The sequence below is a fragment of the Gossypium raimondii genome, chromosome 6, assembly GCF_025698545.1.
Source record: "Gossypium raimondii isolate GPD5lz chromosome 6, ASM2569854v1, whole genome shotgun sequence".
Classification (NCBI taxonomy): Eukaryota; Viridiplantae; Streptophyta; class Magnoliopsida; order Malvales; family Malvaceae; genus Gossypium; species Gossypium raimondii.
Genome location: NC_068570.1, coordinates 10,004,561 through 10,076,649, shown reverse-complemented (window position 1 = coordinate 10,076,649; position 72,089 = coordinate 10,004,561). Strand labels below are relative to the sequence as shown.

The following is a 72,089-nucleotide window of genomic DNA, read 5'->3' as shown; positions in this document are numbered from 1 at the left end:
TGGGGAACTCCTTAGTTATGGTAAGCTAAGGTAGTGGAGTATGGAATTAGGGTCGAACCACTATAAATCCTTGTGTTCTTTATTGCATATTTTTCATTACTTCCACCACAGTTTCTCAAAGGCTAATTTAACCTCCCTATCGACGATCTCGAATTGATCCTTCTGATCTAACACAAAAGATTAAGTAAATAAAATATTTATCATACATTAGATCCTTCAAAGTCGTATAAGACATTACAATTTAAAACTTTGCTAAAAATAGTTTCTTCACGATGTAGTGTACTAAACGCCATACCTCTAAGGTACCCTATGTATGCATAATGATGCAACTTGTACTGTTACTCTGGCACAATCCTGGCTTGGTCCCTCGTGGTGTACAGGTTCTACCCATAGACTTGCAACCCAAAAACACGTATATAAGTTTCCAAGAAACTTTGCGAGTCTCACTTGGATTTACCTTTTTACAAAGATGTAGATGCTTTTTACTCCCTGAGTTGGGTTTCCTTATCAAATAATGGCAGATAAAATTCTTATTCTCAATCAGTAGAATCTATAAGTTAATTACTGCATTTAACCATCTTATACTCTTTTCACATTAACTACTTTACTCAAGTCCCTTGCGGTTGTAGCTAGTTATGCTTTTAGATCACTACCTAACAGGTTCTATTCTTGATTGATTCTTTACATACTCCCGCAATTACCAGAATTCAGGATTCAATAGTTCTCAGGCATGGTGGATTCATACTCTACCAACATCCCATATGTCTCAAGTTCCCTATCATGCCAGATTACTGTGGCGAATTCCACAGCAGGTTATTTTGTCGAGTATCTTACCGAGAAATGCTTTAGCATCATACTCAGATCTCACACACGAAAAATTAGCATATTTCCACTTGAACGTTACAGAATTCATTCCACTGGTTTCCAAGATAGCAAACCTCAAGGGCTTCTAGAAGGAGGCGACCACATAGGCTTTCCAAAAGATTTACCACAAAGGCTTTCTAGATAAATCGCTACAAAGGCTTTTCAGAGAATTCCGTGTTTATTGTCCTAGCAGACTATTTTGGTGGATGCCATAGGCTTTTCCCAATGGTCTTAAACCATTTCACCTTCATAGCATATTATCATATGATACATGGCCATGGACTTCCACAGATTTATCTCGTGATCTGCCAATCCGATTAGCATTACAGCTGCCCTAACGGAGGCTACATAATAAATTTATTTCTCATCCTTATACATAACTCAGAAACTGTCAGGCACTGAACCCATATAACCTAAAACCGTCCATCCATTGCCCAAATTAGCTCCCAAATCTGATTAAAAATATTTGCACAACTGCCCCTAACCTCTTAACAAGGTCGTTCCAACCCTTCTACTTTTCAAGCCTTCACTTTATGACACTAAGCTAATTTTAGCAAAGCCATTCAACCCTCTCTTCCTACAATCAAAGACCAACCATGGGAGGAGAAAATTGAGGCTCTCTCCCATGATATTTTTAATCATCCCAAGCTTTTATAAATAGCCACTCTCATTGCCTTTCATTCATCACTCATCCATTCCTCTCATCTCTTCTCCCCTTTGCTCTCTCAAATATTCCATTTTCCCATTTCTAATTTTTCCCTATTGAAAAAAAGTATTGCAAGTCCTTGGTACAACAACAATCAACATCTTGGAGCCTTTGGTCAACAAAACAAAATAGAAAGAAGAAAAGGAAGCACACTAGCCTGACTTAAGAGAACAATGGATTTGTCTTCTAGTTTCCTCCTCTTATTTCTTTTTATTTGCTCTGAGATTATGAACATGAATGCTAAGTGTTTTGATGCTTCTGATTTAATTAAAATGACTTAAATTTTGTTCATGTTAGATTGATTACATTCTGTCTACTTAACTTGTTGAAATTGTGTTTGTGATGTTATAGGCCTTGGTTAGTTATTCATTTAGATAAAATCATGCTTATGCTATTCTTGCATTATAATTTTAAGATTGCAATGGAATTAATTATTTAATCGATTGAAATTATAATTAATTGACATAATATCTAAATGGGGCATGCTAAATCTTTTTAAGTGTAAAATTAGATTAAAGAATAAAACCAATCTAACACGCCTATGTCATATTGATTAAACTTGTTAAAGTCTTGCTTTTATCCTGTGTTTACAACTTAGTTACATTTAATACTTAGTTAATTTAGGAAATAGCTCACTTCCTTCAAAATATTTTACCACTACCAATTTGCTTAAGTTTATATTTCATAAATCTTTGCTTGTACAGTCCCTATAGAGACGATAATTCGATATACTTTAACTTTATTACTTATTACGATTGTGTACACTTGCACATTTCTGTCATTCCACTCATGGATCATGTAGCTTGTCAATTATCATTCGAGGAGAAAGATAGTCAATCAAGTGACAACTTCATTCCAACATCTCCCCCAAAGCTAAATTTCAAAGTGATGAATGTCATTGCAACTAGTGTTACATTCTTGGAAAAACAAGTGGCATCTTTGGCCAAGCCCATGAAGAGTCTTACTGTAGGTTTCAAAGAAAGGAATGACTAGATAACTTTCATGATGAGAAGGACCATTGATCTTATTGAGAAGAGGTGAGCCAATGAAAAAGTCTAAAAAAAGTTAGAAAGCTAACATATGACACTCCAATTGTTCAATGGAAATAATTCTAAAGAAAATTAAATTTCATATCAGATTACGAACAAAATTCTCAAAAAATTATTATGCGATAAACCAGAAAATTTTGGGGTGTTATATTTGGTTAGTGGGATTCTCTAGGAAACCTTAGGTGGAGTGTTACAAGACCATAATGTGGTTTGGTTAACGAGATTCTTCGAAACATAGGTAAGTTATTTGTTATTGAGGATGTAATATGGAGTCTTATAATAGGTCTTTTCAAGCATGGAATATGGGATTGAGGAAAATTATACTTGAAATGGATAGTTCAGATGCACTCAATTTTCTCTGCAATCAATCCGTAAAACACCAAACATATCCTTCGCTTCATTAAGAGATGCTACAATGGTGTTAGGATGTAAGGATTGTGCACATGTTTAAGGAAGAAATCAAGTTACTGATGGTATGGTGTCGCTGGCATATAGTCGCTCTATTGGACTTAGACAAAAAATAGCAATTGATGGCTAAAGAGATTTCCAAAGGCTTTTACCAAAATAAACATGTATTATCTCATTTAAAGAATTTTGCTTGATGCTTCAAAAAAAAAATTCATGCAATCTTCACTAAATGACTACAACTTAAACTTCTAAATTCGAATTTACGCGTTTCAAAAGGCGTTGTGAAGCTAAAAGATAACTCTTTGATCTATAAGAAGATAATTCAATCTAAAAATACCAATTTCTCATCCAAAATTACAAATTGATTGATATTTCGAATTTACCCGACTTATCAATATTTGTGAGATTTTATCTCACATTCACTCGATAACCTAAAAGGTTTCATTCCATAATTTGTTTGTATTTTCTTGGGATGAATATCAAATTTATATATGAACTTTGATTAAATGTACAATTTGTTACATGAACTTTGATTTAGTATAATTGTACACATGAAACTTCAATTGTGATTCATATGTATAAATAAAACTTTGATTTTGATTCAATTATACACATTTAAAGAAATGAATACCCTACATTTATTTGCATATTATATTAATATAATTGTTTGTTCATGTATTATATCAACAAAAATGATGCTAATTAGATAATATTATTAGTGATTTGTGAAAATTAAATTAAATCAAAATTTTATGTATAAAATCGCACAAAATTAAAGTTTATGTATGACATTGCACATAGAACCAAAATTACTGTATTATTTTGATTTTTATTCCTATTTTCTTTTATGTAATTTCTTGGTTGAGTTAGGATTGATTTTTTTTCCGAATAAAATCCACCTTTTTCACCTAATTAAGAATTTAAGGATAAAATTCTAAAACTAATATTATAAATTAAAAATGTGTGAAAATTAATAAATAAAATATTTTTTCAAAAATTTTAAATGTCAAATATTTTATTGTGGTTTGAATTTATATAAATGTAATAATTTTTATTTTATTTTCCCATACTTCTATTATGAAAATAAGTACCAAACATATTTTAATATGTTCCTTTTGAGTTCTTTTTCATTTAACAAACACGTCCCCAATTTTAAAAATCAATGAAAATTATTTTCTAAAAATAAAATAGTTTCCTTAAATCAAACCGTTTTAGATTGTTTTGAGATAATTAAGTATTTTAGTATTGCTATTTTTAAATGTAGATTTAGGATAATATCGGTTCGGTCGAATTTTTAGATTTTTGAACCATCTATTATAAATTGGTTTAATTCGATTCTTGGTTTTTTCATATTAATATTTTGGTTTGGTTTTTTAACTTATTTTGATAAAATGTGTTTTGTTTTATGAAGTTTTGAATATTTATTGAAAAAATCCAAAGTCTTTTTACAAATATTTAAAAAATTCAACAATTTTCAAATCATTTCACTATGTTAAATATAAAATATTAATTTTATATCATAAGAAATTAAAACTTATTTTGTATTAAATAAAAATAGAATTCAACTCGATTTTGAATAACCATAATAACTTGTATTTTATAAATAGTTCAAATACAGGTGGATTTAATTTAATCGGTATTTTCTCAAGCCTATGCAGATTTTCTTTCACAGTGGCAGAACAAAATGTTGATTGCACGTTAACGAAATTAATCTTTTAAACAGCTGCATATATTTTTAGAAAATTTGCCAATCTTTTAAAGAACTGCATATATTTTAGAAAATTTGTCCAACATAATAAATTGCTTATAATTATCCAAACAGTAAAAATATTAATCTTTGAAAAAATTCCGAGAATTATTTTGATCAAGGACGAAATCAGGAAAAAATTTTAGGGTGAAATTGAATTGTAATTTTATGATGATAAATATGTAATTTTATCATTCTAATAATTTATATCTTTATAACTTTTAGAGGACTGAATCAAATTTTTATATTTTTAGAAGAGGCCAAAGTATAATTTTACCTTTACTAATTTAAAATTTAAAAAATTTAAATGAAAAATTTTCTATTTTAAGCAACCCTACCAGTTACCCTAATTTCTCCCCTGATCATACAAACAAACCCAAAACTTACACCATGTTTGGTTGGGTGTAATGGATTAGCCATTACACCCCTAATATGTGGCCCCACTGATTACCCTGTTTGGTTCGATATATTGCCCTTATACGGGCCTATTACGCTGCGAACGGATTCGACATTTTCCCTTATGCAGCACCGATTTGTAATCCCTTCCAAAAGCAAGGATTACCTAATCGGTCTCTCTTTTACCCTCCCAAGCCGAAATTGATCTCCACCCACCCTCTCCCTCCCAACATCGACAGAAGCTGCCAGCGAACCAAACCTCCAGTCGACCCGACTTCCATCTTGGCATCTTTCACTGACTCCACGGTCTCAGATCTCCGGACGCTTTGAAGCGGCAAGTGAGTAATCTCCAGCCGGTCTCGACTTCCATGTTGGTATCTTTAATGGGTGTTATTGCAATTTTTTTTATAAATACGATTAGTTTTTGGTGCGATTGTTTCAGTTCATGGTGTTAGTTTCTTGGTAAATCGGCATAGGGTTTCTTGCTGGTTATGATTTTTCTTCATTATTTGTTTGGTTTCATTATTTGCTGGTTATGGCTTCGTTTCATCGCACTCTTCCTTTTCTTCATCGATTATTGCAGGTTCTTCTTCATCGATTATTGCACTGTTCACTTAATCGATTTCCCTTTTCTCATTACAGGTTCTTTGTTCCAACACTTGCACTCGTCCCCGATTTGCTCATTACAGGTTAGTTTTCCATAGGTATTTGTGGTTTTGTTTGTATTGCATGTTCAATTAAAAGGTTAGTTTTCCCCGATTGCATGTTTGTATTGCTGTAGCAGCTTTTGTTGTTTCCTTTGTATAAATAAAAAAAAAAGCAAAGTTTATCCGAAAAAAATCAAGTTTAGCATACACTGTTAGGATTCATTACCTTCCCGATTTAAAAATGCCAACTAGTTAGCATCAATCCATTTACAGAAAATAGTTTCAACAGGTGATTACTAGATAACAGGAATAATGAGCCTGCTTCATGTAACACTAACCACAAACTAGGGTTGCAATCAAGCTGAACCAATATTGAATAGTGATAAGCTTGAGATCTATTTGAATCTGCTTAAAACTCAATTCAAGCTTGATCAAGTATATGATTCTAGAAGCCTGAGCTTGAGGTAAAATCAAATTATGTGAGCTCGGCTTGTTTGAGTTTGTTTACATGATATACATACCCGAGCTCAAGTTTGACCTCATTTGTTTCATATATAATTTTTTTTATAGTTAAACAACAAAATTTTGGGTTTGTTTTTTAAGTAGTAAGTTAAGGTTAAAAATATTGAAAGAATATTTATAAATAAATAAAAACAAGATTAGGCTCAGATGCTACTCAAGTATTAAGATTACCTCAATAATTATTCTTGGTGCCTCTGGTGAGAAAAAGACTTCCCCTGCTCTATTTCATCTTTAATTCCATGTTAAGTGCTATTTTCAATGATTTCCTTTGTTAGAACTTATATGAAATTTGATCTGTCGGCTTTGCTGAAATGATGAATATAGTGCAATAAGGATGCTTTGTATGTAAGGATTATTAGTACTGTAATACCTAAATTTTACCCGGCTCTTTTATAAATAAAAATAAAATAAAAAAGTCCAGTATTTTAACGAGCTGGCCCAGAATACAAAGCCCAAAATACAAGTGGCCCAAAACAAATGAAGAAACCTTAGGGTTTCTAAGGGAGTCTTCAACACCGCAACCAAGCGCCTTGCACGAGCCGCCTTCACCTGCACGACAAGAAAGGCAACAAGATAGAATCGGCAGAATAACGAGAAACTCGGAGGAAATTCAGCAAGCAAAGATGCAATAGAAATTTCATACCTTTTTTCTTTTTTTCTTTTTTTCATTGGTCTGCTATAAAAAGCAGACTCAAACATTATAACAGAGGATTTTTTTTTTGGAACGAAAGAGAATACAAAGAAAAGAAAACAGATTCAAATTTTTGGAAAACGGAGGTGATTATTTTTTAGTTTACTTTGTGGGTGTTCGATTTTATTTACTTATTTATTATTTAGTTTTTTTATTTTTTATTTTTTCTCTTAAAATATAAAAAGGGGGGAAATCAAATAAAAAAAGGAAAAGGGGGAAAGGAATGTTGGATTGAAAAAATACAAGAACAAAGAATCAGAAAACATTTTTTTGGAAAGATAATTTTTGTCGTTTTTAGAGTTTTTTTTTTATTTTGTTTACATGTTTTTATATCTTCTAATAGTAGAAAATAATAAGAAAAGAAAAAATGGAGGTGCTTACCTTTGGTTCGGTCCCTTCAAACTGCCGTCAAGGGTGGTGCTTTGGGCGGCGTCATGGCAGTGGTGTGGCTGGGGTTTGTGTTAAGAAAAGAACCCTAGCAGAGAGTTCTCCCCTCCCTTCTCTGTTTTTGAAGAAAATGAAATGAAATGTTTGTTAAAAGTTTTTTTGGGGTTTGAAAAATAGTGTCGTTTAATGACTATGGATTTGCCTTTTTGGACCCTTGGTGGGCTATTTATCTATTAGGTCCTTTGTTTTTTGAAGTATGTTTAATCATTTTCTTTTATTTCTTTTAAGTTTAACCACACGTTTTATTTTTGTTTCACTTTGGTCCTTATTAAGACGCAGCTTTTTGGAGGGTGGGATTAATTCCCCTTTGGGTCCTCCCCCTGTTGCGCGCGTTTTAATTTAGTCCCCTTTAGTGTTTTCTATCTTTAAATTCAGCCTTTTAACTCCGTTTAGTTTTCAGTTTAATCCTTAATCTTTCATTTTAGGTTTCTTTAGTTTATTTTGTTAACATTGTTATTATTATTTTTATGATTATTGTTATTGTTATATTATATATTATTATATCTACATATATACACGCATATGCGTGTTAATACATATACATATATTTTAAACGTTTTAAATATATATACATATTATGTACATATTTTTATCTTATTTTCATAATTTTCACATACATATATATTTTATATTTCATGATTTAAACATGCATGTATATTTTTTATGTTTATAATTTTATTCATTTTCTTTATTCAATCACTTATGTATATATTTTTTAAAGAATGTTTTAATCTTTATCTACTTGTATTTGTTATGTTGCACGATGTTGATTTGTTATTTCATTTATTTTATTTCTACCGCTTGTATTATTTATGCTTACATTATCATATCTATATTTGTCATTTATTAATGTGATATTTATACATACATCCCATATAACAATACGTCATCATTTTACTCGAATTTAAAATTTTTATCAAAATAGAGATAATACTCGTATTTGGGATTTTCAAGAAAATTGAGTCCTAACGCATTGGGTTCCAATTTTCTTCGTTAAATCTAACAATCGAGAATTGTTCTTTAATCAAACAAGAATTCAATGTGTTGTGTCCTAACGTATTGGATGTGACACGTTGATTTCTCGAGATAAAGATTTTTTTTAAAAAAATATAAAGGAAATATTGAATGTTTGGGATTTTAAGAAATCGTGCCCTAATGTATTGGGCTGCAATTTCTTCATAAATTTTAAACAATTAAATATTTTCTTAAATTTTATTATTCGAGTTTTTTAGACCAACTCATCTTGAAGAGAATAAAATGTTGTGCCCTAACGCATTGAGTGTGATATTTTTCTTTTCAAAAAGAGAAAGTCTTAATAAATAATTTCATTTAACTAAGGATAGTATTTTTTTTAACTCTCGACTTTAAGACATTAATTAATCAATTTGGTACCAATTTTTGGGCGTTACGAGGGTGCTAATCCTTCCTCGTACGTAACTGACTCCCGAATCCGTTTTTCTGAAACTCGTAGACCAAAGCTATTTTTTAGGTGATCCAATCACACCTTAATAAAAGATTGGTGGCGACTCCCAATTTTTGTTTTTTTTAAAGTTGACAACTAAATTTTTTTTAAATAAAAAAATAGTTTCGACAACTTGGCGACTCTACTGGGGACATTTTTAAAAAAAAAATAAGAGAGCCGAGCCACAAAATTGATTAATTTTTGTTTTATGGTCGAGAAAGTATTTGTCTTAAAAAAAATTTCATGATATCTTTTTACATTCATTATCTTCTTGCTTAATGTATTTAAGTATTGTTTTCACTACACATTACCTGAGTTGAATGATTTTACCCTTTAAGTGGGAGGAGAAACTAGTTCTTCGTGAGGTTTTCACCTCCGTGCAGGGTAGTGGACCGCTTCAGGGATACATCCGTACCTATGTCTTCGTGAGATTTTCATCTCCGTGCAGCTATAGGGAAATGTATTCCCCTTAACTGAACTCGGTCCATATGAGCCTATAATGGGTGAGGATTGAGGAATCTGTTAGTTCGGGTACCCTTGCTCTAGAAGCCTAACCTCATATAATGAACCTTAGGAACTTGCCCTAGGTAAAACTATGCCAAACCCCTAGAGGTCACCCGAGTAGGTACTTTATTCATTTGCTTTTACTTTGTACTAACTTGTTTTTTATGTTGTTTTTATTATGATTGCATTGCATTTGCATCTTAAAAAAGAGGTGTTGATTCACGTTCAGTTGCTAAATAGAGAGCTTGTCATAAGAAAATGAGTTTCTTGATAAAGTAGATGACAATATGGTTGTCCGAATATGTTCCAAGAACAAATGATAAGAGAATGATTATAATTTAATGGAGGGCTACACGACTATGGCTCCGTTGCCCAAGGATTCAAGATGGCAAAGATTATTCGAGAGCTGCTGAACCTTCTTAAAGAGAAGCCAACGAGTATCACGAGGATGAGTGAGCAACAAGTTACGACCTGGATCGAGCAAAAAGGAGATAGAAGAGATGTTTTTTTTAAAGAGTTCGCTTGTCATAAGAAAATGGGTTTCTTGATAAAGTGGATGACAATATGGTTGTCCGAATATGGTCCAAGAACACATGATAAGGGAAGGATGATAATTTAATGGAGGACTACACGACTATGGCTCCGTTGCCCAAGGATTCAAGATGGCAAAGATTATTCGAGAGCTGCTGAACCTTCTTAAAGAGAAGCCAACGAGTATCACGAGGATGAGTGAGCAACAAGTTACGACCTGGATCGAGCAAAAAGGAGATAGAAGAGATGGTTTTTTGAAGAGTTCGTGAGATTTATCTTAACGCCCGAATGAAGAAGAGGATCGAATATCTCTGCCTATGAGGGCAAGGCCGTATAAATATCCATTTTATGTAAAGAGATTTGTTTTCTAGTAAAGTTTTCTAAATGAAATTGAATCAAAATCAACATCTCTTTATGCATTCATTGCATGCATTCGCATTCCATGACATCATAAACATTAAAGTCCACTAAAAGAGCCTAATCGATTAAAATCATTCCTCAGTTAATCTGGAAACCAACCAACTTGCCAAACACTGCTACGGTACTCGATCAAAGACTAAAGACATGGACCAAAAGCTAGAACAGTTCCAAAAAGAAATGCAGGATTAGCTTCAACAACAAATGAATGAGCAGCTTGAAAAGATTCAACACAAAATGATAGATAAAATAATGGAATCCCAAAATAATATGATGGCAAAGCTAACCCAACTGTTGACTGGAGGAGGTGAGAAGGGAAAAGGTCCCATAGCTGATGTCGAAGAGGGTAATGAGGATGAACCACTCTATCCTCTAGGCTTTACTCCTCCACATGTGCGAGCTCAAGCTGAATATCCGCACAAACCTATTGTCACAATCAGGCCTCAGCAGTCCCAGGCCGGTGCTTCTAACTTTCAAGCTGGATTGGGCTCTAACCCTGGAAACAACCCTACTAACTTCGTCATTCCTGATTTCGATGAAGAGGCTGAAAAGGAAAGATTAAAGGAGGAGTTACCAAAGCAGTTAGAGGAAATGTGCAAATGGCTCGAGGAGAAATTCAAGGCGATGGAAGTCACTGAAAGCTATCGCGGGATTGACGCTAAAGAGCTGAGCTTAGTTCTAGATTTGGTATTCCCTCACAAGTTTAAGATGCCAGAATTTGAGAAGTACAATGGGACAACTTGCCCAGAAGCTCATATCACCATGTTCTGCAGGCGAATGGCTGGATATGTTAGCAATGACCAGCTATTGATACACTGTTTCCAAGATAGCCTCACAGGGGCAGCATCTAAATGGTACAATCAACTGAGCCGTAGCATGATTGGTTCATGCAGGGATTTAGCACAAGTATTATGAAACAGTACAGTCATGTAACAGACATGGTACCTGACAGAATCACCCTTCAGAATATGGAAAAGAAACCGAACGAGAGCTTTAGGCAGTATGCACAGAGGTAGAGGGAGGTCGCCGTCCAAGTTCAGCCACCGCTCTTGGAAAGAGAAATGACAATGCTCTTTATAAATACATTAAAAGCCCCGTTCATCATACATATGTTAGGAAGTGCTACAAAAAACTTTTCTGACATAGTCATGAATGGTGAAATGATTGAAAGCGCCATAAGGAGCGGAAAGATTGATGCTGGAGGAAATAACAGAAGGCAAGCCTCAAAGGAAAATGAGGTGAACAGCGTAAATACGTACAGCAAGCCGATTACGGTGAATCAGCCAAGAAAGGTGGTCGCTAGTCAACAAGGTTCATTTAGACAAGAACTTGGAGTGAAACAAGGTACTGAGAAGCTCCAGTTCACACCAATATTGATGTCATATAAGGAGCTGTATCAAAGGTTATTCAATGCACATGTTGTTGCCCCTTTCTACTTAAAACCTCCACAACCTCCGTATCCCAAGTGGTATGATGCGAACGCACAATGTGATTACCATGCGGGAATTACGGGGCACTCAATAGAGAATTGCATTACCTTCAAAAAGCTAGTTGAAAAATTTATCAACATGGGTATTGTCAAGTTAGATGACTCATCTAATGCAGAAAATCTGCTACCCAATCATGATTGATGATGGGGTGAATGCAATATATGAAGAGGTGTTAGGAAGTGTTCACATCAATGTCATATACAAAGACACAATTGAAAAGGGACCTTGTTAGATGTCCGCCCTTATAAATCTGGGAGTGTTCAAAGTAATTGAACTGCGGAAGAAATCCCTGTAGTTTTTAGAGCTTATTTAGAGTAATGTTCAGAACATTTTTGTTGTTTTTAGCCTAAAAATGATAGAAATTTCTTTGTGAAATAGGCTCATGTCTGAACGTCATTTTTCTAATAAAATACATCTTTGCATTCATTTTTGAGCCACTATTTTTCATTCTTTTTGAAATAATTATTCTTGCATTCTTTTGGATTTTTTTCCACATCATTCTTTCATTCATAATTATATTGTACAAATAATTATTCATAGATACATTCTTTTGTATATTCTTTTATATTTATTATGGGGCCCTAGATATCAATAACATGAGTGACGCTGCTACAGGCTCAGAATTTCCTTTTGAGCGAGGCATGTGTTTAGAGGGATTTCATGAATTTGAAGATGACATAGATTGTAGCCTATTTCCGGACTTGTTAAGGATGGTAGAACAAGTCGAGAAACGGATCTTACCCTACAAAGAATCATTGGGATACATGACTTCTCCTTATATGGGGCATGAAGATCATTTGGTCAATCTCGCCAAAAGAGTCTGACGGTCATTGATTCATCTTTGTGGTCGTTAGTTACTTTATGAATGGAGGCTGCTTCATATGCCAATGTCACAAAGTCGACAGTTAGCAAATTTGTGAAAAATCATATGTCAGTATGGAACGCCAAAAGGATCATACCTGACAATATACTAAATTTGAACAATAGCACAATACCAAAAGTTTACAGTCTGTTCACGATTAATTCCATATCGCCAAAAAAAAGATGGCGCAAAAAAAAATCTGCCGAGGCAATGCCTTTCTCCTGTGCCCATTGCGGTATTGCCTATTGAAGGCATGGTTCTTTCTCTCTGAGTTTTTGGATTAATTTCGATTGAAGAGGAATGTTTAAACTTATTCATCATGGTCAAATACGCCAAAAGCAAATGATACGAGCTCACAAAAAAGTCCGCTCTATAGAATTCTTTGAGGGACCTAGTATTGAAGAAGATCATTCCCATACAAGAAGAACTTCATCCCAAGCTGGAAAAGATCTTATGTGGAAGGCCTTATCTGGAAAAGCGTCGATTTTGATTAAAAGGGATAACAAGGACATGCCTTATCCTGAGTTCAGATTCAAATATTTCAAAAAAAAAGAAAGAAAGAAAAAGCTAAAAAAAGAAAAGAAAAGGAGAGGCCAAGGTGAAAATCAGCAAAGGACGCCTTGAGACCAAAGGGGATTTGAGTTGAAAACCCGAAAAGGGCGGCTCAAATATTAATCAAAATGGGGCATGAGGTGATCAGAACAACTCGAATCTTGATCAGATTGGGGCATATGATGATCTTGCTATACTTGAATTAACAGGAAAGGGTAGGCGACATCTTGGGGCATCTACAAAGCACTGTAGATCTCCTAAACACATGTCAAACTCAGAAGGGTTTTTAGAAAGTTTGTACAGAAAAGTTCAAGCTGCGATATCTGGGGCACCCAATCTTCATACTATTGAATTTTTTGTTCTTGGAATACTTAATTCTTTTCCAAAATACACATTCCTAATCAATTTCTTATCCTTCTTTACTATTTTTGATAATTTATTCCTTTCGAGCTATGCTCAGAACTAACTTTATTCTTATCCATTGTTATGACCTTTTTTGCAAGCATGTTGCATTGGAATAATGATTAATGGACTAATAAAACTTTCACAAAGGAAGTTTTGCATATTACTTTAGAAGTTTCTAAATAATACAGGAACCTGAATTAGGACTATTATTTAGAACGCACCAAGTTTAAAGGTTGGAAATTTAAGAAGGAAGAGTCTAAATTAGGACTTTCTTTTTGGATTCTGTTGTAAAAAAATATTGATTGAGCAAAGTGACAAGATGTCAGGTTGGTGACAAAGCTTAAATGAACAAGCAAGCAATGATTACCAGGCAATAGGAAGAGGTTTCCTCAGAGAAGAAAGACTTCATTTGCACATGAGCCTTTGGTGCGACACCTTAGGCATGGTGTAAAGGACCAAAGAATTTCGCATTCTGTATCCTTGAATTGTGATAGGAGTGGATTGAGAAAAAGCCATATATTTCTACCCTCGGGTTGCAGTGGGAGAATGATGGTACAAATTTTACATCCCAGTGGATTGAACTTTGAGGTTTACAATGGGGGAAATCTGACTAAGTAGAGACACCAGCGAACAAGAAGGCGTTGTAGCACGTCAGTTATAAAGCCTTAATAAACTTCGAGCAATGATAACTTAAGTGAAAAAGGGATCATTCTCAAAAATAACATTCTACATTCATGCAAGCACCATTCACACATGTCTAGTTAGGAGCATTTGATGCATTTCGATCATGCCATCCTAATCTTAGGCATATGTAAGTTCATTATACAGGTCATGTTCCTCAGAGAACAGATCGGTTAAATCACAAAGCCTTGTCTCCCTGGGTCGTAGTGGAGCAGGTTGAAGATAGCAGATCTTGCCTTCCTGCATCGACAGCGAAACAGATCAAAGATACCAGCCTTGCCTCCCTGGGTCATAGTGGAGCAGGTTGAAGATAGCAGATCTTGCCTTCCTGCATCGACAGCGAAGCAGATCGAAGATACCAGCCTTGCCTCATTGGGTTGTAGTGGAGCAGGTTGAAGACAGTAGATTTTGCCTTACTGCATCGATAGCGAAGCAAACCGAATATATCAGCTTTGCCTCCCTGGGTCGTAGTGGAGCAGGTTGAAGATAGCAGATCTTGCCTTCCTGCATCGACAGCGAAACAGATCGAAGATACCAGCCTTGCCTCTCTGGGTTGTAGTGGAGCAGGTTGAAGATAGCAGATCTTGCCTTCCTGTACCGATAGTGAAGTAGATCGAAGATACCAGCCTTGCCTCCCTGGGTTGCAGGGGAGCAAGTTGAAGATAACAGATCTTGACTTCCTGTACCGAGAGAGAAGCAGATCGAAGACACCAGCCTTGCCTCCCTGGGTTACAACGGAGCAGGTTAAAAATAGTAGATCTTGCTTTCCTGCACTGACAGCGAAGCAGATCGAAGACACCATCCTTGCCTCCCTAGGTTGCAGCAGAGCAGGTTAAAACTAGCAGATCTTGCCTTCCTGCACCGACAGCGAAGCAAATCGAAGACACCAGCCTTGCCTCCCTGGGTTGCAGCGGAGCAGGTTAAAAAAATAGCAGATCTTGCCTTCCTGCACCGACAGCGAAACAGATTAATGACCCGAGCCCTATCTCCCTGGTCAGCAGTGGAATAGGTTGAAGATTGTGAATCCTATCTCCCCGGTCAGCAGTGGAGTAGGTTAAAAATTACAGATTTTATCTCTCTAAGTAGTAGTGGAGCAGATCGAAGTCCCCAGCCTTATCTCCCTGGTCAGCAGTGGAATAGGTTGAAGATTGTGAATCCTATCTCCCTGGTCAGTAGTGGAATAGTTGAAGATTGAGAATCTTACCTCCCTGAAGTTGCAGTGTAGTAGATTAAGGCCAATAATCCTATCTCCCTGAAGTTGCAGTGGAGCGGATTAAAATCACGGATCTTATCTCGCTGAAATCACAGTAGAGCAGATCGCATCAAATTCATTTTTAAGTTGCAGCAGATCAAGTTGAAGCTATAAGTCTTATCTCCCTGAAGTTGTAGTGGAGTAGATTAAAAATAACAAATCTTGTTCTTTTGAGAAACTACAACGTACAAATCCTATCTCCCTGACATTGCAGTGGAGTAGATTGAAGCACTAGTTCCTATACCTCTGAAGATGCAGCAGGAAGGAATGAGGCTACTTGAATAAGAAAAGTACCAAAAGCCAGCACGACCGGGTAAAATTTGACATTTTTAAAGTCTTTGCTCCATTCCCGTTACATGATAACGAGCAAAGAGGGGCAGCTGTAATACCTAAATTTTACCCGGCCCTTTTATAAATAAAAATAAAATAAAAAAGTCCAGTATTTTAACGAGCTGGCCTAGAATACAAGGCCCAAAATACAAGTGGCCCAAAACAAATGAAGAAACCCTAGAGTTTCTAAAGGAGTCTTCAGCACCGCAACCAAGCACCTTGCACGAGTCGCCTTCACCTGCACGACAAGAAAGGCAACAAGATAGAATCGACAGAATAACGAGAAACTTGGAGGAAATTCAGCAAGCAAAGATGCAATAGAAATTTCATACCTTTTTTCCTTTTTTTTCTTTTTTTCATTGGTCTGCTATAAAAAGCAGACTCAAACATTGTAACAGAGGATTTTTTTTTTGGAACGAATGAGAATACAAAGAAAAGAAAACAGATTCAAAATTTTTGGAAAACGGAGGTGATTATTTTTTAGTTTACTTTGTGGGTGTTCGATTTTATTTACTTATTTATTATTTAGTTTTTTTATTTTTTATTTTTTCTCTTAAAATATAAAAAATGGGGGAAATCAAATAAAAAAAGGAAAAGGGGGAAAGGAATGTTGGATTGAAAAAATATAAGAACAAAGAATCAGAAAACATTTTTTTGGAAAGGTGATTTTCATCGTTTTTAGAGTTTTTTTTCGATTTTGTTTACATGCTTTTATATCTTCTAATAGTAGAAAATAATAAGAAAAGAAAAAATGGAGGTGCTTACCTTTGGTTCAGTCCCTTCAAACTGCCGTCAAGGGTAGTGCTTTGGGCGGCGTCATGGCAGTGGTGTGGCTGGGGTTTGGGTTAAAAAAAGAACCCTAGCAGAGAGTTCTCCCGTCCCTTCTCTATTTTTGAAGAAAATGAAATGAAATGTTTGTTAAAAGTTTTTTTGGGGTTTGAAAAATAGTGTCGTTTAATGGCTATGGATTTGCCTGTTTGGACCCTTGGTGGGCTATTTATCTATTGGGTCCTTTGTTTTTTTATGTATGTTTAATAATTTTCTTTTATTTCTTTTAAATTTAACCACACGTTTTATTTTTGTTTCACTTTGGTCCTTATTAAGACGCAGCTTTTTGTAGGGTGGGATTAATTCCCCTTTGGGTCCTCCCCCTGTTGCGCGCGTTTTAATTTAGTCCCCTTTAGTGTTTTCTATCTTTAAATTCAGCCTTTTAACTCCGTTTAGTTTTCAGTTTAATCCTTAATCTTTCATTTTAGGTTTCTTTAGTTTATTTTGTTAACATTGTTATTATTATTTTTATGATTATTGTTATTGTTATATTATATATTATTATTATATCTACATATATACACGCATATGCGTGTTAATACATATACATATATTTTAAACATTTTAAATATATATACATATCATGTACATATTTTTATCTTATTTTCATAATTTTCACATACATATATATTTTTATATTTCATGATTTAAACATGCATGTATATTTTTTATGTTTATAATTTTATTCATTTTCTTTATTCAATCACTTATGTATATATATATTTTAAAGAATGTTTTAATCTTTATCTACTTGTATTTGTTATGTTGCACGATGTTGATTTGTTATTTCATTTATTTTATTTCTCTGCTTGTATTATTTATGCTCATATTATCATATCTACATTTGTCATTTATTAATGTGGTGTTTATACATACATCCCATATAACAATACGTCATCCTTTTACTCAATTTAAATTTTTTTTTCAAAAAATAGAGATAATGCTTGTATTTGAGATTTTCAAGAAAATTAAGCCCTAACGTATTGGGTTCCAATTTTCTTCGTTAAATCTAACAATCAAGAATTGTTCTTTAATCAAACAAAATAAAACTTGTCATCGGGAATTCAATGTGTTGTGTCCTAACGTATTGGATGTGACACGTTGATTTCTCAAGATAAAGATTTTTTTTAAAAAAAATATAAAGGAAATATTGAATGTTTGGGATTTTAAGAAATCGTGCCCTAAAGTATTGGGCTGCGATTTCTTCTTAAATTTTAAACAATTAAATATTTTCTTAAATTTTATTATACAAGTTTTTGGACCAACTCATCTTGAAGAGAATAAAATGTTATGCCCTAACGCATTGGGTGTGATATTTTTCTTTTCAAAAAGAGAAAGTCTTAATAAATAATTTCATTTAACTAAGGATAGTATTTTTTTTTAACTCTCGACTTTAAGACATTAATTAATCAATTTGGTACCAATTTTGGGCATTACGAGGGTGCTAATCCTTCCTCGCATGTGAATCGACTCGAATCCATTTTTCCGATACTGTAGACCAAAGCTATTTTTTAGGTGATCCAATTACACCTTAATAAAAGATTGGTGGCGACTCCCAATTTTTGTTTTTTTAAGTCGACAACTAATTTTTTTTAAATAAAAAAATGGTTTCGACAAGTACCATGAGGTCCAAGATTTCTGATATGAACTGAGGAATCATATTCATGAGCGAGACATCTCTATTGATATGATTTGCTCCCCTTGAATAGTTGTTGTTAGATATAATTTTTCTATCTCTTGATTGTTTCTTCATTTACATGTGGTTTCACTCTGATTGTCCTTCTGTTTTGAGATGATATTTTTAATAGTATATTATTTGTTATGCTGTATTATTTTTCCTTTAATGTGTTTTTATTTGCTTTATGTCTTGATTATCTGTTTGTGTTCGCAATTTTCATTTTGTCTTCTAAAATATTCGTATTGATACAGTGAGCAATGGAAATTGTCTCATTGCTTTCAATTCGATGCTTTTTGATATTGTTGCAATGGAAATTGTCTGCTGTTTTCAATGAAACTGGAAATTGTTGCATTTGTTTTGATATTGTTCTTGATTTGTTCTGGAAATTGTTTTGATAGTCTGCTGGAAATTGTTCTTGATTTGTTAGTGAGTAGAAGATGAAACTGGAAATTGTTGCATTTGTTTTTATATTGTTCTTGATTTGTTCTGGAAATTGTTTTAATAATCTGCTGGAAATTGTCCTTGATTTGTTAGTGAGTAGAAGATGAAAGTGGAAATTGCAAGTATAGTAGGATATAGTTATGTTATGATTTAGATTTTGAAACCAAATGCTGTAAACGAGTTACTTGAGCTATTATTTATATTCGATTAAGGGTTAATTATATTGTTTTCTATTAAAGACTCAAATAATTATTGAATTATTTTACAAGGATTTTTTAGTTAATAAGCTCTTTGTTTTTAAATTATGCAAAAACAATCAAATTTCAATTTCGATGCTTATATAATGTTCAAATTTAAGATTAAATCTTTATATTTTAATTTTAATATAATTTGGCACATCAATATTAGCCTAGATACTTTAACCGATTAAAATGCCAACGTTAATTTTTAAACTTGATAATAATATTAAATTTTTTTGTTTAATTCAATTCATTATAATATTATTTTATATAATTATGAAGTGAATTTTTAAAATTTCAAAATATCACATTAACAATTTTAACTATAACACATGTCAATAGCAGATTTAGAAGAAATTGAAAGTGAAATTAAGTCAATTTAAATATCAAACCTACTTTTTTCCCCATAAATTCAACTTTAGCACAAAATATTGAAAAAGTGTAATTATTGTTTCTTTTCCAATTATAATTGCAAATACAATACTACATTTTAATAATTATTTGTACATGTAAATGAGATTAAATTTACAAAAAATGTTATATTTATTTATACTGAAATGAAATTTAAATTTAAAATGTTATAAAAGTTTTAAAACTTCAATTTCATTATTAAACCAAATCCTCATTCTTTATTTTATTTGTTTTAAAATTAGAAAACCTTAATTAAACTAATCATCAATAAATAAACTAATCAATGTTCAAACTTTGAACATGCTTTATAATTTTAAATTATAATGAGTTTAGTTATAATCTAACAAATACCAACAATTAATTTTAGGTCAATTATACATATACCTTTAAATTTTAATATATTTAAAATGTATTTAAATATATTTTCTTTCTTTATTGTTTGGGTGATTGATAAAGAAATGAAATTAAAGTTGCAACGATATCATTTAATAGATACTTTTTTGCTTCGTGTGTTCTAAATTTGTATTGTTTATTTTATTTGATAATGTGTAATTGCAACTTCAATACTTTGATAGTGTGTTCTAATTTTAATATGTTGCGATAATGGCTCAATCGCCTTTACTTGCACAAATTGTGAGGCATAAAAGAATTGGTATTGCATTGACAATATGGTTGGAAATCTGTAGAATTGCGATTTGGTTCTTATTTACAATGGGTGCCAGCCTTAGCCTACATACTTATAGACCAAGGATTAGGTCTTATACCTTAGATTTTTATGCAAAACGGGATTATGTGAAAAGGCTTGTATATGCTAGTGACGAGACCTGTATTGAACAAGTTAGGATGAATAGAACTACCTTTTTTAAACTGTGCGAGATGTTAGAATCGTTAGGGGGATTGAAGTCGTCAAGAAACATGCTTGTTGATGAGCAAGTGTCAATGTTTTTACATATCATCTCCCATCACTTGAAAAATCGAGTTATCAAGCATCACTTTAGAAGGTCCGGGGAAACTATTAGCAGAGCATTTCATAGTGTTCTAAATGCTGTCATATTCTTCCAAGATGTGTTATTTAAAAAGGCGGAGCCAATTACAGCTGATTCTTCTGACACAAGGTGGAAATGGTTTAAGGTATTGGACTGAGTTTTATATATAGCTTGTACAACATTTAGTTGATTTAGATTTAAATTAGTATTCTAACTCAAGGTTTTATATCATGTGATATAGAATTGCTTAGGTGCTCTTGATGGAACCCATGTCAAGATTAGGGTTTCAACAGTTGATAAACCTAGATATCGAACGCGAAAATGTGACATAGCAACAAATATGCTAGGTGTTTGTACACCTGATATGCAGTTTGTTTATGTTCTTCCTGGTTGGGAAGTTCAGTTGCTGATGGACGGGTTCTTCGAGATGCCATCAGTAGAAGACATGGACTAAAAGTTCCTCATGGTAAAGTGGATAGTTAGAGGACTTTGAATTATTCATTAAGATCAAACTTTTTCTGCTGAATTAATCATTTTAAAAAAAATTATTTTATAGGTTGTTATTATCTAGTTGATGCTGGATACACAAACTGTGAGGGATTTCTTGCACCTTTTAGAGGACAACGATATCATTTGAACGAGTGGCGTCAGGGTTATCAGCCAAGTTCTCCGCAAGATTTTTTTAATATGAAACATGCCTCAGCACGTAATGTTATTGAAAGATGCTTTGGGTCATTAAAACTTAGATGGGGAATACTTAGGAGTCCATCATTCTATCCTGTAAGGGTGCACAATAGAATTATTATTGCATGTTGTTTGCTCCATAATTTTATTCGAACCCATATGAGTATTGATCCTATTGAAGCGGATGTGGGAGAAGGATTACCTAGTAATGTAGTGGATGACGATGAACCGAATATCGCAAATATTCATTCATCAGATGCTTGGGCTACTTGGAGGATGGAACTAGCCAACCAAATGTTCAATGAATGGCAAGCATCTAGAAATTAGTTAGGTTTAGTAATGTGGTGTTTGAATTGATTTTTGTATTGTACTAAACTTGTTGAATTATAATTTAATTTCTTTTCATTCAGCATGTGTTATAATTTTAAATTTAGTATTGAGCTTTTGATTCATGATATTGAACTTAATTATAATTTTATAAAGTGTTCACCTTTTGATTCATGATATTAATAGTAATTAATATTATTTGTTTTTTTTCTTAAGATAATTATGTCAGGTGTTCCACAATCAAATGCTTCTTCTCAAGCTTCTCGAGGAACCAAAAGAAAATGGATTCCAGAAGAAGATGCAGCATTGGTTTCCTTCATGGTGGACTTGCACAATGTTGGAACATTTAATGCTGATATCGGGTTCAAAGCCGGTTATTTAAACGATTTGGAAAAAAATGCTAGAAAAGGCTTTACCAAATGCAATGTTGAAGGCGAAACCTAATATTGAATCGATGATTAGGTTACTCAAAAGGGAGTGGTCAATCGTCTATGACATGCTTAATGGCCAAAACAATAGCGGTTTTGGTTGGGGCGAGCATAGGCAGCTCGTTGTTGCTGAGGATGCGGTTTGGGACTCTTATTTAAAGGTAAGAATTATTTCAAGTCTTTATTAACTTATTTTTACTAAACTTATAACTAATATGATTTCCTCATTTTTTTTAGAGTCACAAAGAAACCGCTCAATTCAGACATCGTACTTTCCCTTACTACGACCAACTTACTGCCATATATGCAAGAGATCGAGCGACTGGGAAAGATGCTCAAACAGCTGCTGATGTTCTTGAAGAAATAAATGCTGAGGATGTACCTACTACAGATATGAATGAAGAGAGAAACTCATTCTATGACTACGAAGCTGACGTCTCTTTGGATGACATGGATGTTTTTGCTACGGAGCCGCGAGGAGATAGAGACCAAGGGGGTTCCTCATCTTCAAACAAGAAAAAGAAGAAATCTGATGCTCGTGATAATATGTCTTCTTCATTTAATGAGGCTGCCACTTTATTGGCCAAAAACATGCTGGCCGTTGGTGATCAAATCAGTAGGAGTATTGCCTCCGATGTGGTAGTTCAGTAGAAGTCAGAAGAATTCCAGATCATCCAAGAGAAAGCTACAAATTTATATTCAACATTATGGGAAATTGAAGGTTTAACTGTCGATGAGCGGTATCGAGCTTTGCCTAAAATTTCAGATCATCCAACTCAAATGCTCATTTTGTTTAGTTTACCTTCTGCTACGCGATTGGAATGGGTCAGAAGATTTCTTTCTGACCATTAAAAATCAATGTTCAAACTTTTTGATGTTGTAAAACTATATAACATATGGATTATGATGTAGAATTTTATTTTCATCTAACATTTTCTTAATATAAGTTAATTATGTTTATGCAGAATATAATTCTCAAGTTATATTATGATTTTAGTAAATTCATATAAGAATATTTATTATTAAGAATTTTATGAAATTATATATCATTATTAAATTATATTTAATATTAATTATTTTAAATTATATAAATTCATATAAGAAAATTTATTATCAAGAATTTTATGAAATTGTATATCATTATTAAATTAGATTTAATATTAATTATTTTAAATTATATAAATTCATATTAGAAAATTTTTATGAAATTATATATTATTATTAAATTATATTTAATAATAATTATATTAAATTATACAAATTCATATAAGAAAATTTATTACTAATAATTATTTTAAATTTTATTAAATCATATATTTTAATTAAAATATATTTAATAATAATTATTTCAAATTATATTTTATACTATCATATATTATGATTTTAGTAAATTCATATAAGAATATTGATTATTAAGAATTTTATTAAATCATATATTTTAATTAAAATATATTTAATAATAATTATTTCAAATTATATTTTATAGTATCATATATTATGATTTTAGTAAATTCATATAAGAATATTGATTATTAAGAATTTTATTAAATCATATATTTTAATTAAAATATATTTAATAATAATTAGCTTAAATTATATTTTATAGTATCATATATTATGATTTGAGTAAATTCATATAAGAATATTGATTATTAAGAATTTTATTAAATTATATATTTTAATTAAAATATATTTAATAATAATTATGTTAAAATATATTTTATAGTATCATATATTATGATTTGAGTAAATTCATATAAGAATATTGATTATTAAGAATTTTATTAAATTATATATTTTAATTAAAATATATTTAATAATAATTATGTTAAAATATGATTAAATTATTTATTACGATATTAATAATCTTATTAAAATTTAATAACAATAACAATAATCATTTATCTAAACAAATTTCTGCTAAGGGTATTCTAGTCATTTTAATTTTTTCCCTTATGCTATTATACCTCCATTCCATTCAACCAAACACAAGAATACTACATTCAACCAAACAATTGATTTGCTATTACGCCTCTATTCCATTACGCCTCTATTCCAATACAGCGAACCAAACGTGCCCTTAATGTCTAAAATATGCATGTCCATAGTTTAGCATAGCATATGATTATTTTAATTGTTTTTAAAACAAAATTAAAGATTGTAAGTGACTTATCAATCATTAGAAACGAAGGAAAAAAAATTCAAAGTAGTATTATCACCCACTTTCTTTTTGCTAATATTCGTGGGCTAAAAGCTTACAAAAACATCAATTAAAATACTGATTAAAGTGGTGGATATATCCATAGTTGGTGGAGTCACAAGGTGTTATCTCTTTATATCAAAATTCAAGGTTAAACTCCTAATAATTTTGTTGATATTGTGTTGAATATGAGGAGAGGATAGTGATTATTATAAAGATGGGTTGACCCAATTAGGGTGGAGATTTAGAGATTATGAAGAGTGGCGGTAAAGATGACGCAAAGGTTAAGGATTGAAAGAGTGTTGATAGAGTGTAGATTTAGTATTTTTGAAGGGTTAATCTCTTTTTCCATCGTTCTTGGATGTATTTATAGGTAGAAATTTCATGTAAGATGAAGTTAACATATTGGATTTGCTATCTAGGTAGGAGGGATGTCTTTGATAGGACGAGGATATCTGTGCTTGGAAATCTTGTCATTCATTCTGCTTTTAACGGGGTAAAGTAATTACGCTTACGTGGTGTGTGGTGTTTGGTGACCAACAACTTCATGTTTCCAATGGAGACTAGACCATCAATTACACAGATAGTCATGTTGAAAGGTTGAGCTCAAATGTGACATTCCAACTATCTATGATTGACTTATTTTTTCGTACGTTTTCTTGACTTGTCACATGTGCTACCATGGATGAGGATATAACAAATTTTACAAACAAAAAAAAAAACTCCTAATAATCTCATCCCTCTCCAATATGTAATTATTAAAAAAATTGATTAAAGGGTATATATTTAAAAGAAACCTGATTAATTAACATATTCAAAATAAAAATTGAAAAATGCATTGAATTCCTTTTGTTAGCCACCGGCAATAGGTGAACCCACATCACTTGCAATTGAATATACACAGAAACCATTACTAGAAACAATATTTATTTTCAATTTAATACCCCATTTTGATTTTATATTACTGTCTATACGCGCTTTGAATAACATTTCAGTAAAATTAATAATTAATCGGATAAAAACAAATTACGAGTACAATCTTTATAAAGAAAATAAAAGGAATCTTTAATTATTATTTTGATAATCAGTCAGATTAGTTGTGTTATTAATACAAAATAATGAAAAAAAGAAAAATCCCAATCTTTTATGTTTGAATAGCTGTCCAAGTCAGCCAAAAACACCCAAAAGAGAAATTCATTGAAATGAATGAGATGATGAGTCATGGAGATAGGCATGGTGGTCGTCAGTAGGACATGGGTTCCAAATTTTCTCTGTTTTAGTCCCCAGTTTCTCCCTTTACCCTCTAATAATAACTCCTTTCTTTTATTTCTTCAATTTCTGTGGGTTTTTTGGATAAAATGTTGAGGATATGGAAGTGGTACCAGAGCTGTTTATCTCTTCATCCTGTAAAAACACAAATTATCAGCTCAGGTTTCCTTTGGGGCATTGGGGATGTTGCTGCTCAATACATCACCCATTCCACCGCAAAGAAACGCCTTCAATATCATAAAGTACGCATCCTTTTCCAATCCCCAACAACCCTCTTTTTTTCTCCTCTCATTTTCCTCTTGTTTTTACCTTTTTTTCCCTTATGCCTGATTGTATCTATTTGAGCTATTGGGTACACTTTATTCTTACTTTTGTTTTGGAATTGGGTGTCTGCATGTTCTGATTTTATGTTGATTTCTTGTGGGTTATTTCGATCTTTGATTATGATTTTTGTTTGGGATATATTCCCATTTTATTCATATAGCTGTAGCATTATTGCCCCCAAATCCTTTATTGATGTTCATAACTCATCTTTGATTGAGGGCTATTGGTTGATAATGTTTGAGGGATAATTAAAGCATTGATTTTCAAGTGGTAATGAAAATTCAATCTTGTAATGGCAATGTTCCATATGGCATTACCAGAAGAGATGGTAAATTGGCTCCGTTTCAGTAATGCAAACTAAGCTAACATTTGTCTTGGATGGTGTGTGCAATTTACGTCCGTAAGACATCCTAGTGAGCTACAAGGATTCACTTGAGATAGAGCTGTTAAGGAAAGCATGCCCACTGTTTTCTTCCCTCTTTTTGTTGTGGTTTCCATTTTTTTCCTACTGTTCTACTGCTCATAAACTTAAATTTGTCTAACTTAGCATCACTGCATAGTGCATACCCATGGTTTATGGTCAAAATGGATTTAATGATGCCATGGTGTGCATTTCTTAGTATTTGATATATGTTTGAGGTTTTCCTCACTCATTTTCTAGTTTATTCCGACATTAGAAAATTCAGCCATATCTTGTTGGCAATATGAATAGAATTGCTGTGACAGAGTTCTTCAAAACTTGTGTTGTTCTGAGCAGTTGACTTTTTTTCCCAAATAATTGTTTATAAGAGTTGGTTGATCTTTGTGTTTCATGCATCTTACAGACTCATAACAGTTTACAGTTTCCTCAAGTTTCATAGCAAGCATAAAAAAAATACTTGCTTATAAGTTTACTTAATTGAACTGTCGAAATAATTTCCTACTTCTGTACCAAGATCATCTTGGTTAAGCTGTCGATATTAAGGGTTTTCTTCGGGGGTTGCTCTCATACTTTCGGGTTAACTAATTTTGGGGTATTCTTAATTTAATGGCAAATTCCTGATCAGCACTCTCCACTTAATGCTTACTGTTTGCTTATAAGGTATTCCATTAGGTCATAGGGGAACCACATAGAAGGCAATAGAAGTAATCAGTGCATGTTTTGTGCTTTCGAATTATTTCATACAATTTAAGCAACCAATTTCTTCTGTTTGATGGTTCTTGTGTCATGATATCAAGTAATAAATATTATTCCTAATTGATGAGTAAACTAATTGTCATGCATTTTGCATATTATGTCCTTGTACCCATTGTCCATTATTTTGTTAGCACCATGATTGCATCTTCAGAAATTATAGTTTCTATTGCATCTCTGCTGAAGCTGGATTCTGAATAAAACAGCTCCTTTTGCACTAGTAAGACAATGATTGGTGTTTCATTTGACAGGATGATGATAATGAATTTAAAGTCAACTGGAAAAGGGTAGCTGTCACAAGTATGTTTGGATTTGGCTTTGTTGGACCAGTTGGACACTTCTGGTCTGTTCTCATCCTTTTTTTATCTTTCCTGTCGATTAATCAACATTATTTTTGTTTTTCTGCTGAACTATACTTGGCTGCGTATAGAACACTGTTAAATTAGACAGAATTTGTTCTCAAACATCAAAAAATTAAAAGCTTCAAAGGAGTTATTGTGGAGCATTTGATGGTTAGTAAGAGATTATGTTTCTATATGTGATGATGGATCAAATTATGTTATTTTCTGATGATTGCGATGCATCCAAGAAATTCAAGGTCTCTATTGAGTCCGAATTTCTATGTTGAAACTGTGGAGTGTGTCGCATTTTCCGGTCAAACTAGAGTCAAAGCAAAGGCGACATCGTGATGAGGAATCATGTGACGTCGCAAAGAGGAGTCTGGGACGTCGCAACGACGCGACGAATTCCAAACTTAAAGTAGCTACGTAATTAAACTCTCAGTAGGGTTATTTTTCTCAGTCAAACATTGATTACAACAGAGATGTTATAGTTATATTAGAACTCTAATCATAGCCTATTTAAAAGGCCATAGTAACCTTAGAAAAAGTGAAGATCATAACATAACATTAAAGAGAAAAAACATTGTATTCGGGGTTAGGGTTTGTTTTGAATTTCTCCATTTTGTACTCTTCAATTGTTTGCTCATTAGTGAAGTCTCTTTTATTCGTTTTTTATACTCTTGATTGGAGGAGTTTTTCTATGTAAATTTGTGTACCCAATTTTCTCTGTTCCTTCTTTTCTCATTGTTTATACGGGTCGATCCTCAACAAACTAGTATCAGAATTTAGTTAGGGTTCCGCAATCAACCCATTTAGAGATGATGACAGTGAGATTCGATATCGAGAAGTTCGATGGGATTACAAATTTCAGTTTATGACAAGTTTGGATGACTGCAATACTAGTTTAAAATGACCTAAAGAAAGTCGTTATAGGGCAAAAGCTCGTAGATTCGGATTAGTCGGAATGGGATGAGCTTGATGAGAATGCTTTGTCTGCAATTCAGTTATGTCTCACGAACAATGTGTTGCAGGAGGTGCTTATGGAGAAAACAACATCTGGCTTATGGAGAAAGTTAGAAACCCTTTACATGACAAAGCCTCTAACTAATCGATTAATGTTGCAACAACGCCTGTACATGTTCTGTATGGCCGAAGGTGCATCCATTAAGGCTCACATCAGTGAATTTGTTTCTCTCGTGAATGATCTGAAAAATGTCGAGGCTAATATAGATGATGAAGATTAGACTATGTTGCTCTTTGCCCCATTCATACAAGACTTTCAGGAAAATTCTGATTTATGGTAGAGATAACTCTTATTCGAGGATGTGAAAGAAAACTTGTTAAGTAAAGATAAACTCGACAATGAGCTAGATTCGAATAGCAAGTCAGATGAGCAAATCTCAGTTTTGGTTGCAAGAGGTAGACAACAGTCTAAGGATTCAAGTCAGAGCAGGTGTAGGTCGAAATCAAGGTGGAGAAATCGAGAGAAGACCTGTGGCTACTATAAAAAGTTGGGTCATATTAACGCAGAGTGTTATAAGTTACAAAATAAAAACGGAAGGGCTGTTGAGAGTAATGAGAAAGGAAAGCAAAAAACTAAGGTAGTTGATGCTAGTGTGGTTGAGGACAAGGGTGATGATTTGTTGCTGGTGTCTACAATTGAAAGGTCCAAGTTTTCTTCTAAATGGATCCTGGATTCGGGGTGTTCTTATCATAAGAGTCCAAACAAGGATTGGTATTCCACATATAGTCTAGTTGAAGATAGAATTGTGCTTATGGGAAATAATTTACCCTATAAGATAATCGGTATTGGTACCGTTCAAATCAGGATGTATGACGAGATTATCCGGATTCTGTTAGATATCAGGTATGTACCTGATAGAAAAATCTCATCTCCCTAGGTATGTTAGACTCGAACGATTGTAGAATCACTATCAGTCTATATATTCTACAGGGTTTAACAGTGACTGGTGCAGCAGCAATTTCCTCGTCTACTACAGAGTTGGAGTCAACTTGGTTGTGGCATATGTGACTTGGTTATATGAGCAAGAAAGGTATGATCATTTTGAATAAGAGTCTTCTAGTTTTCAAGTTCAGACATCTTTTGGACTTGGTTAGTAACTTGAAAAGATTGAGTTAGGCCCATGACGGGGTTCGGCAAATGAGACATTAAAAAACTAGTCAATGTGGAGATTTGTGGAGTGTGTCTTGCATTTTTCAGTCAAAGTAGAGACGACGTCGTGATGAGGAATCACAAGACATTGCAACGACGCGATGACGTTCGAAACAGAGGCGACGTTGTAACGAGGAGCCTGGGACGACGCGACGAATTCCAAACTTAAAACAGCTACGTAATTAAACTCTCAATAGAGTTACTTTTCCCAGTTAAATTCTGGTTACACTAGAGATATTAGAATTCTAATCTTAACTTATTTAAAGGGCCTTGGTAACCCTAAAAAAAGTTAAGATCATAATGTAATATTAGAGAAAAAAAATCATGAGAGAGTTTTAGATAGCTTTAAGGAAATTTTGTGTTTTAGCCAGAGTTTTGTATTCGGGTCTAAGGTTTGTTTTGAATTTCATCTTGTACTCTTTGATTGTTTGTTCATTAGTGAAGACTCTTTTGCTCGTGGTTTTTATCCTCTTGATTAGAGAAGATTTTCCACATAAATTTATGTGTCTAATTTTCTCTATTCCTTCTTTTTCGTTGTTTATACGGGTCGGTCCCCAATAGGAACAGTAAAATTCTACATCTAGGAGATTCCAAACATGTTGCCTTGATAACATGTTGCCTTGATACATTTGATAAAATCTTGCCGGACTCTACCAAACTCTTAGAACTGGGTTTTGATTTGTAAGATGGTAAGTAAATCTTGCAGCTGCTTACAACTGTAATCCTTTCTTCATGTAGGTATGAAGGGTTGGACAAATTTATAAAGATGAGGCTTCTACTGCGCCCAAAGTCAGCGAGGTTTGTTGCTGCAAAAGTTGCTATGGATGGCCTTATCTTTGGCCCCTTTGACTTGTTTGTGTTTTTCACATATATGGGGTTTTCAGCCGGAAAAAGCACTGCTCAAGTGAAGGAAGACGTGAAGAGAGACTTCCTCCCAGCCTTGATATTGGAAGGTGGCGTTTGGCCAATCGTTCAGGTTGCGAATTTCCGTTATGTTCCAGTTAGATACCAACTCCTTTATGTTAATATCTTCTGCTTGTTAGACAGTGCCTTTTTGTCATGGATTGAACAACAAAAGGATGCTCCCTGGAAACAAAGGTTTACTTCTTTTACCTCCATGAAAGAAGGTGGAGGCCAAGGCAGGTTATGAATTTTTTTTTCTTTTCACTTTCTTTTACATCTTACTGATCAGATTCCCAAGTGTACAACAGAATATACATGTACTGTTGAAAGAATTAATGAAGAACCCCGAAGCAGGGGTTTTAGATATTGGGATTTGGAGAGTGATTGGATTAGACTGATATTGCTACCAAATCTTCACTCAAATATGCAATTCATGTTGAATCCAATATGAATGCGTTGCGTGTTACTATATTTGAACTGATAATTTGCAATAAACTTAAAGAATGTTTTTAATTTAAATGTTTAATAACTCTATTTTGTTGTTTTTTGATGAGGAGCAAGTAAAATTGAAATTAGAAGTCCACGGTACGGGAGTAGCTTCTCCCTACATCATCAGAAAATAAAATATCTTTACTTCATGATGGGGGCTCATGGCAGTAGTAACAAAACCAAAATCCAACATTTTAGTAATCGGAGGTTCCAATCTAAGCCAAAATGTCCGATTTCCTTCTCTAAAGATATGCTTTAATGTTGCACTTTGGAAATCATCAAGGAGCGTCCTGCATGAGCATTTGATTGTCATTATTAATGAAATTAATAAATGTAATAGCCTCGGTTGAGACCATTTTGAAGGGCTTGACCTTCGGGATATGCCAGACCCTCCTAGTCTCGAATGATGCAACCTGCCCCTCTGTTCCCGAATTTCCCAAGGATGAACCACCGGTATTGAGTTGGAGAAACCCGTGGGAGACCTTTGTTTAAAATCGAACAGTAAAATTCTACTTTATGTATTGTATGATGTATGACACAATTTAGAGTTATTTGATATGGTTAATTAGAATTTACAAATTCTAATCTATCATAATTATACAATAGAAATTCAATATGAGAAATAATCAAATTAAATTCTATTATTAGTGTAAATTGTAAATTTAGTTTGTGCATTTTAATTTGGTTATCTTTAGTTCGAATGATTGATGTTAAATTTATTAAATTCTGCTATTTCTAAAATTTAATAGGGCCAACATATTATTACATGTGTAATACTATACAATTTGTTATTTTCACATATTATTCACAAAAAAGTCAGTTAATGGATGGCTATTGTTTGTGTCAAAACTAAAATTTGAAAATTTGAAAAGTATAGGAAACTAAAATAATCTAATTGGAGAATATGAATTAAATCTACAACTTTACGCGTAGAATAATATTGATAGTAGAATATAACCAAACAAATTTAACTACTATCATTTATGTCATGATTGGAACTTCAAAATCTTAATGTTACAAGGACTAAAATTGATCAAATTAAAATAATGTAAATAACATAATTGGACTGAAATAATGTAAATAAACAAATTTGTTAAAATCTACATAAAAATTATTAATGTGCCAAAATTTATATAAAATATTATATATATATATATCGAAGATACATGAAACAAAAAATTAAGAGTTATTGTAATAGTGTCCATTTTGCCACATTCATGTATTCATGATCCATTCATGTTAATTTTTCATACCATGTTTATATTCATGTTATTTTTGTGGGTTTAGAATATTATAAATATAATCTTACATGCTAATAATTTATTTTATGTAGAGTTTGACACGTTTTTGGATACATGTTATGTATAAGTTAAGTTTTTGTAACTTTTACGTAAGTTATCATATATAGATAGAGGTGATCATGGGTTAGGCTATCTGGCTCAGCCCGACGGCCTACCTGAAAAATAAGAGAGTTCGGGTAAAAATATAAGCCTGAAATATGGGTTTGGGCAAAAAAACGAAGCCCGTTTAGAAAACGGGTCGGGCCTCGGGTAAAATTTTTTTGGCCCGAGCCCGGCCCGGCCCGAATTATATATTAAATATATTTTTTATTTTTAATCAAATATACTTTTTAAAATTTAATATGATATTTTCTTTTTAAAATATGCTATTTTGGTGTTGTAAAATTTAATATGGGCCGGGCCGGGCTCGAGCTTAGCAATTTTCTTTCGGGTCGGACTTGGACAGATTTTTTTGCCCATATTTTGGGTCAGGCCCGAGCCTAGAAAACAGGCCTAAATTTTTTGTTTGGGCCCGGCCCGAACTCGGCCCGGCTCGGCCCGTGATCACCTCTAATATATAGAGGTGTCAACTCTGGTTCAAACATTCTTGGGCTTGAATTTTTTTCGAGTTAGAAACTTTTTTGGGCTCAGATTTTTTTGAAATCTGATCGGATCGAGTCGGACGGATTTAAATAAATTCAAATAATTTTGATGCTTTATAAATTATATTCAGAACGTAATAATTAATTCTACTTTTACATGATAATAACACAATACAAATTCACTTCATATAAATCAGAAATTTTATATAGATGTTTTATTGTAAATGAAATAAGGTTTATCATATCTAATGTTTATAATTATATAATATATAAGAATTTTATTGACATAATTAATATTATTATATGATATGTATATGAATTCGTATATAATATTTATGGTTATATGATAGGTATATAAATTTTATTTATTTGAATTATTATCTAGAATATATATAACCTGTGAGTTTGAAAAAAATTAAAATTAACAAAATAATCTTTATTATTTTAAAAGTTTTAGAAAAATTATAAAATTATAAAAATATCAATAATTAATAAAAAATCTAACAAACTACAAAAATCATAAGATATTATACAATGTTAAAATATAAATAAAATATGATAAAAGAAATCCAAATTTGGTCCATGTGCCCCTGTATAACTCATTTTGCCTTGCTATTGAATTTTTGAAACCCGCTAAAAATGAACACAAAAGTCATGTTATTTGACCAATTTCGTAATTCAAGTTGACGTTCATCAAAATGTCTCAAATTAACAAGAAAAATTATTTTAAGAGGTTTTCGCATTCATTTTTCATATGACTTATGAGTACATACAAATTTGACTTTTCATCAGCTAAAAGTTTTAGCAAATTTAATTGGTAAGTTCTTTAGACTTAATTTGACTTTCATATCATTAAATTAATTATCATTATATATTTTATATCATCATTAAATTTAAATTTTGTAAATTTGAATAATTATTATATATATAATAATTGCATTAAAATTATTGGTAAAAAGACCTCTACAGTCTCTCTCAATTTTGAAATTAAGCAAATTGGTCCCTCTAAAAAATTGGAGCAATTTAATTACTGTCAATTTTCAAAGTGAGCGACTAAGGATAATTAATTATGGTGTTAATGTCTTTCGTCAATTGTGCATAATTTTAATTGGAATAACAACAAATTTAGCCTTTAATGTTGACATGTTTTGTCAATTTGGTCTTGATTATAAAAAATTCAACAAATTTAGCCTCAACATTTATACATTTACACAAATGTTGTAGGCTAAATTTGTTAATTCGGGACCATATGGACAAAATATCTAAATTTTGAGAGTTAAATTTATTATTATACAAATCAAAATTACGTATAATTGACGGAAAACATTAACGTCGAGACAAATTGTCTTTAATTGCTCACTTTCGAAATTGATAAGGTGGCACCATGTTGTGGGATGTGGGTATATATAGACTTATAATCCATTTGCAGCTTGTTCCTAAATAATATGGGATTTCTTATTCTTTCAACTAACAACATAAGAAAGTTATCTTTAATTTTTATGTTATTAGTTGGAAGAGTAAATAATCCTACATTATCTAGGAACAAGCTACAAATAGATTAAGTCTATATATACTTATATCTCACATCGCTTAAGAAAACAAGGAAAATGAGACATTGGGTCTATATAAAGACCTATTTTGTAAGTTTTATTTCCACATTAATAGGTGACATCAGAAAAATAAAATATTGGTGCGGTCACTTTTAGCGTTAATGTGGCAGAAAGCGTTTTCAGCTGATCTGAAAGCGTTTTTCAACAAATCACCTAAAAACGTTTATAGTTGGAAGTGAACTGAAAGCGTTTTCGTAAAATCGACCTATTCTCTTCATTCTTCCAAAAAATGGCCTAATCTGGTAAATTTTAAAAAAATTCGGCATTTGTAATTTAGTCACCATAATTTGCTATAATCATTTAATTTTAACTTTGAACTAATTCTTTTATAATTAATGTAAATATCATAATTATCTCGTTTTGGTCCCCTTTATTATTAGCTTCGATTACTTTATCAAAAAAAATTATTTAATTGGCCCCACTTTAATAAAAATTTATTGTTATAATAAGCTCTTGAATTTTTCAAAATTTAAATCAATTACGTTTCTTCGAATTTTTACACACAGTTAAACTCATGAACTAATAAAATTGATTGAGTAGACCTTTTAATTGATGTTGACCATTAGTATTTTAAAAGTTTACAAGCAGTTTAAAATTGTTTTAAAAAAAATAAATTTTATATATTTTATTTTTTAATTTAATGGTTTTAAATAATTTTTATAATTCCATAATGTATTTAAATAAATAGATGGACGTCTACATTCAAATGAACCTTGACAATTATTTGTTCAGATTTATTGTGTACTTATTTTTAATTTTTTAATTATTTGCTGACTTGGCGTGGTATTTATTAATAGCCACATCAACGTTGCCATTAAATACTAACTGAAAATGTTAGTCTAAATGACCTAATTGGTGAATTTTATTATTTCAAGAATAAAAAAAAAGTTAAACTGAAGTTTTTTAGAAAAATTAAAAAATCCGCAACTTTGTTGTGAAGGCTTCAAAATTCAAAATTTGTTTTTGAAAGTTAGAATTTTAAATTCTGCGGGTAACTTTAAAATTAAGTTATAGTTAGTAGTTGATGTCACGTTATAGCATTAATATTTTATTTCACAAGTTTCTATGACATGTAGGCTCATATCTCTGTATATAATTAGTATGAATAATCAAACGTTATTTTCCGTTACCATTCACAAACTCTTTGAATAAAATAAAATTAACCGAATAACGTTATTTTCCGTTACCATTAATACTTTCCGTTACTTTTAGAGCCCTAAAATAAAATTAACCAAATTTAGTGTAATTGAGTTAAATTAAACTTAAATAATAAATTCGAAGGAGTTTGATTCTCGATTCAAGTTCATCAAGTATTATTTTTTAAACTTGAATGCAACTCAAATTATCTTAACTTAATTAGATTCGTTTATTTGATCTCTAACTTGTTTCATATATATTTTTAGAGATAAAACAACATTACTGTAACACCAGACCCGATCGTCGGGTCCGAGTTAATGTCACATTCGTTGTTAGAGTAACTACAACAAATTTCAATACAATTCAACCATTCTAGCATGCTTACAAGTATAAAACACATTCTCGATATGTTGTAAAATCATTTCTTACTTTTATACGAGCTTATGAAAGCTTTTCTGTTAACCTAAGGTCGGTAAGAACTTAATTGAAAAGTTTTAAAAATCTACGGGTTGACGTCATGACATCATGGCTTTCACGTTGCGATCTAATCAATCAATGAGTATCATTGCAACTTCAGAAATATCGACGTCACGACACCACTTACTATCTATTTAAGTCACGACGTTGGGGACTAATTGTCGCAATGTTACACCTGTTTTGACAAAAAAATCACTTTGGTACACATTTCATGCTTCCTACCAAATACATTTCAACATACATAAACCTATACCAAATTCACCAATGCATCATATCATGCCAAACTATGTCGAATCAAGCTTGTAACACCTTCGAAACCAAGTATTCAAGTGGCATAAAACTCATGATCAAAATATAAACATATCCAAGCCATTTACCAACTTTAACATACCAAGTTACTTCATTTTGCAAGTTTTAACATATAAGACTTATCCAAGCTTGAATTTATGAATCCAAATGGCATCAAACATGATCAAAACTAAGAACAAACTAGGCTATATATCAAGCTTAATATAAAATTTAACCTTAGCCACAAATATGACATTGGCATTCACAAGTAGAGATGATTATTTACATAATAAATACCCTATATTCATGCCACAATATTAGGAATCAAAATGAACATAATTCTACTACCTTGTTGATAGTGTGATATCCGCAATGATCTCGCTTCGAGAATTTCACAATCTAGGGATCTACATGTAAGGAAAATAACCATAAGTAAGCATTAAACGCTTAGTAAGTTCAAATAGAAATTACAACACTTACTATAACACCTCATACCTAGCCCATTCACATGGTCCAAGCTACGAGATGCTACTATGCTGTGAAACAATTACAATCATATACTCACCATAGAACCATTCATAACTCACTATTCCAAATTGACTAATTCATATAGTCTAATTGATGATTTAAAACATACAAAGCCACTCAAAACAAAATTTTCATTCATTTAGCATCAAACTTAACCCAAAATATGTACCATAAGCTATATATATACCAAATGGTATGTTCAAAATCACCTATTACCACAACTAACATAAGACTTTCCTTCCAAAATGACCACTTGTAACCTAAAAGTCCTTATGTACATGCCACATAGTCTAGACATCAAATTGAACATGTATCTATTGTCTCAAGATAGTGTGTGCTACTCCGCTGATCTAGCTTAACAAGTTCTGCAATGTGACAATCTACAAAGAAGAATCAACAAAAATAAGTATTGAGAATGCTTAGTAAGTTCAATTAGAATCAATAAACTTACTGTTAAGTATGACTCCTATTTTAGTCAAATTTGAGAAATAATCTTCTAACTCTGTTTATTTGTTTCAATCAAACACTGATTAGTTTAGATTATTTTATTATTATTTGACATATGAATTTAGCCTATAAATAGACTCTTTTACAACCTTAGAAACAACACCCATTAGAGATTAGAACTCATAACACATTTAGAGAATTTTCTATTTACGTTTTGAGGGTATTTTGTTTTTGGGTTTTCGGGGTTTAGTTTTTATCTCCATCTTTTGTACTCTTCGTTCTTTTACCATTATAGTAAAATTATATTTGCCCGTGGTTTTTATCTTCTTTGGAGGGGTTTTTCACGTTAAATTTGTGTGTTTAATTTCTCAATTTATTTCGCTATTTTTTTGTTACTTGTTGCTCAATCGGGTTGATCTCCAACAAGTGGTATCAGAGTCAGTTTAATTTTCATAGATCAGCTCGTTCAGAGATGGCAGCAACAATGTTTGAAATTGAGAAGTTCAATGGAGGGACAAATTTCAATCTGTGGCAAGTTCGGATGATGGCAATTCTAGTTCAAACCGGCTTAAAAAAGGTTGTTACCGGGAAAAAGCTTGAGAATCTAAATCAAACAGAATGAGAAGAGCTTGATGAAAAAATCTTGGTTGCAATCTAGTTGTGCCTCGCGAATACGGTATTGCAGGATGTGTTGATGGAGAAGACCTCATCCGCCTTGTGGAAAAGGTTAGAAACTCTTTATGCAGCTAAGTCTCTAGCTAACCGTTTAGTGTTGAAACAACATCTATTTACGTTTCGCATGAATGAATGTGAGCTTCTTAGAGATTACATCATTCAATTCATTACTCTTTTAAATGATTTAAAGAACGTTGAGGTTCATATTGATGATGAAGATCAGGCTATGCTATTATTGTGCTCTTTACCTCTTTTATACAAGTCTTTCAAGGAGACCCTAATTTATGGAAAAGACAAACTCTCGTTCAAAGATGTGAAGGGTCATTTGTTGAGTAGATACAAACTCGACAATGAGCTTTATTTTGATAGCAAGGTAGATAGGTAAGCTTCCGTTTTGGTAGCATTAAAGAAACAAGACAAAAGGTGTCGCTATTGTAAAAAGTTAGGTCACATCAAAGCAGATTGTTATAAACTACGAAATAAAAGAACTGTTGAGTGTAACGAAAAAGATGTAACTGGTGCTAATTTGGCCGATGAAAGCGGTGATGATTTCTTGTTAGTGTCAACGAGCGATAACACTAAGCTCACGTCCGAGTGGATCCTAGATTCGGGATTCTTTCCACATGTGTCCCAATAGAGAATGGTTCTCCACATACAGTTCGATTGAAGGTGGAGTTGTGTGCATGAGAATGATTCATCTAGTAAGGTAATTGGTATTGCAACTGTTAAAATTAGGTCACACGATGGGACGATTAGGACACTCTCAGATGTTAGGTATGTACCTGATTTACGAAAGAATCTCATCTCCTTGAGTATTTTAGACTTGAAATGATGCAAAATCAACATCGAGTCGAGCGGTATTAAAGTATCTTGTGGAGCTCTCATTTTGTTAAAAGGTAAAAGAACTAGCAGTTTTTATATTCTGGAAGGTTCTATAGTGACCGGTGAAATCAGACGTCCCTCGTCCGTTACAGAGACGAAGTCAACTCATTTGGAGGAGGCAACTTAATCATAGGAGGGAAAAATGTATGACCGTTTCGTTGAAGAGAGGTTCTCTTTTGGATGCAGGTTTTGAAAAGTTAGGGCACTGTGTTCGTGAAAATCAGACCCAGGTTAGTTTTGATTTGGCAGTGTACAAGTCGAAGGCTAGAAGTCTTTCAGTTTCTAAGCACAGATTCAACTCAGTTAATTCCTTGTATAGTTCAAGATAGGCTCGTGGCGGGCTTTGGCAAAGATGGCATTGTAGAAATATGAGTCAAGGTGGAGATTTGTTAAGTATGATTCCTATTTTAGTCAAATTTGAGAAATAATCTTCTAGTTAAACTCTATTTATTTGTTTCAATCAAACACTGATTAGTTTAAATTATTTTATTATTATTTGACATATGAATTTAGCCTATAAATAGGCTCTTTTACAACCTTAGAAATAACACCCATTAGAGATTAGAACTCATAACACATTTAGAGAATTTTGTGTTTACGTTTTGAGGGTTCTTTGTTTTCGGGTTTTCAAGGTTTATTTTTTATCTCCATCTTTTGTACTTTTCGTTCTTTTGCCATTATAGTAAAATTATCTTTGCTCGTGGTTTTTTATCCTCTTTGGAAGAGTTTTTCCATGTTAAATTTGTGTGTTTAATTTCTCAATTTATTCTGCTATTTTTTTGTTACTTGTTGCTTAATCGGGTTGATCTCCAACACTTACCTTAATCATTTTAAACATAATTTCAACTAATCAATTGGCACTCAACATGGCTATCTTTGACATATAATGGTATATCTAATCATAAAAAAAAACATTACCAATTAATTATGTTAATCATGTTCCCAATCATAAATAATATCAATATCTTAATGTAATCATATAGAAAATCACATATCAAACATTTATGCTTACCGTTTCATTTCTAATTCACATTTAAGTTTCCATTTTCGATCAATTGAGTAACACCTGATGGGACAGCAATAATACGAATTTGGGCTCACAAGTGAATAAATTGCTCACATAAGTTGACTGTACAATAAGGTTGCTCACACAAGTTGAGAGTATAATTGAATTGCTCACACAAGCTTACTTTTATCGAGGTTACCTGTTCGGCTAAATCTACAATACATATAATCTAAGAATCTTTGACTAATTTCACATAAACAATTTAATATATTTCACAGTCATCCTATGTTAAGTAATCATTTTCAGGTTTTATCTGAGCTTACGAAAGTTCATTTGATAGCCCAAAGTTGAACTAAGACCAAATTATAACATTTTAAAATTCCTAGACAATGTTGTGACTTTGCCATTTCCTCATCGAGGCATGGTCATCTTATCTTGTCAAGTCATGACGAAACTCTTTGAGATGACGACATTGCGACGTTAAAAACCCGTGATCGCGACGTTGTCCCTATGTAACAACCCGTTTTTAGTAAAATTGCAACAGTGGTTTTGAGACCACAAATACAATGAGTAAATATTTATTTATCAATATTTTAATGTTTATGGCTTATTAGTAGGGTCATATAAAAATTTCGTTAAGAAATTCTGACGTTTGCATGCTTAATTAAGTGAAAAGGACTAAATCGTAAAAGGTGCAAAAATAGAGTTCTATTAGTAAAAGTAGTCTAATTGTTGTGAAACTTAAATGTGGGTGGAATTATTTAACACCCCTAACCCGTATCCGTCACCAGATTAGGGTTACGAGGCATTACCGAACAAGACACAGTTCAGCACAATCATTTATCTCTTTTCATACACCAAAGAATAACGATACATTTATAACATTATCAAACTTGAATATCCTCAATTTACTTATTTTAAATTCAAATATATAAAATGATAATTACAATTCAAATCAATCATACCTTACTAAGCATGTATCACAAATAAACACATTTCAAAATTCAAACTAATTCAATTTAAACATACATCAAAGCTCAATCGAACATATTCTATAATTAACAAATTCAACCAAACTTGTATACATCGAGTCATGTTAAATTATATAATACTTTCAATATTAGATTTCCTAAATCCATCATATTAATGACATTTTCATAATTAAATCATATTCAAGCATATATCTTCACTTTTCATATATAGAAAATATGTCCGTACATAATTTCACTATCTAAATATCAAACATTGCATTTCATAACTTCAGATATGTACATAATGAAACCAATATGTATACAACTTAATGTCCAATCACATTTACAACATTAGTAACATTATATTATGGTCGTACATACCTTTGATGTCATTATATTATACACATATGACCATTTCAATGAAATCATTCAATCATAAACTATATACGCTCAATACAAATCAACTTATCATTTAATCGACTAATCCAATAAATTTATAAAAGCTAAATTCAAACTTGTATTGCTCACTTAACTATCATTACCCGAATTTGTATGTATCTTCTTCATAAATTTTAAATCTACCTTGAAATCATTTATATATATCATTTAAAAGACCAAAACATGCATATTTATCTATTACAAGTTTAGCATATGAATACACCATTTTAGCCATATCAAAAAAAATCCATACAATTCATATCATTTTACAAAATAAAATCGAATATTAAGTCCACTTGCATGAGCAAATCGTACCTTTATTAAATACTCCACATTCCTAATTTATTTCATAACAAATTGACATCCATAAATAACCTCATAATTTGTACAAGATTTAGCCATTAAATCATAAGTCAAAATATGCCATTTCCGGTTCACTTAATTACTAAATTACATAACAATACCTTAACAAAGCATATCAAACAAGATTCACATATATTTACTTATAAATAAACCATAGCAAAACACTAAGACTAAAACCAAACATATCACACATATCATATATATATATATATATATACACATAACCAAGATTAATTAAGCTTGAATATCATTTACCTCATTACAAGCACATGACTAAAACACCATAATATATATATATATATATATATATATACACCATGGCCAATTCGAGATTAACATATTATACCAAACTCACTTCACTTATATGCTTTAACTAAGCTCACCTATGCCGAATTATTTACCACCTTCTTAACAAAACATATCAAACATAATTCACATAAATAAATATGCCATAGCTGAAATACCAAAATCAACATATCTATCACTTGATCAAAAGTATAAAAACCATGCTTAACAAAATAAATGAGCCATTTTTGCATGGCTCATATTTATATACCCAAAAAATCAAACATATTAACTAGACTATACATGCCATAAGTTTAAATTCAAACTTAGTAAAATACCGAAAACAGTCGATAGTGTGATAGACTTCTCTGACGATTCCCGTGCTCTTAACCAACTTCCAAATCTATAAAATTGAAAGCGATTACACACAGTAAGCTATTAAAGCTTAGTAAGCCATAAGCAAATAAACATTTAATCATTTACATAAATTAAGCTAGACAATTAGTAATAAATCATTATAATTTCACATATAATTCAATTTATCAATTTATATATATCAAAACTTATATAATTTGTAATAACTTCCCTCTTTACCGAATAATCAATTGAACATTAATATATCCAATCATCACTTTCCTCAATGCACATATACATCAAAGGCCGAATACATATATATTCAAATATGCAATCACATAATTCATATTTCACATAACTTCATATCATCAATTCAAGTATACAACTTACCTTATTTTCAAATAGGTAATCAACTATCACATACCTGGTCACTTAGCCTGATTTATACATTCGTACACAACTTATCTTTGCCCGTTGAACCATTCAGAATTAAAAAGGATACTCGGATAGTCGAAAGACTCGTACAATGCCAACGTCCCAGACGTGGTCTTACATGTAATCACATATCGATGCCACTGTCCCAGACAGGGTCTTACACGAATCAAATACGATGCCAATGTCCCAGACATGGTCTTACACGTAAACACAAGTCGATGCCAACGTCCCAGACGTGGTCTTACACGATAACACATATCAGAAATCCTATGTCATGACATATGTATCTTATCTATTCCTAAGGTTCGTACGGGCTCTCGGACAACGTATCTCGATCGAATCAAACACGAAATAAAACTTCCTGGATTATCACACATTCGGCCAATACACATATATATCCACAAAATTCAATTCAAGAAATAACATATATATATTTGCAAATTCAACAACATTTATATGCTAATAGACTTACCTCGGATGTCGTCGACTGTTAAATCGGCTACTCGACCACTTTTGTATTTCCCCGATCCAAATCCGATTTCTTTAATTCTTGATCTAAGCATATTCAAATTAAGTTTATTTAAACATCATTCTATTCAATTTAACCTAAAAACACATAAATAGGCAAATTACAATTTTGCCCCTAACATTTCACACTTTTTACAATTTAGTCCTTTTTGCTCAAAACACAAAATACACAAAATTTGACTTCACTCCTTAAGGGCCGAATATTCCTAGTGTCCATTACAAGCCCACATATTTCATTTATTTCACATTTTAGTCCCTCAAAATTTTATTTTTACAATTAAACCCTAACTACTCAATTTCATCAAAAATTCAAAGACAAAACATGTTAATCTTTCACATATCTTTCATATTCCATCATCAACTATCACAAAGCTCAAGCATTCATCAATGGCATTTCTCAAAATCATCAACAATTCACAAATTTAAGATATGGGTTTTGAAGTATTCAAAGCAACGATCTCAAAAACGTAAAAATTATCAAAAACCGAACAAAAACCAACCTTGAATTAAGCTTCAAAATGGCCGAATGTTTCAAGCTTTCAAACCTTGTTTTTATTTTCTACATTCGGTGAAGAAAGATGGACACAAAATGGTGGCTTTTAATGTTTTGTTTTATTATAACATATATTATTATATTATTATTATTTTAACTTTTATTTTATATATATATTTAAATCACATATCATCATTATGCCATCCACTACCTATTACTATTGGCTAAATTACAACATAAGGCCTCAAACTTATAAAGACAACAACAATTAGGCACTTTCTTAATTAACCATCAAATTTTCATTTTACGCGATTAAGCCCTTTTTTTCAAATTAAGCACACAAACATAAAATTAATTCACGAAACTTTCACATATGTAAATTCACACATAATTAACACAGAAAATAATATTAAAATATTTTCAGACTCGAATTTGTGGTCCCAAAACCACTGTTCCGATTAGGGTCAAAATCGGGCTGTTACAAATTAGTTGTAAATTAGATCAATTATGTTGTTAGTGGATGTTTGTGGTAAGGTTTTAATGAAATTATAATGATTTTAAAAGGATATTTTGGTAAATGAACAATTAAGTTAATTTGATAAGTAAATTAAAGACAAAAGAAATATGTCATCTTCTTGTTTCTTCATTTTCATGATCGAAAATCACCATTGGAATAGCTAGGGTTTGGAAAATCTTATTTCCATTTGCATGGTATGTAGTTTTATCCTGTTTATAATGATTTTTATGTTTTTGAAGTCGTTGTAGCTTAATCTAGCTAGCCCAAGGACTAATTTGAAAAACTGTTAAAGGATTAGGGTTTTTCCATGAACATTTTTGTATGGTTTTTTAAGTTTAATGAAAGATTATGAGTCATTGTTGTTAAATAAACAAGTTTTGTAAAGTGATTTTTGATGAAATTATCATTTAGGGACTGATTTGTAAAAGTAGTAAAATACCATGATAAATTTGTGAAATGTTGAATTTCATGAGTTTGTATAAGTCCCTAGGTAAATCGGCTAGCATGAAATATGGATGAATTTGCATAAATGTCAATTTACGAGTTTAAGGACTAAATTGTAAAGAAGTTAAAATGTTAGGGGAAAAGTGTAAATTTGCAAAAGTATGAATTTTGGACTAAATTGAATAGTATGAGTATTAAATAGATTGAATTTGTTTATTTAGATCAAGATAAACCTCGTACGAATCTAGATCGAGGAAAAGTTAAAGCCTTAGATTAGTTAATTTTATTTCGACATCTTCGTAATTGAGGTAAGTTTATATGCTAAATATCGTTGTAATATTATTTTGATATTTATGTATTGTGCTATATATCATGTTATGAAATGATGGAAAACCAATGACGTTTCGACAACTATCAAGCCCCATTTGAACCTTAAGAATATATAGGATACAAATGACATGTCATTAGGGTTACCATGTTTCGAGTGTTGGTCCTGAATGTCCTACCGATTGCTGAGTTTCAGCATTTGTTGCAAATACTTGTCAGCTTGTGTGAGCGGCATCGTGTAGCTTACATTCCAATCGTCAGCTTGTGTGAGCAGACCCATTTTATAGCTCGAGTGAGCAACAATGTAAAGGAAAAGGAAAAAGTAGGTTTCGACCATATGTTTAGCACAGTTTGTGTGAGCTTTCCCGCGTATCCGACACTATTCTAAGTGGTTCAACGGGCATGAAAAGGGAAGGAACGATAAGTGTTCCAATGGTTATGTTATGAACCTATGGAAAGGTATGAAATGATCTATGAATGTATATCTATGTTTATGGAAAGTATGAAGCTAATGCATTATGTTCATGTGAATTTACCTCACCATGTGATAATTCAAGTGAATTATGTGTTAGTGCACTAACTTGTATTCTTTTATGATGCTTAGGCTTGTGCCAATCTATTGGTAGGATTGTATCAAGTCTAATTTTAAAGTTATGCATTGAAATGGTAAGTTATGTTCATGTTATTGAACTTACTAAGCATTATATGCTTACGTAGTTTTCTTTCCATTGTTTTATAGAGTATTGGAAGCTCGATCAGTTTGGAAGTTTGTCGAAGACCTATCACACTATCCAGTGATTATATCGGTAGATTTTGATGTTTTGGTCAATGTTATAATGGCATGTATAGGTGGATTTATGTTTAATGGCCAGTTGATGTTTATGGCATGTAAATGTTGTTTTGAATTTGTATTACTTTAGTACTTTTGATAACTTGTGGTTGGGTGTAAATATGGTCAAGTTGATGCATGATCTTATGACCAAAGTGGTATGTGATGATATGTTTGCAATATGGTCAATTATGATATGCTTTAATATGGAATTAAGTTAGATGTGTATGGATGAGATATGACCAATTAGGCATAAATTTAAGTATATTTGTTTGATTGTGATTGAGGTGCCTATATGGCATATTGATTGTGATTGACTGTGATTGAGGTTCCTATATGACATGTGGATGGATTATGCATGTTTTCATATGTTTTGATACCTTAAACATATGTGTATATTGCTTGTAGGTACATGGTTGAGATGGGTGATTGAAATGACTTGTTTTTGGCCAATTTCTTGTCCACACGGCCTAAGACACGGATGTGAGTCTCATCTTGTGTGACATACGACCATGTGACACAGCCGTCTGTCCCCTGTAGGTTTTAAAGATTGCAAGTCAGGCAGTTATATGGCCTAGCACACGGCCTGACACACGGGCGTATGGCTTGGCCGTGTGACCCAACTCAGAGAGTTACACAAGCACGGACACGGGCTGGGACATGGCCGTGTGTCCCCATTTCGATTGTTACACGGCTTGAGACACTGGCGTGTGTCTCATCTTGTGAGTCACATAGCCTGGCCACACGGCCGTGTGACCCCTACAGTTTGAATTTTTCTAACTTTTTATAAATTCTTCCTTAACAATTCAAATGTTTCTGAAGTAGTCCCGAATCGTTTCTAAAGTGTTTCTAAGACCTCGAGGGCTCGATTAAGGGACATGTACAGCCCGAATTTGGGGCTAGTCAAAATAGTAGTTTCGGGACCACAAATTCGAAGAGAAAAAAATTTATTTTCATTATATTTTTATAGTCTACGATTTCACAAAATGATTTCGTGAAAATTTCGTTCGAAAATTTTGACGTTTGGGCACTCAATTTAGTCAAAAGGACTAAATTGTAAAAAGTGCAAAAGTTGAGTTCTATATGTTAGAGGTGTCTAATTGTTATGAAATTTTAAATTGGAGGTCTTTATATGGTAATTAGACCATTGGTTAAGTTGGTGGACAAAAATGGGTATGGTTAGGCATGTTTCCAAAGTTTTTCATTAAGGGCATTTTGGTCATTTAGTTATTAAAATGAATTAAAAACAAAATTAAAAGCCAATTTTTGTCCATCTTCTCCATAAGGCTGAATTTAGCAAGGGGGAAGCCATGGTTAGGGTTTTCAAGCTTCCAAGCTCAATAGTAAGTCCATCCTTGCCTCGTTTTTAATGATTTTTACGTTTTTGAGATTACCATAATATGATTTACCTATTTCTACCATTTATTTAAGCAAGAGTTGATGTTTAAAAATTTACCCATGGAGAATATGCATGTATTTTGATGTTCTATGGAAGAATATGAATGTTTAGAGTGTGATAAATGATTTGTACTAAGTAATTTTCGATAAAAATGTCAAAGTATTAATTTGTAAAAGTTATAAAATGTGTCATAATTGTGTGAATAAGTCAAAATTATGAATGGAAACTATCATAAAATGGTTCGGCTAAGCCTAAAATGCAAGGAAATTGAATAAAAATTATTTTACAAGCCTAGGAGCAAAATCATAATTTTGTAAAACTTTAGGGGCAAAAATGTAATTTTACCAAAGTATGATTTTTGGACTGGAATGAATAGTGTGAATGTTATATAAGTTAAATGTATTGTTATAAATCAAGAAAAATGAGAAATTGAAATTGATCGATAAAAAGAAAAGTGAGAAAAAGTGAAAAATTCTCGAATGAACCTTTGGAATAAAAAGGGATACGAATGAAGTGACAGAAATGATCACATGTGTGGCACGGACTGTGTGTAGGCCACTATGTAAAAGTGAAAGTAATGGTCACGTGTGTAGTACTATGTGCAGGCTACTGCGTGTACCGGAATGATAGGTCGCATGTGTAGTCTAGTATGTGTACCGGATAGTTTCGATCACATGTGTAGTACTATGTGCAGGCTACTACGTGTATCGGATGGTAATGGTCACATGTGTAGTACTCTGGCAGGCTACTATGTGAACCAAACATAATTGATTAATAAGGTGGTTGCTATGTGCTGATTCCACCGGACATCATTGATTAATAAGGTGGTTTCTATGTGCTGAATCTACCGAATTTCTGTTATTATTCCGAAGTGTTCATCGGGAAATTGACTAAGTGTAATTGAATAATGAATATATGTGTGGAATTGAATTGAATATCGACTTAGAAATTGAAAAGTGAATTTTGAATTGAATTGTGATTGAAAGTGAAAAAGTGAAATTATGAAAGAGTACATTTAGAAACAAAACAGTTTAGACAACAACAGTTGTGTGACTTTGAAAAATAACCAAAAATGGTGGAAATTGAATTAGAGGCTGAATAATATATGAAATTGAATCTAAATGAGTCTACTTTCACATAAAAGAAACAGAGCAAGCAAAAGAGTTATATGTTTTGAGATATATGAAGTTTAGTTAGATAGAGTCTGAATGAGTTTGGAATCCCCTGTTTTGAATTTGGAAAATTGTCAAAAATTGTACAAAAATAATTATGGGATAAATTTTATATTTTTAGAATCTTCAGTGAATCTATTTTCAATAAAATAAACAAAAATAATATTCAAATCCTGTACAAAGAGATAATTAATTTTTAGTGAAGAGAGGTCAGAACTATTGAGCAGTGAAATAGGGGAAATTTAAAGAATAAACTGTACTATTTGGATAAACAAAAAATTCTTAAAATTTTATGGTAAGAAGATATGTGAATCTAGTTTTGGGGAAAATTAACAGTTCTTAATTTGGAGCTCTGTAGCTCCAGGTAAAAATAATTTAGTGACTCTGACTCAGAGAGACAGTTTTAAGTATACATGTAAGTGAATACTGAAACTATAGAAAATGTTATTTCTAAGAGTGTTATGTACATTAAGGATGTGGAATGGAGAGGAGGAGGAGGAAAATTGGAAGAACATATGAATGATTTGTGTATAATTGGCCATATGCTCGATTATAATCGATAAACGATTGAAAAGAAATGATGTTTATAATTGTGCATTATTAGTTATGGTTAAAGTTCATGTGAGAAAATAAAGTTTCATAGTATGTGTATGTGGTATACTTGGTATATGATTTGGTATGTAGCAATGTCAGAAATGATTTATGAATTAACTCATGTTGGTAAGTTTGATACATAAATAAATGTGGTGCTTATCCATGCTTATAATGCTTATACTATATGTTTATTTGGCTAGCATATTTGGTGTGTATGCTTAGGCTTTGGCCAAGTTGTGGCTGGATTATGCCACATTAAATTTATAAAATTATGCATTGAGATGGTAAATGCCTAGATGGAAATATGCTTGTGATCATATAAGGGTGGTAAGGTTTAAAGTTTGTAATCTTTATTAAAATGGTTTATTATGTGGTTAGTCTTAAAAAAAAAACTACCTTGCGACTATGGTTGAGTGTAATGTTTTATATCTTGTGTGATATGCATAAGAAACGGGAGTGGAAAGGAAATGAAATACTAAGTTCATGCTTGAAGTGTAAAATGACGCAAAAAGGGGACGCTAAGTTAAATGATAAATATGTATTAGTATTGAACTTAATGAAATTGAACTGTACGTGAATTAAATGGAAATTGCAAATGATATGATTTGAATTAAACGAATTATTGTGGTATTGAAATGTATATTGGATTGAGAAATTGAATTGAATCGTGAACATGAGAATCGTGAATTAAATGAAATGGAAATGAAGTATTGAATTGCATGAGTATGTATTGGGTCTCAGAAGCCCTATTTGTTACAAATATAGTATTTTGAAGTTATAACGTAAAGATTTACAAAAGCATGTTAAAAATTTGAAGAGTTTAAATTTGAATGAAATTTTATAACTCGGTTTAACATGTTTATAAGTGTATGTGTTCTGGTAATGTCTCGTACCCTATTCCGGTGTTGAATACGGGTAAGAGGTGTTACAGGACAATATGCATGTTTATAAATGGATTATGCTATGGTTATTGTAATGTTTAGAAATGAATGTTTTTAGGTTACATTTATTTCGTAATGCTCTGTAACCCTATTCCGGTGACGAATACGAGTTAGGGGTGTTACACCCTATTTTTCGTAAAAAAATCTCATTTACTTATTTACTTATTCTCATTCAAACATTACCACATACACACTCATTTGTCAATTCACCTATACCAAAACTAGTTTGTAACATTTTGAATTCAACCATTTCACATCACATACCAATCATATTATTCATATAAACATAGTAAACTATCCAATTCAATGATTCATGTACAAAGCATTAAAAATCAAGTTAATTAATAATCTTGACTTGAAATGTTCAAGCACATACCAAACTATATAACATGCTTAACTATATATATACCATTTCTATGTTCATCCATCCAACTAGATTTTTCAATTCAACTAACTCACTTATAGCCTTGGACATTCCAAACCATTTCCTAAGTGTTTCATTCAACCTTACACAACAATGTAGCCATTAAGCCAATCTAATGACAACCAATTCAAGTATCTATTTATTTGAATCAACCAATCTTTTAACATATAACCCAAAAATTTAACATTTAATCTCAAAAAAATCCATTACATCTATCCATACCAAAATACTTCTATCAAATCTCAACATGTTCATATATTATGCCAATTATTAACTAAACAATTTTAAAGCTTAACATAATTCAACTAAAGAATACCTTAAGTTTATCATGCTCAACATATTTTTTACCTATTTCATTTACCAGCCCCATAATTAATCAACAGTTACATTTTTACCTTGTTCTATTTCATATTAGCCAATATTCACATAACTTTGCAATTCAGTTCATATAAGTCACACATGCCATTTTCACTAAATTCTAATTATATCTAATATATAGATGAAATTTAAACACAATTCTCACATAATATAAATAAAAATAAATAAATTTCACATGAACTTACCTAATCAAAAAACAAACAAATTGAATCTTGAGGATTAATCGACAATTTTGGCTTTTCCTCAATTATCTCTAGTTTGATCCAATTCACGACCTATACAATTATTTCATTCAATCCATCAAATATCAAACATTTATACACTATATCATGATATGAATGAACCTATGAAACTTTATTTTTCTATACGCCTAAATTTTTACATTTTATTTAATTTAGTTCTTGAAACCTGAAATAGCCATAACTTTCAATTTTGAGCTTCAATTTGAAAATCGACCTCAATTACATTCATTATAGATCCTCTACTATCTATTATTATCAAAATTTCACATCAATTTCACATTTTATTCACTTTAGTCATTATGTATAAAACTAACAATTAAACATTACAATTTAGTCCTTTTCATAATCTAAGCTTAAAATTCATCAATTTAACACCAAAATCTTAAAAATCAACAATGAAAATTTCCCTTTATTTTTCTTTTAGTTGAGACAACAATGATGAAGTGAGAAAGATGATAACATTTTCCTCCACTAACTTTGTATATATATATATATATATATATATATATATCATAATTAACTACTAATTAATCTAATGTAATTTAATTAAACCATGCTTTACTTTAATTAATTTAATTATTAGCTTAACTTAATAACATGGCATCATTATCCAATAACCTATAATTATAAATTATTTAATAACCATTTTGAACCTTTGAATAATTTTCATTTAAGTCCCTAAGTTGTTGGCCAATTAAAAACCTTTAGCGATTTGACTTTTACAATTTAGTCATTATACCTTAATTAGCTATCAATTTAGCAAAATTGCTGGACCAAAATTTTATATATTTTATAATAGACTCGTAAATATTAAATATTAATATTTACAAACTCGATTTATAGAAATGGGGTTCTAAAATTTCATTCTCCAGTACCATTGAAAATCGAGCTATTACACTTACCTTGTTCATAGGTTAACTTGTTAACTACCAAAGGTTTTGGCATACATTTAGCTAGAGTATGACATTTAACGTCACAACAATGTGAGCATAAGAAACATAAGTATTCATGTGCATCAAACATTATAAACATAACTCAAAGCATTACAAATTTGCACCAATTCACATATATTTATCTCAATGTCATATTCTATCATCAATCTACAAGTTCATGTTATTTCAATTGAATCACGTATCATAAAATTTTATCAAATTCGATTCATTTCATTTTCCAATTTCAAGATTCTATTTCAATATTTCGCTCAATGGAACCCTAGTAAAACGGACTTGGACACACGAGTGAACTACACCGCACCATGATAGCTCGTTTGAGAATAAACTACACCATACCAAGGCACTGAAGTGCAAAGCCTATAGGCATCAAATGTTTAAACATATTCAAATACATTTCTCCACCACACCAAGGTCTCTATAGAGACAATGGATACTTGATGATTCGTAACAAATACTGAATCTCGAAATAACTTGTTATAATCTCCATATCATCAACTATCCCGTACATAAGCGCGCATATGACCTTATTGACATGCCAACTGTATACTAGCCTTTTACTAAGTTCACATGGGCATCAATTATCCACATTTGCATTTTCATATCTTGTAACTATCACATATCAATTTTTTGAATTCCATTGATTGAATTTGAACATGAATTACACATATATTTAATGACACATTGCAAGATCCTTATCATACTTCTAGTTACAATAAATAAAAATAATATCAATCACTCATTTCAATTCATATTTATTCAATTACATTTGCTAGTCAGGTATGCCAATTTCCAACAAAATTTTAACTTAGATTCAAGCTTAGGTAAAGTGAAAATAAACAAAAGCATACCTATTAAACAAGTAAGGGTAGTAAGTTCCATAAGAATTTACCTTTTTCAAAACACAAAACGGGTAGATTCTTTGGGGACTATTCCATAATTTTTGCTTTTCCTCTACTAGTTCTACTTTTATCTAATTCCGGTTTTATACAAATATATATGTATACCAATCAATATCATATGATAACACATAATCGTCATTCAGTGGCTCACAACCACAATGCCATGAGATGCATGATTCAACTAATCCTCTTTTTGATTATACACATATTTTATATTTTATTCAATTTAGTCCTTAAACTCGGGATAAGAATATCTTTCGATTTCTAGATTTAAATTAAACTTTGATTTCACGTTCTTTCATTAGGGACCCTATTCCTTCTATTTCCAACATAATTTTAGGATAAATTTTACATTTATTCAATTTGGTCCCTAATGTTACAAAGCTAACAAACAAGCTTAACTAAGTTTACAATTTAGTCATTTTTATGATTTAAGCTCAATATCTATCAATTCTAAGCCTATTTCATCAACTTATCAATAATGAAAACTTGCTAAAATTCAACAATTGATCAAAATGATACATGAGCTACCTAAAACAAGCTCCCATGATCATAAATCAATAAAAATTACAAGAAAAGAGCTTGATTTTCATCCCTAATTAGTGGCTGAATGTTGAATGAATTAAAAGCTTTCTTCCTTAGGTTTTCTAAGTATGGACGGTTGGAAGAGTAGAGAAGATGATGAAAAATTCCACTAACACTCTTATTTATACTCAAATTAGTTTTAGTTTAGCTTAATAACCTTTTTTTAATTAGATAATTAAGACATAATTAAGCTTATTTTAATCACAATGAATTACACATATATTTAATGACACATTGCAAGATCCTTATCATACTTCTAGTTACAATAAATAAATATAATATCAATCACTCATTTCAATTCATATTTATTCAATTACATTTGCTAGTCAGGTATGCCAATTTCCAACAAAATTTTAACTTAGATTCAAGCTTAGGTAAAGTGAAAATAAACAAAAGCATACCTATTAAACAAGTAAGGGTAGTAAGTTCCATAAGAACTTACCTTTTTCAAAACACAAAACGGGTAGATTCTTCGGGGACTATTCCATAATTTTTGCTTTTCCTCTACTAGTTCTACTTTTATCTAATTCCGGTTTTATACAAATATATATGTATACCAATCAAGATCATATGATAACACATAATCGTCATTCAGTGGCTCACAACCACAATGCCATGAGATGCATGATTCAACTAATCCTCTTTTTGATTATACACATATTTTATATTTTATTCAATTTAGTCCTTAAACTCAGGATAAGAATATCTTTCGATTTCTAAATTTAAATTAAACTTTGATTTCACGTTCTTTCATTAGGGACCCTATTCCTTCTATTTCCAACATAATTTTAGGATAAATTTTACATTTATTCAATTTGGTCCCTAATGTTACAAAGCTAACAAACAAGCTTAACTAAGTTTACAATTTAGTCATTTTTATGATTTAAGCTCAATATCTATCAATTCTAAGCCTATTTCATCAACTTATCAATAATGAAAACTTGCTAAAATTCAACAATTGATCAAAATGATACATGAGCTACCTAAAACAAGCTCCCATGATCATAAATCAATAAAAATTACAAGAAAAGAGCTTGATTTTCATCCCTAATTAGTGGCTGAATGTTGAATGAATTAAAAGCTTTCTTCCTTAGGTTTTCTAAGTATGGACGGTTGGAAGAGTAGAGAAGATGATGAAAAATTCCACTAACACTCTTATTTATACTCAAATTAGTTTTAGTTTAGCTTAATAACCTTTTTTTAATTAGATAATTAAGACATAATTAAGCTTATTTTAATCATAATTTAGTCTAAGCAAGATTTGTCATCACCATCCACTAACTCATGCCAACAATTGGTTTAATTACCATTTTGGCCTCTTTGGTTAATTGCTATTTAGGTCTTCAAACCTTTTCTTAATTAAAACTCAATAACAATTAGACTTTTACGATCTAACCCTTGAGCTTTAATTGTCTATTTTATCGGCTAAATTACTTGATCATTCTTTAGCATATTTTCATATCAACTCCATAAATGTTTTTATTTTATATTTACAAATTCAATTTACTAAAAATAAAATTTTAAATTTACATTTTTTAATACAACTAAAAATCGAATAGTTTACTTTTGTCACAAATTAATCTGATCCATAAATGAAACTTATCTGAGGGGGAGTGGACCACACCGTTCACACACACCAAAAAAAACAAAAGAAAAAAAAAGCTGCCAACTTTTTGCCATTTCCAATGGAGAGAATTTTGCTTTGTTATGCATGTGATAAAGTGAGCTCCCGACCCCAGCTAAGCATTTCAAATTTTAAAGTTGGAAGAATGTCCCATGGTGGCCACACCTTTCATCCTATTCCTTTCTTACCTCAAAATTTGCTCATTTTCAAAGCTAACACAACTTGAAAAAGAACATGACAGCATCAACTGAACCTAACTCATACTGACACTATATGCCTAAAATTTTGTTTCTTTGATTTCTTCCCATCAATGGTTCATTGATGGAGATGCTCTGAGTTGGTGTATCTGACGTTGAAACTTGATTTAAATGCAAACAAGCTACGTACTAATGCCACCCGTATACCATGGGAGCCCAACCTAACTACAAAACTTGCAATCCAAGCAAACTGACAGGAAACATTTTAACAACAAAATAAAAGGACAAAGCCTAGTTTTCAGCAAACCAAACTGATTTCAACATTTAAACAACAAATAAAAGAATCAGGCAAACTGTATGCATCATTTACTATTTGTGTGAATCACTAAAAAAAATTACAAATCAATGAAAACCCTTGGTTTAAAAATTAGAGGGACTAAAATTTTCAGTGGTATGGGGTATCTCAATAAATACAAGCCAATCCAGGTTATAGTATGAAAACGACAAGAGGATGGGATCTTTACAGTGTAAGGTATGTTGCGTTACGAGGTTGAGTTTCCGCTAAAACCTTGGCTATTTTTCATCATCTTCCGCATCTCCATTTCCCTGGTGGTTTGGCCTTCATAGCTTGAGCCCGAAGGGTATAAACCGTATTCAGTGGTGGCTTCACTGTACTCACTACTAGCAGCATATTCCTGTGTGTCCAATGCCATCCTCCTGAACCTTTTCATGTCTTCATTGTACTGGTTTGTATCATAGTCAGAGCTTTCATAAGAGCTGTAGACACTGCTTTGTTCAGGTGTCACTCCTTCATTGAGATCAGACAATGACGCATCTCCTTCTAAAGCTCGGACGATCTATTTGATTGCAAGTTTTGGTTAAGAGTATACTTATGAATGGAACACAGGAGTAACTATAAGGTCAAACAGAAAGTACGGTTCACTCATGAACCATCAACCACCGGTTACACCACTTGATTGACAGCCATCATACACACAAGATACTTGAGAAATGCAGTCGCTCAGAATTAAATCTCCACTAATAGAAATGGATTGCTTTCACAATTATTCATCTTCAGAGTCATATCCATCAACCAGACTTAGCAGACCCTCAATACTAAAAATGACATTTAAAAGAAAATTTACTACACCAGTTACCTGGCTCATCCGGGGACGACGTCTTGCTGAATGTCTCACACAAGCAGCAGCACAAGCAACCATACGAGTCATTTCATTGTGGTTATATTCCTTCTGTAATTTAGGATCAGCCAGACTCTCATAGTTTCCATCCTCCATAGCTCGTGTGAGCAATGGCCTAGCCTGCAATGCCAAATCAGATTTACTTAATAAAGAATCTATGAAATGTAAATCCAGAATTCCTTTCTGGAACTGGTTCAGAGAGTCAGAGAAGAATATGCAGATGATATTATGCGTGTTTGTGTGTAATTGCATAGACAATCATAGACCAAAGTTAATAACTAACCCAGTCCACCAGACTGTCTTCCCTGTAAGAAGAGCCAACAGGTCTGTGTCCAGTAATCAATTCCAAAAGCATGACTCCGAAAGAGAAAACGTCTGACTTGTCTGTGAGTTTTCCACTTGAAGCATACTCCGGAGCCAAATACCTGGAGAGAGTGAGAATTAAGTAAATAAACAACTAGAGGCAAAAAAATTTAATCATAAATCCTATATACCAAGAAAAGAGAATGCAGAAGTCTTCTTACCCAAAAGTACCCATCACCCTAGTAGAGACATGAGTGTTGGCATCAGAAGAGAACTTTGCCAGTCCAAAATCAGCAACCTGAAAACAACAGTTTTATCCATCATCTCAATGACAATAGAGAGAGAAATACATTTGGACAAACAAAAAAACAAAGACGGTAATTGAAAACTACTGCAATGAAACCTATACATTGGTGTTAAAACTGAAGGAATGTTTTTTTTATACTAGTTGGAACCTATACATTGGTGTTAAAACTGAAGGAATGTTTTTTTTATACTAGTTGGTTAACAGCTTGATACAAGCAAATCCTTTTCGGTTAAGTAAAGATGAAATAACACACACAAGTCAAGGCCGACATTTTGGTTGCATTTGTTTGGATTTCGTTTATGGTTCAAGTGTTTAAAAGTGTCAAGAAATTAAAGTGAAATCAATACCTTAGCCTCAAACTTGAAATCCAAAAGAATATTAGCCGCCTTAATATCACGATGAATGATCTTAGGATGACCTGAAAACATTGATAAGGTTAATAAGAGACTAAAATCCTAAATCTAGAGCAAGCATGCAAAGGAGAGAGTGAGAATGAAAAAGCATACAATCCTCGTGAAGATATGCCAGTCCTTTTGCAGACCCTAAAGCAATTCTCATCCTAGTTGGCCAATCAATGGTAAGTCGCCCCTTTCCTGCAATTAAGATTCTGTATTAGATCATTTTACCAGATGAACTGAACATTACTCGCCATGCCCAATAATTCAAACAAGAATGATGACATGCAACTTAGACAAGCTTACCATGCAAGTGAAACTCCAAAGTGTTGTTGGGAACAAACTCATAAACTAGCATTCTTGTAGTCCCCGAGATACAGTATCCAACCAATGACACAAGATGTTTGTGATGAACACGGCTGATAATCTCAACTTCAGCATGAAATTCTCTCTCCCCTTGTCCACTTCCAGCCTTCAGTTGCTTGACTGCTACTTGCTTCCCGTTGGGGAGTACTCCACGGTGCACATACCCGAAACCACCTTGTCCAAGAAGGTTAGTATCTGAGAAGCCATCTGTTGCCCTTGCTAATTCTTCATAGGTAAATCTGTTCTTGGAGAAACCTAACACAATACCAGGTGAAGGTGGTGGAAGTGGGTTCTCGGAACCTGAATAATTAGAGCCAGAACCTCCACTGCTGCTCATGAAAAGTGGAGGCGGTGGCATTGCCTGAGGACGCCATGCTGTAACTGGTGGAGGTGAGGGCTTTGTAGGCACTGCACTGGATTGATTCACAGGCGGTGGAGGATTTTGTTGCACCCGATACTGCTGGCCACCATACGGATCATCTGAGAGGAAAAAAAACAAAATCTCCGTGTATTATTATGACTACCTAAACCAGATTCGACAATAAAGCAAGGCTATACAAGTAAGAAGTTGATAAAAACCCTTTTACAATTAGCATATGGATCAGCCTTAATCATTCCAAAACATCAAAAATAAAATAAATCTTCAAACTCTTATCAAACTGAGATTCAAGTAAAAACACAATGGGAGAAAGGATGCAGTGTGAACAAATGCAAAGGTTTAGTTAGACAAAAGCTTGAAGGAAAAGCCATTTACATAAATCTGTGTCTTCCGTATGATCCAACCAAAAATCAAAGAGGCGCATGCAAAACCACTAACCAACGTATTCCAAAAGACATCAAATGTATGATTCAAACCTCAAATATTTGTTTCACCCCACATCAAACTTCAAAATTATCATAAAAAAAAAACAAAGTGTTTTTATAAGATAATTATAATCCATCTTTTTAATGGAAACCCAAAAATTAAATTCACGATTTGGACCCTAAATTATATCCATGTTCTCATTTTAGTCCTTACAGATATTCTTGTCTCATTGTGGTAGCTAAAGGCGCTTAGACAATGAGTACATGCCACGTCATTGATAATATGACACATTGACTGATGATGTGGCATGTTGACCCATGACGTGTAACATTGCTCGGTGACCGGCATCAATGGTAAAAAATAATTAAAATTTATTTAAACAAATGTAATCGTAAAAAAAATATTTAAAAATATTAATTGGCTGTAAATATTATTTTTTAAAAATGCAAAAATATTTAAAGAACTCAAAGAAGCACGACGGTATTGTTATTATCATAAAAATGGTAAAAATACTCAATACCTAGAGGACAACTGGTATTAATTAAGTGAAGTCAGTCAATACAAAAAAAAGAACAGAAAATTCCGTCATCTACAGCAGAAATGTTTGGATGAGTGTTTCGGTGCTTGGCTTACCCCTTCCCTTATCAGTTAAGCAGAGTTTCAAAAACGTTGTTACTGAAAACCATTTTTGTTTATGACGCCTAAAGCTATGGAAATCCCCCTTTCTAACTCAAACCAACACCCACTCTCTAAACTAAATCTCCAACATCCAGGGTACCTTCTTTCTCCTTCCACTCTCTATTTCTCTCTTTAAGAATGTGTTGGATTCTCTACTGCCGGCTGATACTTCTCTTATTTCATTAACCCAATGGTCTTTGGTTGCGAAAATCTCCAATTCTCACTCTCTTTACCATAAATTTTCTTTGAAGCTTAACCTCCCTTTCTTAAATTTAAAATTTAACTTCTTCAATATTTTTTACTACTTTTTTAATATTTTAAAATAATTTATATTTTTTCACAATTTTTAATCTTTTTTTTTGCTTTAAAAAATAATTTTACAATTTTTTAAATCTTTTTTACCGGTCAACACTGGTCAACGGTTGATCAACCTACCCATCATCTGTCAACGTTCCAAGTCATTGTCAACATGCCATATCATCTACTATATCATTCAATGATGCGGCGCATTCTCATTGGTCAGTTTTTTTTAACTGTTTACTTTTAGGTAGCAAAATGAGTAATGGAATAACATTCAAGTACCAAAATTTTTAAAAATTTTAGTACCAAATTTGAAAATAGATATAGTTCAGGGATCACATCATAAATAAACCAAATGAAAATAAAAATAAACTCCTTCCCAATCTGAAAACAATGGAGAAAAAGATCTGACCTTTAGGCCCAGGAGGTAGGGGAGGCATGTAGTAACTTTCGTCATCTCTTCTTCTTCTTCTACTCTTCTTTTTACAACATATACAAAACAAACTCAAAACCAACAATATCGCCACTCCCCCTATTGCTATCCCAATTACCAGTCCTGTCGACACCCCATTGCTCGATTCAGATGGCGGCGACGAACGAGATGGAGTTCCCGAACTCCTCGAAGGTGGTGGTCGCGATGGATTTCCCGAACTCCTCGAAGGTGGTGGTCGCGATGGAGTCCCTGAACCTCTTGGAGTTGTTGATGCAGAAGGAGAAGGAGGGGAAGGACTAAAGGATGACGGTGGTGGTGGAGATGTAGTGGTTGGAGTAGATGGGGAAGTAGAGGATGACGGGGAAGGTGATGAGGCAGAGGGAGTAGGGGGAGATGGGGTGGCGGGTGGCGGAGTTGAAGAGGTAGATGGAGGCGGAGATGCGGCAGATGACGGAGGAGGGGAGGTAGAATTGGTAGATGGTGGTGATGTGGGGGCTGGAGTAGCCCTTGGTGGTGGCGACGACGACATTGTTGTCTACCGAGAAAAAAAAGGGTAGTAAAATCTTTTACGAGTTTTGAAGGGTAAAGTTTAAAGAAGATTTGAAGAGAGAGGGGAGGGAGAAAGAACGAAGGATTTGATTGGTGATGGAGTAGCGTTTCATGTTTGATAAAAAGGCAGTTTTATTTTGACAAGCTGGTGGGAGCTGGCAGCGGGCCCTGCCTTTCCTAGTGGTGGGGTTGGGCTTTGTATAGGTTGATTTCAAATTTACCGCACCCAAATTTAACTTCATTAGTGCGCGCTCTAGTGGTGCACTCACTCCACGCCGCTGAAATTTCCTTTTTCTTTGACAACACATACTATACCGAAATTAGAAATTGATTCAATCCATTAAATATAGGGAAAAACTCAACCAAATTGATTGAATTGATGAAATTAAATAATATAATTATGGATTCATAAATTCAATAATATAGATAAAATAATTAGTATAAATTGGTTGTTTGGGATTACAAAACTCGAATTTGCCAAAAAAAAAATTGGCTTCAACTATCAATCACTCAATTCTATTTATAATTTAGCATTACAAAAATTTACATAATGACAATTTTTTTTTCAGAAAACATACAAGGGTTGAACTGCCAAAGTTGCATCTTACAAAAATTTGTCGGTATTTATTTGTATTTTTCCAAATGTTAAATTGTTACTAGCAAAACTATGGGTTTTATTTAACATGTTGAAGCATATTTGAGATGATATCTGTTACGCCAAGGCAAAACCAGGTGGAAGCCACAACAGATCATTCCAACATTAAGATGGGGACTTGTTTCCTAATAAAATTATTTTCATGGTCACTTTAATTTTAAAAAATGGGTTATAGATTCCCTCAAAAAACAAAAAAGTGTTTTGCATTATTATATAATGTCCATTCCTGAGAAAGAAGTGAGCTTGTGTGGGCGGCGGAGAGATTTGTTCAAACAGCCGGCAACAACATGGTAAGGAGGATCAAAGGAGGAGTAAAACGCCGGCAACTGAATAAATATTTTTTTGTCATTTTGGGCCATTTATTTTAAGTGAAAACACAGATAGCGACTTTTTTATCCTTTGGGTTCTTCCCTCTATTAAAGCTAATTATGGTGGGAAATCAACACTTGAACAGGAAGGATGGTGACACTTTAGTTTAAGGTCATACTCTCGTAGGTAAGACTCATCTTCTCCTTTATTTTTCGCATAACAAATACTTTATGTCTATTTTGGTATTAATTGGTTTTTTTCCTTATTTTAAACGTCCACATTGACGAAAAATATAGGTGAGAAAGAATGATGATAAGTCACATGGCCTTGCTTTTATATTTTAGTTCTCCCATGATTGGTGCCTTGACATTCGCTGTTTAATTTGTATTTTATTCACCCCCAAAATAATTTCCAACTCCATACAAAAGGGTAACGCGAGGACAGGAGTAAACCATTTTCTGTTGGTAGTTAGAAACATCTCTCATTGGACCACCAAAGTATGCCACGCTCAAAACTCTTTCATTTATATTATAGCTAATAAAACACACTTTATCTAATCTCTATACTAATTTGACTCTTGCCAACAAAAATTCAGTTAGATGAAAAAAATGAGTAAAGTATGCAGTCATAAAATAGTATGGTCATACCATATTATATAAATATTCTATTCGTCTCAATATTTTTTTCATATTTTGATTGTTAGTGGTTAACTATTTATAAATTTTGAATTCTTATTATCTTGAATTTATCATTGTTTTACCCTTCCGCCGTTGGGATACGTGTTAGCATCAAATGTAATGTTGACCTTTCTATTGGCCCCGTTTGAAACTATGTCTTGTTTGACCACTCACTTTGATCAAGGGAGCATCAACATCCGTTATTCTTAATCACCCGCTCTCAACACCCTTTAGTAAGACCATTTGCTTCTTTTAGAAAATGGTCAAGCATCCACTTTTAGATGTAAACACTCCTCAAATGTGAACAAGTCCTAAAGGTCATGAAGGACCCACATAAGCGTAACAACCTCGTATTGATGGAATGAATAACGAGATGGGCCCATGGTGCACATCCTTCACGCATTGGATGAGGATAACTTCATAACAATCTACCATATCACACTAATGGACAATGAGACCTCTCCTATAAATACCCAAATCAACGATGAAGAATAGACCGATCTTTTAGCACCCTAAAACTGTTAGAGTATACCCAAAGACCAATCATGATATGATTGTAATCACATACTCGTTTTACCTTATTTGTTAATTTAAGGCATTGTCATTGTTATTTCAGTTTCTTTTTCTATGTTTGTAAATAAACTGATTAATAATAAAGTCCTGAGAATAATATGATTATTCTTAAAAGGTCCTTAGTTAAGTATTATTGTGAGTTTGGGCAATAATAATGCATTGAGACTAATGTGTAGTTGATTAATGACAAAGTGTTGTCATTGACATAAGGATGTTAAAATCAATACATGAGTATGTGTTAGAGAACAACATATTAAATTGACCCGCTATGGGTATGTTTCTTGGATTATTTTGTAATAGTCACAACATTACTCATAGTGATAACTATGTATACAATCCTTAGACTTTTGATCATCATTGTCCCAACATCGTGAGTCATATATTTTGATATAGTCAAACGTCTACCGTAACAGGCTATACTATAAAGACTGATGTTGGGTATGCAACAATCTATGTAGTAGGATATGGTTGATCAATGTAGGATTTGCCCCTCCAACATAATGGGAGTACTATCTTAGGCAACTTTGTAACACCCCTCACTCGTTTCCGTCATCGGATTAGGGTTACAGCATGCTACAACATTTAACAAGACAAGTATATGACATTTTAAATCAAAATTTAATTTAAAACAATCATTCATCAATAATCAATCAATAACCATGTTATTCATACAAAAACGGAGCTTAAATCAAGTCTATAAATCTCTAAAATCAATTCGAAAACAAGTAGGGACTAATTTAAAACATAACATAAAATTAAGGTAAAAACAAAAACAGGGGTCACACGGCTGTGTAGGGCTATGGCACACAACCATGTTCCTAGACCATGCCACAAACTGATGCCATATATAAAGGAGTCACACAGCCGTGTAACAAACTGTGGCCATTTCTACCTAAAGTCACAAAAATTAAATAGAGCACACGCCCGTGCCACATGCCCGTGTGAGGTACACGACCGTGTGTCAAACAGTGTGGCAGCCCGTGTGTGCTAAATTGTACCTTAAAATGCAAGTTAACATGAATTTGCTTACTTAGGCCACAAGCATACCATTAACCATTCATTCAATCTATTCAAAACACAAAAAAAAAAAACCAAAACGTGTCATTTGCCTAATTCTAACCAATATGCCATAAGACACCATCATAACTAACATTCAAACTTAGTGATCATCTTCATTTGCTATCCAATTCACACCTAACTAAACCATATCATTTAAGGTGTCAAAATGTTATAATTTCTTTTACCAACTAACATCCATATACCAAAACACATTCACTAATACATTTATAATCAAAAGAACCAAATCACATATCATTACATGACATCCAAATCCCATATTCAACCTTGTTACCACAACATCCAACTAAGCTATCATTCAGTCATTCTTTGCATAACAAATTATCACTTATTAACATTCCATCTCATTCTATGATATGCAATACACAATACTCAACTAAGATTTCTTTAATAATCCATAATCAACCTTACCATTTGGCTATGAACCATATATACTTTTCACAAACACAAAAGCATATAAGTATTTACATGAACACACATGTTCCAAAAATCAAATACCCCTATTACATGCCACAAAATCGAAATATAATGATTCCAAAGTTTACCAAAAAGTGGTTGAATAGTGTGATCTTCTCGTTGATCTGATCGTTGATTCTGAAAGACAATATCTACAATGCAATAAGAAAACGACACAAGTAAGCTACAATTAAGCTTAGTAAGTTCATAGGCTGAAATGATAAGCTACAATTAAGCTTAGTAAGTTCATAGGCTGAAATGATAAAACATACAATATGATCACATTTATAATTTAATAAAATCATTTAGAAAAACATAATTCTATCATCACAACCATGTCAATAGGTGTGGCCTTAATACGCACAAGTTATAAACCATTGAAATTGTACAAGATCATTCAAATACCAAGTCACAATATAAAATTGGAAAACATGATCATATTTACGAATCATTCACAAGCATTATTTCCAAGTTTCAAATTCACATAATTATATCATCTAACCATCAAGGTTTAGCCCGATGAATAATGTGGACAAATACAGATACACGACTATTCACCTAAAACATGTTAGAATGCTCAACCGAACCAATCTAACCAAGAACACGCTTGGGCACCAAGTGCCAAGCCCATAGGCTTTACATCCGCCCCAAACACACACACAAAAAACCAAAAGAAACATTACAAAATTATACAAAATTATATTGTATGAACTTACTAAGGTCAAAACAGCAAAGATAGAAATATTAGGGACTAGTCAACAATTTTCTCTTTTCCACGGTTATTTACCGGTTCTTGATCTATATAGTATTTAATTTCAATTTATCTGCCTCAGTTACAATGAAATATCCAATTTGATTCATATGAATCACTATTAACAGTTTTCACAATTTCCCTAAAGTTTTTCACTTTGTTCATTTTAGTCCTTAAAACCGAAACAAACTTATTTTCACAATTTATCCCTAACCCATAGTGTCAAATTCATATCCATCCTTAATCAGCCCTCTAGTTTTGAAATTTTACTAGAAAACCAAGCCAATTTCAACATTTTATCATTTTAATCCCTAACCTCAAAACTATTAAAAATCACTTTACAAATTAGTCCAAATTTATCATCAAGCTTTAAACTAAACCATTAACAACTAAAAAGCCTTAAGAATATCAATGGAAAGTTTTCAAAACTTTAACAATATTTCAAAATACTCCCTGGGCTAGATGAGTTAATTTAAAACGATCTCAAAAACATAAAATTCATGAAAAATGGGTGAAAATTTCACTTACAACAAAGGAAGTATGAACCAAATTCCTCAAGCTTTCCCTTTAATGGTTTCGGTCACAAAAATGTTGAAAAGAAGAAGGTGATGTTTTTTGGCTCATTTACTTAATGTTTATAATTACTTAATTACTAAATTAACCTTTAAAAAATCTTTTAATTTCATTAAACCATATTTTCTAACCGTCCATTAACAATATTATGGCTAGATTTCCATATAAAACCATCCCATTATACTTTTATACTCAATTTTCACTTAAACACTGATATCATTTGACTTTTGCAACTTTTATGATTTAGTCCTTTTTTCTTTAATTAACTAGTCAAACATCAAAATTACTAAACCAAATTTCAATATGACACTAATAACCTCATAAATATTAAATAATTACTATTTATGGACTGACATGCCGAAATTATGGTCCCAAAACTACTATTTTTGACACCACCGGAAACGAGCTGGTATACACTTGATGGAGTAAGACTAGAAATGCATGGTTATGCTCAAATAAGTTGATATGAGATACCACACTTATTTGTTTATTGTAGTCTACTGAAAATATCAATAAATATAATATTAGACTATACAAGTGTGATTATTCTATGACTTGTGTCCAATGTAGATATAAAGGATAAAATGTTATAATATATGAAAAATTTATCACATAAAGGTTATGCAGAATCACAACTTCTTGTAACTTGGGTAGAAATAATACATTGCTAGATGCCACTCGTTACTTGTAACATTACAAATGTTCTAGTATTACTACTAACGTTACAAGATCCTACAATGTCACACCCTATGGTTGAAGCAAGCAGAATCCAAACACAATTGGTATTGTGTTTAGTTGTCACATGAATTAAATTAATTATTGAATTGATTTAATTTGACAGTTAAATATTGAATGCATTATATGTACAAACTTGTACACAAATAGAGAACATAGTTAAAATAAATATATTAATTTGATTCATATGAAACTATTAAATGGATATAGTTTATCAAAATTATTAAAATAAATAATTATAATAATTTCGGTCAAAGATTAAAGCAGGGAAATTAATATTCTTCTAGAAAGGATATAATGTTTTAATACTTTCCGTTTTTATGTGATATTAAATAAAAGGAATTGAATCCCTAATTTTGTGGTGTGTTAACAAGGAAAAAAATTGAAAAGGGTATAGTAGCCAATTTTGTCAATTCTCTCTGAGAGGTTCAAAGAGAGTTTGTTGTTCGTTCTTTGACTAGGTGGACTATGTAGAGGCTGAGATGATTTTGTTATGGCTTGGGATCAACATCGCACAAGAGGATCAGATAGAAAAAGGTATATCTTCAACCCTGTTTCAACCCGATTCGTTCATCGTACTTGGATCCATGGTTGATGATTGCTAGAATTTTTTTCTACTATGTCACGGGGCGTACCAGCGTTCCAACAAAAACTATTCTGAGTAATTATCTTCCCTATTAGCCTGTCCTCTTGTCCTTATTTCAACTCTCGACCTCTTTAGGTGAACTGGCTTTCACAACGCCACCTTGATTTCCTCCTTGCTCCTTCTTAACATCCACCTTTGTTGTACACTGTATCAACAATTGTTAATATAAAAATTGAATGTAAAAGTTTTTAAATACTTTCATTATAAAATATTATGAATTAAAATATTTAAAAGAATCAAAATCAAAGTTTAAAAATGTTAGATGAAAAAGGCAATTGTCACAACTTAATTGAAACAAACAAATAATTTATTTTTAAATAAATATATAAAAAGAACATTTATTCATCTTTACATGTTAATTTTTTCCTTCTTTCACACAATGAGTGAGCCTATGCCATTATTACAGTCTGTCATTGAGCAAAGCTACCCAAAGCACTAGGTCGAGTCTGGAATAAGGTGAGCACAACAAATCCATTGAAATGATTTGTAAACGCTGGATTAAAAGGGGCTTGCCAATATAAGGAAAGACTCTCCTCCCTCATTTATACATTCAAGCTAACTTTGAGTAATAGAAACACTTCCACATTCTCCCAACTCTCTTGCATTGTTTTAAGTTCTCTTGTAACAACCCATTTTTCAGTGGTACCAAAAACACAGGTTTTAGAACCTCATTGTTTGATGATCGAGTCAGTAAATATTATTTATTGATATTTACGAGTCTAGTGTAGAGTTATATTGATATTTAGTCCAGTAATTTTATTTATCGGTTAACAATTAAGGTACAAGGACTAAATCATAACAATAAGTTGAATTCTATAGATTTTATTAACTAAAAAGGGGAAATTAATAATTTTTCAAGGTTTAAAGTGGTAATTAACACTTCTGCATGGTAGTAGACGGTAGGTACATTTTTATTTAGTGAAAACTGTGATAATAATGTTAAATTATTATTAAAAGCATAATGAATAAAATAAATTCATCATCATCATCATTTTTCACCACCTATCGTTTTCACCTGAAGGAAGGAAGAAAGCTTCAAATAATCTAGCTAGCTCGTTTTTCGTAAATTTTATGATTTTAATATCGTTGTAGCTTAATCTAGCTAACCCGAGTATTAAATCATAAAATCGTTAAAGTTTTAAAGGTTTTCGATTGATGGTTTTTGAATCTTTTGATGTTAAATGGTTTAATTGTAAGCTTAAATGCGAACTATGATTAATTTGTAAAGTGAAATTGTTAGTTTTGAGTACAGGGACTAAAATATAATTATGTTGAATTTGAGGTGAAATTTCTGTAATTATTGTTTCTATGGAGTTATAGAAGGACGAAATTGAAAACAGATTGAAAATCAAAGCTTAAATGTGAAAAATATGATCGTTTTGATTTTAAGGACTAAATTGAACAAAATGCAAAACTTTAGGAAAAATTATGATAAGTGATAATAATATATCATATGCATAAAATAAAATTTTATAAAGTACTTAGAACTATGAAATTATAATAAATTGTCGTATAAATCAAGAATTGAACCAACCAATAGATAATAGAGGAAAATAGAAAATTACGAATAGTCCCCGATACTTCAACTATCACCGAATTTACCTAGTAAGTTCATATGGTAGGTTTACATGTGTAAGTGTATTGTATATGTTTGAATTATGAATTTTGGATTTTGTGATTATATTATTAATGAAACACAATTTGGTACATTAAGGTGAGGAAAAGACTAAATTGTAAAAGTGGTAATGTTATGTTAAATTGTGTTTGGATGAACATAATATAGGTTACAATTGACATGCTAATAGGGTTAGTTGTGCGTTTGTATGGGGTTTCACTTTGGTGCCACTGATTCGCATTGCGGTGCCCACTGTTAAGCACTTCGGTGCCTATTATTTAACATTTTGGTGTCTATTGTTTAACACTTTGGTGCTTACTTCTCAACACTTCGGTGCCTACAGGTGTTGTGTAGTTTCTCGCATATCCGTATCTGTTGATCTGGTTCATCGGGATAAGTGTTTAAAATGAAATTTATTGACTGATTCGACGTGATGAATGTAAATACATGTGTGTTTACAAATAAATTTACATATGACTGGATTGAGTAAATGATGTAAATGTTCGACAGGTTTTATGAAATGGTACTGAATTATATTGTTGTATTACGAAATGCTCATCATATGTAAATGAAATGTTGTGATAAGACTTAGTTGAATTGGTAGTTTCAATATGTTTAATTATGAATTGAGGTAAGTTTACCGTCTAAGTACCTATGAGCTTACTAAGCATTAGTAATGCTTACCTTGTTTCATTTTTGTCTTTGTAATTATCGTTTTGTGAAACTCGACAATCAGATCATCTTCAGAGCTCACACTATCCAGCTTCAGTCTCGGTGGACTTTTAAATTGTTCTAGAATTAGTTATGTGGCATGTATATAGGTTTCAATGTGGATAAGTGTTTATTTTGGTTGATGATAAAATGATTTACATGTAATGCTTATTTTGAATGTTTATATGACATGCATATGAGACTTAAATGATATGTATGCCTATTTGGAATGTGTTTATGATATGTATATAGGAGGTGATGTGTTTACAATATGTATATAGGAGGAGGTGATATGAGTGCAAGTTGAGAGAATGTTAGGTTTATGGGTGCTAATTATTAATAGATGAATGAACTTGTGTTGGAATTGTGCCTATTTCAATAGGAATGTAATGTATAGAATAGAATGCAAGTTGTGTCTAGAAAAGATGGTTTTGTAAATTGTTGGAACATAGTTTAATTGTGGTAATTGAGATGTTTAGTTTGGTTGGTAAGTGAATTGGTTTAGGTGTTTATAGGTACCTTGATATTTGTTTTAGATTTGAGGTTTTAAAAGATCATGTTTTAATCACTTAACAGGAAATATCGATACTTATAGATAAAATAATCAATACTTGACCAAATGAACAATGTTTTGAAAATGGAAAAATGCCAAAATGGCATCGATACTAGATTTCAGTATCGATACTTATGGAAAATCATCGATACCAAGATCCTATGTATTGATACTAATGATCTTGAAACATTTTTGCAAAAAAAAAAATAGAATGCCAATTTGGTATCGATATCAAATCATGGTATCGGTATCTATAGTAAAGTATCGCTATTTTGATTCTTTATATCGACACCTTTTGTATTTAATTTGATTTTTATCTCTTCGAAGCTAAAAATGGTATCGGTACTTGCATTCATATTTTGAAATTTGTAATTTAGTCCTTATTCATGTTTGAAATTGTCTCTTTTACAATTGTGAACTCGAATAAATTTTGTTTTAGCTTGTATTTGTAATTAAGTAACGATTTGATAATTTGTAAATGAATTGTTTAATATAAACTATTTGTAGCTATTTCAATAATTGAAGTAGCATCCCATAACTTGGGTCCGACGACTAGGCCGGGTGAGGGGTATTACATCTCTTCATTGTTTACTTGTTTAGGCTTAGTGTGTCAAGCCTCTCTCGAGTGAGGACTTAGGCTTTTTCACAAAAGAATCAAGTTTAAGGCCACATACAACCAGAGCTAAAGTCCTGACACATGACAAGTGGTATTAGAGTTTGTGTTTCTAGCATCGTGGTAGTGACCGATGGCTAATGAGATCGAAAAGATAAGCGAGAAAGAGGATGACATGGTTGAGAATCGAGGTGCCATGCAGGGAAAGAAGGTTTCGTCAAAAGACTTTGTGAAAATCGTGGAAACCTAGATGGCCAAGATTGAGCTCGCTATGAGTGATGTCCTTACGAGGGTGGAGGACACCAAGGATTCCTTTGAAGAGATTAAGTTCGAGATGAGGGAGTCCTAAGATAAGCTGAATGAGCAACTTAGTAAGGAGTTGCATAGGGCTATGAGGGAGGCCTTAGGTGAGCTTGCTCGGAAGAACGAAGCCCTCGAGGCGTTGGTGGATGTAATTCGTGCTGAGATCAAGAAGCTCAAGAGTGAGCTTTCAAGTGTCAAGGCAGCCAAGAGTGGTCATGTGCCAATGTTTTCGAGCTACTAAGTGGATGTGCTAAGGCCAAAGGATTTCAAAGGCACTAGGGATGCCAAAGATGTGGATATTTCCCTTTGGAATGTCAAGCAATATTTCTGTGCAACTAGGATCGAGGAGGATGCCCTCAAATTAAGCACCGCTTCAATGTACTTAACTGACGAGGAGGTAATTACCTTCATCGGCATTCAATATACTTAATAATAAAAATAAAATAAAACAAAAAATATATCAATATGAATAATGATAAAAATGAAAATAAATACAAAATGATTATTTAGTTTTAGAAACTTTAATAATAAATTATTGTTTAATCAAAATGCAAGAAATAGGTAAGATTTTGAATAAGTTTAAACTAATTTTAAAAAATAATTTTGTGATAAAAATAAATTTAAAATTTAGATAATTATAATTTTAATTTTTAAATAATAATAGAAAACTATTTTTAAAATGTGTGTTGTAAGAATATTTAGATAGATTGTTTTAAAAAAATATTAGATATATGTCTATATTTAAAAAGTTTTTCTATTAACAAAATTGCATTTACTGTTGTAAAAAATAGAATATCGGTAATAAAAATATATCGCAAAGAAAAGAGAAATAAAAATAAAGAACACACAGATTTTTACGTGGAAACCCTTTTGGGAAAAAATCACGGGTAGAGGAGAAGAAAATTCACTATGTTGAATTCGAATGATTACAAGAAAAGTAGACTAGGTCTATTTATAGGCTTGTAAAACCATATTCTAATAGGAGTGTAGTAAGATTGAAACACCTTATCCTAATCAATATCAAATAGATGGAGTTTAATAAGATTTAAAAAACCTTATTTTAAAATAAAATAAAAGAAGTGTAGTTTTATATGGACTTTACTTTTATTTTATTTTACCACTGTATTTTATTTAAATAAGGATTCGGGTCACTTAATTCTAACAATCTCCAGCTTAACACGAATTCTCAATGAACAAGTTCTTCATCGCGAACTTTCAACGAACAAGTTCTCCACCTCTTCCATAAAACTCCTTAAGGGTTTAACTTCAACAATGAACACCAACCAAGTCTAAGCAATGCTCAAACTTGGTTATAAGAAGTGACT

The 72,089-nt window shown here is 32.2% G+C and overlaps 2 protein-coding genes and 3 long non-coding RNA genes across 9 annotated transcripts; 1 reads left to right on the top strand and 4 right to left on the bottom strand.

The window, feature by feature from the left end:
• Positions 1 to 6,706: 6,706 nt before the first annotated feature.
• Positions 6,707 to 7,602, bottom strand: LOC105774765 (uncharacterized). The gene is made up of 2 exons (XR_001127533.2): positions 7,412 to 7,602; positions 6,707 to 6,888 (listed from the first exon to the last, which is right to left on the bottom strand). It is a non-coding gene; the product is annotated as an uncharacterized LOC105774765 (long non-coding RNA).
• A 6,788-nt stretch (positions 7,603 to 14,390) lies between these two features.
• Positions 14,391 to 16,910, bottom strand: LOC105771488 (uncharacterized). Of its 2 annotated transcripts, XR_008196632.1 has the most exons (3): positions 16,729 to 16,895; positions 15,586 to 16,201; positions 14,391 to 15,502 (listed from the first exon to the last, which is right to left on the bottom strand). It is a non-coding gene; the product is annotated as an uncharacterized LOC105771488 (long non-coding RNA). The 2 variants fall into 2 exon arrangements; XR_001126526.2 differs by having other exon boundaries at positions 14,391 to 16,201; positions 16,729 to 16,910.
• An 8,416-nt stretch (positions 16,911 to 25,326) lies between these two features.
• LOC105774048 (uncharacterized) lies at positions 25,327 to 30,882 on the top strand. 4 transcript variants are annotated; one of them, XM_052632841.1, is made up of 5 exons: positions 25,327 to 25,696; positions 27,204 to 27,295; positions 30,205 to 30,264; positions 30,351 to 30,442; positions 30,510 to 30,882. In XM_052632841.1, the coding sequence occupies exons 1-5, from the start codon at positions 25,544 to 25,546 to the stop codon at positions 30,614 to 30,616; spliced, it is 504 nt and encodes a 167-aa protein (XP_052488801.1). In that variant the 5' UTR covers positions 25,327 to 25,543; the 3' UTR covers positions 30,617 to 30,882. The 4 variants fall into 4 exon arrangements, with proteins under 4 accessions (XP_052488801.1, XP_012451817.1, XP_052488800.1 ...); XM_012596363.2 differs by having other exon boundaries at positions 25,328 to 25,696; positions 30,514 to 30,882; XM_052632840.1 differs by having other exon boundaries at positions 25,331 to 25,696; positions 30,205 to 30,442.
• Positions 30,883 to 41,993: 11,111 nt separating this feature from the next.
• LOC105772229 (uncharacterized) lies at positions 41,994 to 43,753 on the bottom strand. Its single transcript, XR_001126647.2, has 3 exons — positions 43,665 to 43,753; positions 43,109 to 43,191; positions 41,994 to 42,250 (listed from the first exon to the last, which is right to left on the bottom strand). It is a non-coding gene; the product is annotated as an uncharacterized LOC105772229 (long non-coding RNA).
• An 11,773-nt stretch (positions 43,754 to 55,526) lies between these two features.
• Positions 55,527 to 60,627, bottom strand: LOC105773771 (proline-rich receptor-like protein kinase PERK1). Its single transcript, XM_012595875.2, has 8 exons — positions 59,948 to 60,627; positions 57,693 to 58,232; positions 57,498 to 57,584; positions 57,339 to 57,409; positions 56,906 to 56,982; positions 56,665 to 56,806; positions 56,340 to 56,501; positions 55,527 to 56,039 (listed from the first exon to the last, which is right to left on the bottom strand). Exons 1-8 carry the CDS (start codon positions 60,495 to 60,497, stop codon positions 55,725 to 55,727), a joined length of 1,944 nt encoding a protein of 647 aa, XP_012451329.1. The 5' UTR covers positions 60,498 to 60,627; the 3' UTR covers positions 55,527 to 55,724.
• Between the last annotated feature and the right edge of the window lie 11,462 nt (positions 60,628 to 72,089).

What these genes read in the sequence shown, in the direction of transcription:
- LOC105773771 (XM_012595875.2), bottom strand. Translation starts at nt 60,497, where the DNA reads ATGTCGTCGTCGCCACCACCAAGGGCTACTCCAGCCCCCACATCACCA. An exon ending in TTTGGAGTTTCACTTGCATG is followed by an intron (nt 57,585 to 57,692) that starts GTAAGCTTGTCT and finishes TCTTAATTGCAG; the next exon opens with GAAAGGGGCGACTTACCATT. An exon ending in AGGGTGATGGGTACTTTTGG is followed by an intron (nt 56,807 to 56,905) that starts GTAAGAAGACTT and finishes CACTCTCTCCAG; the next exon opens with GTATTTGGCTCCGGAGTATG.
- LOC105774048 (XM_012596361.2), top strand. Translation starts at nt 25,544, where the DNA reads ATGTTGAGGATATGGAAGTGGTACCAGAGCTGTTTATCTCTTCATCCT. An exon ending in AACGCCTTCAATATCATAAA is followed by an intron (nt 25,697 to 27,203) that starts GTACGCATCCTT and finishes TTCATTTGACAG; the next exon opens with GATGATGATAATGAATTTAA. An exon ending in GGACCAGTTGGACACTTCTG is followed by an intron (nt 27,296 to 30,204) that starts GTCTGTTCTCAT and finishes TTCTTCATGTAG; the next exon opens with GTATGAAGGGTTGGACAAAT.